Source organism: Pezoporus flaviventris, unplaced genomic scaffold (genome assembly GCF_033815535.1).
Source record: "Pezoporus flaviventris isolate CSIRO_AGI_PZ_B2104156 unplaced genomic scaffold, CSIRO_AGI_Pfla_v1 ptg000035l, whole genome shotgun sequence".
Lineage (NCBI taxonomy): Eukaryota > Metazoa > Chordata > Aves > Psittaciformes > Psittacidae > Pezoporus > Pezoporus flaviventris.
The window spans coordinates 7,371,139-7,442,639 of record NW_026892583.1 but is presented as its reverse complement, the minus strand read 5'-3'; the positions used below and the strand labels follow the sequence as shown (position 1 = coordinate 7,442,639).

Below are 71,501 nucleotides of genomic sequence, written 5' to 3'. Positions count from 1 at the left end.
GAGATGATGGTTAATGATCAGAGATGGTGGTGGGTTGGTTGGTGCTCTCCCCATCACCTCTGCCTCCCTGAGCAAAGGGAAGCACAGTGAGTTCAGAAGCATCTGCTTGAGGCTCTACCAAGGATGCTCCAAGACAGCAATGCAGAGCAGCTGGGTCTTGTCCTCTCCCACTAAGACACCTTGCATTTCTTGGGCTGGACCTCAGCAGGGTGATGGAAGTGGAACCAAGACACCCCTGTCCACAACACAAGCCTCCCCTCCCTCCATTGGACACTGCCAGGCCATCAGCTGTCTCTCCATTTTTTGCCAGGCTCCAAAGCATCTACCTGCTCAGCAGCAGGCAAGCGAATCAGTACCCTGCACACTTAGCAGGAGAAAAATAATGAAGATTTAATGTAAAAGCACGCTGCTAAAACATTGTAGATTCTGCTCTTCTACCTCTCTCCCCCTGTTTTGTTTTTGTCTCCTTTAAAGCATCAGTATGTGCTTAGAAACTGGAATGTGTGTGCCTGGGTCAGAGTGCTACTATTTCACCATGCAAGGATGGAATCTAACAGAAAAAATCCCTTACTCTTCTCTAGTTCCTCCACATCAAAAAGATTACTAGCACACAACCCAGTACAAACCTCTGATCAGAGCTGCTCAATTCACAAGAGGATTTTTTTTTTTTTCCAATGAGAATAATCAACCATTGGTATAATCTCCCCAAGGAAGTGGTGGATTCCCCAGCGCTGGGACACTTATGGTGCAGCTGGACAGGGTTGTGGACATCTAGTCATGTTTTGCTTATAAAGGTTGAACCAGATGATTCTTGAGGTCCCTTCCAACCTGGAATTCTGTGTTTCCATGAATTCTTGTTTTAAATTACATTTATTTTTTTATTTTGTTTAAGGAACCATGGGGGTTTGGGTTTTCAAAATGACCCCTCCATCCCGGCCCCCTGAGCTGCATGCATCAGGTAAACAGAAAGCACCAGGCTCAGACCCTGGGGCTAGCAGTGCCAAGCCACTGCCAGAACCAGACTGTGCTTCTTGCAGACTGGAGACACAATGAGCCTTCTGGGATCCTTGTTAATGATCAGGCTGAGGGGAGGGGGGAAGGAAGCTTATTAAAACAGAAATCCTGGACAACTTCATTGTGAAATCTGTTGAGCAAAAGAAAACCATCATGATTGAGCACCCACTCAGTATTCTCCAGTCTTCATGCACTGCTTCACAGTGGCCAGCACTGCTGTGCATGGTAATCAGTACTTTATTATAAGTGACAGTCAGTGGCTGTTGTTTCATGCCACAAACAGACTTTATGTAAAGCAGAAGGAAAATGCCTGAAGAATTGCAAACGCCTTTTGATAAGAGCCTACTAAGGACACTTAAATTTGCTCCACAGTTATTTTTGATATCAGAAGCAAGTGAGAAGAATGACTGAAGTGGCAGAGAGCTACTCCCCGGTGCAGCAGACGTATCTCACCTCAACGGTATTCCAAGGACAGACAGCACAAGTGGAGGCAGCTCCTAGGGAGGTACCTGAACATACAGGCGTGTGCTGTATGTTGAAATGTGAAGCTGCTACACATGCACAGTCCAGGACAGCTTTGCCTCCATCCATACAGAAAAACCCCAGAGCCTTCAACCTGGAGAAGTCACATGAGCTGAAACTCAACCACATGGTGACCATGACTATTCTGAGAGTTCACAGCAGAGCATCACAGGCACTTGCCTTACTGTCAGTACAGTTTAATTATGCTTTGAAAGGGGCCTCAAGATTCATGCCCAGTTTTCATAATGTTTCCCACATGGTTTCCTTGTAGTCACTGTCAGCATCTTCCAAACAAGCCCAAGGTGACATACTACAGCTGGAACAGTAAAAGGTGACAAAGGAAAGCCTTTTTAGCCAAAGAGCAGTGCTCGCCTGGTACACAAGCACTTGGGTAGTGGGGTCTTGTTTCACAGCTCCATAAGTGCCTACATGTGCACCTTTGTCTTCTGAGGAGAAAACCACCATTCACTTAGCAGCTGAACTTACCATTACCATACCTCCCTTCAAAAGGAATTAAGTGTGATTTAAGACTTTTCCCCTAGATCTACTTCAAGGAAACTGTAGCTGGCTCAGTGGGACAAGAGGCTTCATCTACTGGCTTGATCTTCATGTTGCATGATGGGCAAATAGCTATTTAAAAGTACCAAAGGAGCAATAGTCCCTCAGTTCATTTGGTTTCCCTCCGAAGTTAGAAGACTTCTGCTTAAAAGGAAGTACTTTTCCTTATCATAGATGACAGAATCACAGGAAAACACCTCAGAGCCCCCTGCTTTAGCAGGACCTGTGTTGTTTGTGGCAGAGGTCTGCCATGGAAGAAGTTCCTGATGACCTGACAGTCTCCCCAGGCAAGCTGCCCCAGGCCCCCAGTCCCACTGCCTCAGGCCATTTGAGGTCTCTCCCCTGGGCCACCCACTCTGCAAATCCACAGTGCTTCCCTCCCCACCACAGACACCAAGCAGATTATTCCTTTCCTCTTTCAATTGCGCCCCCTCCCCCGCCTTTTTCCTTAAAGCACATTTGAAGACTATTACCATAATTGATAGCCCTCAGTCCCAAAATGTCATTTCTTGGTTTACATTTAATCCAAATATTAAACTGCCTGCTTTTTCCTGAGAGACTGTTTTTCACAGACTGCTGATCATGCTGTCCCTGAACCTCCCATCTCTAACAATAGAGCCACAGAGGGACCTGAAGCCCAAGGAGAACTCCCAGCCCCTGTAGTGCTCTGGGGAGCAAACGCAAGCTTGTCCATCCTGCAGGACCAACGTGTCCATGGCCTGTGCCCTCTCACTGCCCTGTGGGGATCTCACAGCAGTCCTGCCTTCAGCCCATGTCCCCCACCACTGTGCAATGCAGCACTCCTAACTCTGCTCCTCACACTGCTTTCTTTAGCTCTGCAGCCTTGCTTGGATCATACACATGCTGTTTCGGATCAGCCAAAGTCCTCTCTTGCTCTCAGCTCACAATGCAGGCTGCATTCAACTCTCAGAAATCCATCTATTCTTCATTCTCTGCCAGAGCAATGTTGACACCCAGTCTGGCTTATGGCCAAGGGCCCGGTACTCCTCTTGCTCTAGGTTGGAACAGGTGCCATTCTCTTGGGGACAGGATGCAGAAGTGTCCATCCTCAGCCAGCCTTGCCTAGGATTGCCCACTCAACACCAGGTATGAAACTGGGGTGTAGACTCTGAGGACAGTCAGCAGAGGCACGGAAACCCAAGTTCTGCCAGAAGACAAACCCCAGATAAAGCCCTTGCCCCCCAAGCAGGGGGCTGTGTTTTGCCTGCCATACCTGTCAGCACTCCAGAAACGCAATGGCAACAAAACCCACACATTCCTCCAGCACAAAAATACCTCTGTGTGGGCTGAGCCGAGTGAGTGCTCCTTCAGCACCAAATCCATGCCGCCACAATGGGCAGGCAAGACGTAAAAATAGGGCTCTCCATCTCCTGCTGCCTCTCTGCAGGCTGAGAGCTCAGTTTGCAGTGGGGTTACACGGGCTGAGGGGTGATCCAGCACTGGAGAGGAGGAAACACCAGCACTCCTGCCAGTGTAACTCCCCAGGCAATTGAGCTCCCCTTGACATTGGTTAACACAGGTTATCTTGGTGGTGGAGACAGAGCCAAGTATTCCAAGTACTTGATGCCACAGTAGGAAACCTGTTAATCTCCAAATTGCACCAGGTATGGGCCAAAAAAAAAGAAAAACCAAAAAAAAAAAAAAATGAACAGGGGAAACGGCAGAGGCAGAGGTAGGAGCTGCAGAGCTGCTGCCAGCAGTGCCACTGGCCCAGGCGCCACAGGTACCAGGGCAGGAGGAGTCAGTGCCAGTCACCACTGGCATAGGCCATACAAGATAACCCATCTGCTTGCTCTCACACAGCCCTCAAACCAAAACCACCTCTCCCCTGGAGCTGAGGACACCAGGCAATTGGCCAGAGTCCTTCCTGTCATCTCCCCAGGGTCTGTTCCTCAAGCCTCCCTGTGTCTCTCAGTATGCATTTACCTTGACATATATCAGATCATGATACCAGTCCCACTGAGCAGGAAGTGACCCTGACCATGTGCTCTGCAGCACTGGCTAGTGAGCAGCTAAGAGCCTGCCCCAGCCCTGACCTCACACCTCCCCTGAAGAGTGAGAACTGCAGTGTAAATGTTATGCAGAGCCAGCATTTCATAAATTCCATCTGCCACCACACAACAGCAGCTTCTGCTGTTGTTTATTTACATGGGTGAAGGTAGAATATATTTAGCATCTGGATGGGTTTTCATGGAGCAAACACAGAAAGAGCAGAGCAGAGCAGAGCAAAGCATGCAAATTACCCAGCACAAGTGACACACGCACAGTGTGCTAGGGCTAGTAGCTGTCCAAGAAGACCTGCCTGTGTCTCAACAGAAGGTCAGGTGTTTGCTACTGTGTGAGCAGAGGAAGGAACTCTCACTTGGCGTGTGCATGAAGCTCCAAGTCAGCTGCTGCACCCCTGGACAGGAGATGTCCACATGTACATGTGCTGTTGCCATTTCCTTCGGCCTCATCCCTAGCAGCCTGGTCAAACAGCATGCCTTGCGGTGTGCTGAGCACACAGGTACAGGACTCTGCACCTGTTTCAACCACAGTGAGCACAGCAGCTCCTGCAGCTCCTCACAGCCTGGCACCCATACCTGCATTTGTGGGGTGATGTTGAATATAAGCAAGTAGTAGAAGCACCTTAACACCAGGAGCTAGCTCATGACACATGCAGAGCCAGCTGTGCTTCTCCTGATGCCCCAGCTGCACCACATAGCCATGCATCTGCCAGACTTGCCAGGACCTGGCCCTTTGCAGCAGCACTGAGGGAACTGCACTCTTCCATGAGGCTATTTCTGAGTGTTCCCGTTCACAAGTTCTCCCTTCAGTATCACTAAAATCCATGTGTTCTGAGGCATTTAGGGATGAAGCTGCACAGCTGAACCACACCAAAACCAGCATGCCCTTGCTGCAGAAACCTCCTCCCTTCACCTGCATTACATTTTATATCTTATTTTAGCATTTACATTTCAGATCCTGGCCAGTGAGGGCTGGACAGAAACTGCTAATCTGCCTTTAACTACAGCAACAGGAACTGTTTGCCAGCAGCTGCAACAGCTGATGAAGCAGGAGGTCCCCTCTGAGGCACTGCTGTCCCACCTGCCTCACCTTCACACTCTCTCAGCCAGACTTTGCATCAGGGGTAGCACACACAGAACTGGCGCTAATCATCATAGTCCAGCCACAGGCACATCCTCTGCCACAGCCCAAAAGCAGCGTGCTGAGGTTGTGCACACACAGCAAGATCCAAGCACCATATCCAACACCAGCACACAGAGCAGACTCCTCCACATGGTCTCACCTGAAACCTTCTCGTGCACTGTAAACCAAAGTCCCAGTTTTTATTAAGGAAGTTGTTCTTCCCTATGAGGGTGGTGAGGCACTGGCACAGGTTGCCCAGAGAAGCTGTGGCTGCCCCATCCATGGGGCAAGTTGGACAGTGCTTTGAGCAACCTGGTCTAGTGGAAGGAGTCCCTGCCTGTGGTAGGGGAGTTGGAACTGGATGATCTTCAAGGTCCCTTCCAACCTAAACCATTCTGTGATGCTATGATTACAGCAGGCAACATGAACTGAAGGGCTGGGGCAGCAATACCTGCATCCCCTCAATCTATCTGTTTCATTTAACCTGCCTTTTATTAGTCAAATTCCTGTTTCATACCTCTAAAGCATGCAATAGAATAATGTGTTCTTCTACAGTGTGATTAGGCAGAAGTTTTGGCTAATTGCTGTTGTGCTAAAGACAGGGGAATGGGACCACACACCCAACGGCACTGGAAATGCCAAAAGCAGGGCATGCATTCACACCTCTGCAGAGACAGCACACAATGGCCAGCATTCCCATGTCCCTCAGACCAGGCCATTGCGCAGTTCATAATGCTGCCTTTATTTCCAAACAAGAAACAGAAACACAGCTTCAGCTATTCTATATTGCAGGGATTTTTTAAATTCAGTTTATTGCAGCCTGTCAAAAGCATTATTTGCAATTTGTACCCTGCTGTATCACTTTGAAGTATAACCTCCATCTTCACATACAAGCTACAGTAGTTATTTGTTCATTTAATGTTAGGGAGTAATAGGGACAGAAGAGATACTTGTGCACAGCATTTATCTACTGTATCAGCAAAAAATACACAAATATATTTCAACCCTGTTTAAAACAGTACAATGCCGCTGTTTAAAGAGCAGCATTGTTATTCAATGTACCTACAGAGAAAAGTTTATCCAGCACAAGTAACAGGAACTACTACGCAGCATATTCTAAAATAGCAGTTCTTCACAGTTGTGCTTTATAGCACAATTATTCACCGGAGGTGACTCTAATTGTGGTGTCAGATATATTCACTATTTAATGACTTCAAAAGCTTCACAGCATGTTGCTGGCAAGACACTGCAGAGCATCTGAGCACCAGGCTGAGAGCAGGCAGGGACTGTCCATGCACTAAGTGCCACACGTTTCCTCCGGCAGCCCACCCTCCACTGCCCTCCTGCATGTATTTAACAAAGTGCTGTGCACGGGCCAACAGGCCAATCTGAACCCCTGGTTAGATTTCATAAGGTAAGAAGCCTTTGAGAAAGCTACAACTATTTTTTTTTTCTTTTAATGGCTTTAAACTGACAGAGGGTAGATTTAGATCAGACATTAGGAGGAAATTCATCCCTGTGAGGGTGGTGAGGCACTGACACAGGTTGCCCAGAGGAGCTGTGGCTGCCCCATCCCTGGCAGTGTTCCAGGCCAGGTTGGACGGGGCTTGGAGCAACCTGGTCTAGTGGAAGGTGTTCCTGTCCATGGCAGGGGGTTGGGACTAGGTGAGCTTTAAAGTAACTTCTAACACAAGCTATGATTTAATAATGTTTTTCAATGTAATTACAAAATAAATGTTCTATTAAGTGTTGGCTTTCCACCTACCTATTATAACTGGTTTTCATCTGACACAAATGCTAGACATTTAAGTTTTCTCTGGTTTCAGTGAACTGCACAACAAAAGTGCACTTGTTAGGAAATAAATCTTTCCTGTGAAAGGTTTGAAGGCTGCAGGCTCTAGAGGGAAGCACATCAGCTGTAAGCACAGAGCACTGCACACCCTGACAAGCAGCACCCTGGGGATAAAACACTTCCAAGAAACCAGCCAAGGACTGCGCTGGTTTTGCAGTTACAGCTGGATGCAGCTAACACTCAGGGTACAAGAAGAGGGATCTGATGCAGGAGCTAATCTCTCCAGGCCAGTGTCCTGAGGTGTTCTTGTCCAGCTGGGCCTCTTCCCACACCATCCCAGTGAGCCCAGTGCTCACAGACCCCCGGCGCTGCCGCCCTCCCCACCTCCTGAATGCAAAAGAGAGCAGAGACAGTTAAAAACCAGAACAACACTCAGCAGAACAACCCCTTACCCCGCTTTTACACCCAAGGAGACAAAAACTCAGCAGTTTGGCCTGGGAAAGCAAAAGATACCATGAGCCGTGGATTTCTAGAACTGAATACCACCCAGCAGCAAAAGCCCCACAGCCTTAGACCATTCCACCAAATGAGGCAACTGATTACACCTAGTAGGAGGGCAAAGCCCAGACAGAGCGAGCTGTTACTCTTGCACAACGTAACGATTTCTGCAAAGTACCTGAAACTGCAGCTTTAACAGAGCCGGGAGCCCTGATGTCCCTGCAAGAAACCACACTGCCACGGATCTTCCAGCTTCCTGCAATCTGGCAACACCAAAAAATCCATCAGGTTTGGGAATGTCTGTGTAGAAAAACGTAAGCTATTGACAGCAGACTGGCTTTTGAGCACTGCCTTTGCAAAGTTCTCAGCCCTCAGGGCTGCACAAGCCACTTCCTGGAAGAGCTCAGCTTGCTGAGCTGCGTGGTACGAGTTGTCCTCAATGTACGAGTGACCCCTTAAGCCAGGGCAGAGCCCTGCTGGCACCCACAGGGTCAGGGCCTTTGTGAACACCAAAACACAGGGAAGGAAGAAGCTGCTAGCAAGAGGAGCAGGACTGACTCCCCCAGGTAGCACACGTTTTACAGGCTTTCCTCCCTGCTTCACTGCCGGGGGGGGGGTTCTCCCCACATCCAGCCCAAGCCACTCGGTTAGCAGCTGGCAAGGCATTCTGGGGCCACACAAGTTCTACCTCTCCCCTGTTTTTTTCCAGAGGCCAGGCACAAAATGCTAGCACACAACAAACTGTTCATCTCACTAACATTCAGGAAAGGGTTGGTCCCAGCAGTGAATTACCCACTGCCACCACATTTGTCCTCCGAGATGGGTGACAGGACATCAGCCCAGACACAGATTATATTTCACTGAATTGAAATTCAGTAGGGTTTTGGGACTTTAAAGGTCAGACAATTTTTTAGGGATGAATACTCCAAAATAATGAAGATGAATATTAAACCACTTAGAAAAGAATGGATGTTTAAGAGCTATATTATTATTGCTATTCAGAAGCATGAGCACAGATGCAGCAGTGGGTATTGCAACCTGAAATAATTCCAAAGGACTACATTATTTCCAGTATAACTGGGAAAAGTGTTGCCATGTCATTAATCAACAGGGAAATATCTGCATCACGGCAGATGACAGCAGCTTGTTGACGTCCTCCTTATCTCACACATTTTTTACTGTCTGGTACCCAGGGAGGACCTCTTTTAGGAACCTGTTTGAAAAGCATTATCCAATGGCTTGTGTCAGTGCTGAACCTGTCCATCTCAGATCTTGTGTGTAAAGGATAATTTATGGAAGAAAATTACTGGAAGAAGTGGTACCTTGAAGGCAGCCTGCAATTTAGATGTTAAAGGGTTTTCCCATTGTCCTTGGTTATCTCCACCAGGTGGGAACTGCAGGGTGGGAAAATGGAGGGTGCCCTCACCTGCCTCTGTGCAATCACTGACATCCAAGAGCTCTCACCCTGGACCCCAAAGCCTGTGGTAATGCAGGTGAATCTGCAGCTGCATGCTGGGACTCCTCCAAGGAAGGCACCTTCTTGGGTGTTTGCAGCATCCTTGTGCTGTTGGGAAGGTCTTTGCTGCCTCTCCTAAAACGTGCTGTCGCAGCCTGAACAGTATTAGCCAAGCTGGGAAGCTTTTTGATCCTGTGAGCCATCACCTCAGTGCCCCTGAAGGGAGCTTGCCCGTTGCTGGAGTTTCTGGTGTCATCTCTCCTGGGCAGTATGGGTTTATCATGGGTACAGAGGCACAGGGACATGTTCTGCTCCAGCAGACTAATGGGGAGTTGTAGCTTTTCATGTGCTCCTTCTGGAGGCTCTAACTCAGCTTCCTAACTTCAGGAGCCATCTGGAAAAGCAGACACCAGAGTGGAGCTGTCAGCAGGATGGGAAGAGATGGCGCAGCCTGGGCAGCACCAGTGGGGCATGGGGATCTGTGACTGGACCACCTGCTCCTGCCAGCTCTGCACCGATAACCAGTGCTTCATCATGAACACCTCCAGTGCCAAACCAGTGCACAGAGAGGTGTCGTTATTCAGAGGCAGCAGCTGCCGTTAACATGGTGACTTGTGCCTTGAGCATGGTGCCTTGAGATAGTCCCACACTGAAGCAGATGCACAGGGACGTGGTCACACACCACAACACACGGCAACTGCACATCCTGTAAAATGCACTCTCCAAATGGGTAAGGGCAGGAGGATACTTATCAGTGTTGCAGTGATGAGGTCTTGGCAAGTTCTTTGGCTATTTGCTTTCCACACACACGCTGAACAGACAACAGCCAGTGGCACTGGACATGTGAACAAAACACAGTGTTTCAGATTTCCATGAAAGTGGCTCTGGAAATCTCATAGGGCAGCATCAGGAAGCTGGCTTGCTGTGCATACAGCTCTGGCAGAGTCCATCTCCCTGCCCAGATGGAAACATCTCAAAGGAGCTGACTCCTTGCTGCCCCAGGACCTCACTGTCCCAGGGTAGATGGACAACCTGGAAGTGCAGCCTGGAAGTGCTTCAGTAGTCTTATAGTTTCCAGGAGATTAAAAGCAAACAAAAAAAAACCTAAACCAACCAACTAAACAAAAAAAATACCAAGACAAAACAAGCAAAAAAGAGCAAGTTGTTAGCTGTGTCTATTAAACTTGGTGTTGTTTAAACCTAAGGATGCACCTCAGCACCAGTCCCTGAGCATTAAACATGGAAAATTGAGATTCAAATTCTCACTGCAGATCTAGTCAAGTCTGGGTTGCCTGCTTCCCAGGAACTGATGCTCCACAGGCTGCTCTAGGGTTCAATTTGTCTCTGAACAGAAATTTTTTCTTCAATTAATGTTTCCTCTACTGTATACAAAAAAAGAAAACAAACCAAGAAACAACAAAACCAGAACAAGACCATGATAAATCTGTGTATTTCTGTGAAAACGAGGTTTACTCGGAAAACTCCCAACTAGCTCTCCCTATTGCATTGCAGGACTGCAAGAGCCAAGTGCACACTGGAGTAAGGGGTGCCAGCAGGGTGTAATGTCTGGGTCTTTCTAGCTGAAATGCCCTGGAATAGCACTAAGATGTGACCCATCACACCACCACTGCTTGGGAGTCAGAGCACCCAGGAGGCTGCAAGGTCAGAGGGTACTGCATCCCTATTTCCTGGACCACTGATGAGCCACCAGCTCCTCAGTGTCCACAAACATGTTTTCCTGACCCTTTCTAACCTATGAAGAAAAGCACTTTCCAGTGTTAACCCGTTCACTTACTTTGGTGAGTACCAGTGGTGAGACATTGACCATGGAGCTGTGTCAGGCCTGTGGAGTCACTTGTAGAAAGAGCATTCAAAACAACACAGCGTCTGCCTGTACAGCAGCCCACCTGCATCCCCAGCAAGGCAGAGGGTGCTTAATGCTTGGAGGTGTCAGCTGTTGCAGCACTCACCAGGACCTAAGAAAACACTGTTTGTGGGACAGTACATCCTTCAGCTTTACGACCCAAGGTGATCTGCATGATTCTTCACTAAGTATTCAAGCTTGGGTCCCTGTAACATCATCTTTGCTTCTGGACCAAAGATAACAGGTCACCTTTGCTTGTTGATATTCTCTTTATGTGGGTGAAATGCTGCTAAAGCCATTCTAGGCAAAGTAGCTCCTGTTGCTGGTCCACCAACAGGATTATTCATCCCAGTATACAGCTGGCATGCTCTACTCCACAGACTTTCCAAGGTTTTTTTTCCAAAATTTGATCCACGACTTCGGCACATTTTGCCCCAGTGAAAGCTGGATTTCTAACAAACATTGAGCTGACAGGTGGAACTTACCTTGACAATTAATTAAAAGAATGTAGAAAGGAATCAGCAAGGGAAAAGCAGCTCTGCTATGTGCATGAAAGCTTGAAATTGGAGCCACAGAATGAGGGTAATAACATGATATTAATGTGAAATGAAATCCTGAGAGCTGATATGGTCCATGCAGTGAGTTTGGAACTTGTGGGTTTAATAAGGGTTTCAGCAGCTGCACAGCCTAATGCGGGATGTCAAAAGGAAGCAGCAGCCCCTCAATTCTTCTCATAACTCACACTTCTGAGTCACGGATTCACTCTGCCTGTCTGTTTCGCCAGTGTTAAGTGGCATCTGCTTGCAGTAAGAAAGGTCAATTGTCCTGTAACTTCACCAGGGAAGTCACTTCAGTCTGCAGTAAAAGAGGTCATGAGCTTGCGGACTCAATTTCCATTAAAAGCTTTATTGAAAATTAGTTTATTTTGGGCTCATCCTCTTCCAGAATCCAAACCCCAACTACACTATACAGTAGGAAAGTAAAGAGCAAGATGTGCTGTTACTATAATCCACATCAAATGTGCAGTGCCAGAAAGACCCTTTCCCATACTTTGTGAGAATAAGAGCCATGAGTCCAGCTCCTTATCAAAATAGATATTTTTACCCCTTGAAGTCTCCATTGGCCATGACATTCTTGTGCACTGGATAAAACAGGGACCGCTCATTCCCATAGTCTCTGGAACCAGACCTACACCAAGTTTTCTGCACATGCAAAAGCTCTTGGGTGCCTGGCCCACTGGTGAGCTCAGGGTGCTTGTTGCCAATGCCTTGAGTGAATCCTGCTGCTCGCTCTGCAGCCAACAAAGGAGAAAGTGTAAGAGAAAACCCAAGGGTGAGGCTCCTGGCTTAGCTCAGAGACTCCTCCCATGGGCTGCCTTGACCTGGGGAGATTCTGGTGTCTCTGCTGGTATGGGAAATCATGCTCAGCCAGCTGCCCAGGCTGAGGTCCATCGCCTGCACACTGTGGCAGAAGCACCAGTGGCACCAGGTCCCCCCATGGGGAGCAGCTGGGCCAGGGGAGCCACGTCAGGCAGCTCCATCTCCTGCCCTTCGCACAGCCAGCATGAAGCCAGTCCCACCAACAATAAATGTTTATACTAGCTGTAATCTGTTCCTGAGAAGTTGTATTAAAGCTGGTCAATTCACTGTGGGTTTCATGGAAGCTATAATTAGATCTGTAAGCCATATGGGATTCTTGACAGAGAAAAGAAAAAAAAACAAAAAAAATCCCTGGTCTTGTTTGAGAAGCAAGGCATGACAGGGAGACCTGCAATCACGCTGCATTGGCAGCATGGCCAAAGGGGTTGGTACAGCCACATTGGGGGTGCAGCCCCAGCTGTCCCCTGCCCAGCTTTCCCGTGTTAGGGTTGGCATTGCACAAGAGCTTGTGGCACGCTGTGTTCCATGTTTGGCCTGTTTCACGCCACTCCTGGCACCCAGTGCTCCAGGAGGCCATGGTGCCATACCCCACGTTCCCCACCTGGCCTAGAGAGGGGCAGCCTGGCTGCAAGAGAGGGGGTTTTGTGGGGCCAGCAGCCCCCCAGCTATCCCAACCACAGGCAGTGGCAGATGGGGTGCTCCCTTCCTGCACCAAGCTGTCACCCAGAACCATAGGTCAAAGCGGGGTGGCACTCCTGCAGCACCAGTGCCTGACGCAGTCGGTTACCCTGGGCAGGCAGCACTTGTGGCTGCAGGCTGTGGCCAGCACAGATTAGTGCTGCTCATTCAGCAGAGCAGAGCCCCCACACTGTACGGATGCAGGTACTCCACTGCTGCAGTGCCCAGCCTGACCCCACTCAGCAATGCTGGGCATGCAGAACACAGGCAGCACAGGGCCCTTTTGTGCAGAGAAGCAGCACTGTGTACGGACGGGCATGCCTGCTGTCAGGCAGAACCCTCCAGATCAACCAACATGCCCATGACATCATAGTAAAACATTTATTTGTTCAGGTGATATAAGCTACCATGTTTACAGTTTGTGAACTCACCATTGGAGACAGGAGACATTTAACATGACTCGGGACTGCAGCTGTTGCCACCAGATTTTTCATTGTAATTTTTAAGTTTTATAAAAACCTTGGACACCAGAAAAAAAGGTATTTAGACTTAATGTGGCAGATGGAGATGGGCAATCTGTGAAAGGGGGAAGACAGTTTATCAGACGCAGCCAACCTCGACGGCCTCTTGGCTTTGGCTGCAGCTTCAAGTAAAGGTTTCGGTAGGGTGAGCGTGGTGCAGCACATTAATCTTCAGTGAATTGGAATCGTATTGTTTTCTGCCGAGTAAGAACATCGGTTGCAACGTTTTCAGGGAGCAGAGGAGGGCAGGCATCCTGCGGATCAGCCCCGGCTTCTGTGCAAAGAGACAAAACAGAGACAGTGAGGGAACAAGGAGCAGGATCCGGCCTTTTGCTGCAGCCGAAGCTGACCTGCCATAGGGATGCACTCAGCGGGGCCAGCCTGATCACGGCACTGCATCAACAGCTAGGCAGGGAACAGGCAGCAGAGCCTGCCCTCAGCCCTGCACCCACTCCTTGGGTGCCAGCAGCACTGTGGGACTAGGGCACAGCAGGCAGAGCATGGCAGCTAACAAGAGAAAGGGTTAATGGCAGCTGGCATCCCCAGCCCAGCTCAGCCAGCCATCACCAGCTTCCACACCAGCTGGATGTGCTGGTGCTGCTGCTGAGGGGAAAACCAAACTAACAAAAAATCTTCCTAAACCCCCAAACGGAATCAGTAAAGCTCATTGTTCCAGAATCAAGAGAAATTTATGGTTTCTATATTTGCTTCCACCTTCATTGAGGCCAAGCTTTTCTCCATGGCAGGGGTTTCAACCCTGCATGGTTTCAGAGATTTGCACAGAAGTGAAAAACATCAGCATGGAGCAGTGGCTGGGCACAAATCCAGCACTTGCCTTCACGAGGTGTACATGCGAGACAAAAGGTCACTGTGTTGAGAATGTGCAGATTTTTCATGGTCCTGCTCTGAGGTCCCACATCATTTGCATCAACCCATGGCACTGCGGATAGCAGGACTGCTGCAGGAAAAGCATGGTCCCACCATGCCTGGCCTTGCTCCCTGCCACCCCAACACCACCACTTCACTTACCTTAGCGAATGCAAAACTGCAGTACATAAATGCAAACTAAACACCACGTTCTAAATTCATCCTTGCTTGCTGGGGGTAGCAGCTCCCAGCTGCCTACAGACCATCCATGTGAAGCCAAGGCCAGCTCTGGTGGGGTTCCCTGTGTGACCACATCATGATGCTGTCCTCTGCCACCCCCAAAGACCCAGGACCATGGCCCTTAATGGTTTTCCTCATCTGTCCCTCCCAGTGCAAGTGTTCCCTGCAAAGAAGACTGCACGGCTGGCACACAAAACACAGCGCGCACCTCTAGAGAGGCAGTTTAGCACTCACATGTAAAACTGGCAGCCCAGGAAGAAATGCAGCTCAGCCCCAGGCTAGGCACACCAACTTGGTATCTACTTCCAGATTTATGACAGGAATGCTTTCTGAAGTGCGACGCTTGAAACAACCTGAGGTGATGCAGTTTGTTCCAGAACAACAAAACCAGAAGCTTGTTCTGTTCATATTCATACAGTTGCCATTGTGGGACCTCTCAGCAGCCAGTGATGTGCCATGTTTGCTTTTTTCCCTTTTTAGTTTCCTTCCTTCCTTCCCAGCTAAGTTTCCTTCTTTGTACAGCAGCAGCCTTCACACCCAACTTTGTGAATAGATCAATTATATTAGAAGACTACAGTCAGCAAGACCCATACAATTTGCCTTTTCTTGGTATTGTATTACTGATGACAGAGCATTAACCCTTCAGCCCTACTAACCTGTGCACTTTTATTCATGGACATCTGTACTGGTGTGAAAGCATGACTACAGCCCTGTTCAAACAGTAAAAGTCACCATAGGCCATGTGTATTCTCATTTAGAGAGCTGATTTAATCTGACACTCAATGCCTAATGCAAGGTACCTGCCTGCAGCCTGCGCAGAAAGGAAGGCAGCACTGCTGCCCATGAGGGGTGGGCCAGGGCCAGCCAGACCCTTGGTGGGTGCCTGATGCCCAAAAGGGACAATTCAGCTCTGAGGCGGACGGCAGCAGCAGGGGTGTAGCACTACAGAAGGACCCGCAGAAGGAATGGGCGCCTTGTTCCTGGAAGCCCTGGCTGGCCAGAGGTGCTGCAGTGCATTAACTTACCCAGCACAGGCCAGATCTGACACCAAGTCCAGGCACCCCAACACACAGCAAGGCATGCAGAAACACATTTGCAAAGGGAAAATACAGAATACATGTTTTCTGTAAGCAGCACCCTTTTGACCTTGCCATGATTTGCTTCTTTTAAACCAGAACTTTGACCAATGTTAAAATTACCATACTACCAGGGGAAAGGCACTGTGTGATTTTGTGGCTGTTGTTACTGCTGCTTTAGGAGAGCACTAGAAAACCCCTGGTTGTGAGCAGCACCCTGGAACAGGACAGTAAATGTTCCTAAGCTATTGCAGTGCTGACATGATGCCACTCTGCAAGCAGTACATTCAAGACTCTAGTTTCTCTCCATTAATAGGAAGAGAAGCAATAATAAGTGATAGCAGCTGTGGCCATTACTACTTCTGGTTCCCTCAATTACTGGGGAAGCACCATACTCCCTCTCCATGCAGGGTGCCTGCTGTAGCTCTGGGTACAGTTCCGCAGTGGCAAAAGAAGGGCTGTGCTGCACCTTCTTGAGGGCACATGCACAGCAAGCGCTGGCTGTGTCAGGACTGTCGGCTGTCAGGGCTCATTCCACCGGCATGCAGTGCCAATGCCAGCATCCACCTGGCTCAGCAACCATGCTAAGAAGGTACCACGAGACGCTTTGTGCAGTCCCAAAGCAGTGACCAGCAGCAGGGCTTTCATGGTCTCCAGGAAGCAAGAGCATCCTGGTGCTGCTGGCAGTAAGGTGCCAGCCTCCAGCAGCTTTGCAGGGATAAGACAGCCTTGGCAGGCCCCTTTGGGCAGGCAGCATGCCCAGCAGCAGCCACCCCATGCGGGTTGCGAGGCCCTTCACAGCCTGGGCTGCTCGTCCCCAGGAGCTGTGTCCTCTCTCCCAGGCACCGGACACATGGGTGTTGCTTTCCAGTTCACTCTTCCTTACAACAGGGTGCATGGGGAAGGCCTTCAAACACACAGGAACACGCTGGCAGAAATAAAGCCACATGGGCACCCAGAGCAGAGCAGTACCATATATTCACTGTAAAGAACATGCCCAGAACACAAGCTGAAAAGCAGCACAGAAAACAACTAACACAGCAAACGTTTAACCCACCAAAGCCCTGCTTCTCCAACCAGACATTGTTTGTACCAGCCCTCTTTAACACAACACGTATGCTCTGAGAAAAGGTTTAGGAAAAGTTTTAAGAGGAAGCATGTGCCAGCAAATTTAACAAGAATAAACAAATTTCTGAAGTCGTTTCTCCTCCTCCAGTGCTTGTCCAAAAAGACACCATCTCATAGCTAAAACCTGGGTTTCTCTATTATTGAGAAGCCTCTCAAGGAGCAGACCCGCAGGTGGGTGATGCTCCAGGGGCAGGTTTGCATCTGCTGGAACAAGTCTTTGCTGCCTAGGGTGAAGCCGGAGTTGCAGCACTGGGCTAGCATCCCCTGGCACCCCAGTACTGCCCTACATGTCAGCACCCCCATGATCCACAATGGGGAACATCCTGTTGGGGTTTACTGATATCCTCCATTCTGAAGCATTAGGAAATGTTGCAGTACTGCACTCCGACAAAAGACGTACCAATGTTATTCTGATCAAGGAGTTTCTCAGCACTTTTTCTGCCTCAAACTGTTGGCAACCTCTGGTTTTGCAGAACAGAAAGGACAGAGAATTTCCTCCTTCATAAGGCTTTTCCACACTCTGAATAAAACGAAACATCCTGCTGCACAGTTACTCCAGTGGAAACGGCAGATTTTACACCCAGTGCATTCCCAAGGGACACTCCTCTCTGCCAAAGAAGCGAAAGCTGCACAAGATGAACCCCCAGCTACCCAGGTCTAACCATTCCTACACTATTAGCAGAGAATTAGATCAAACGAAGGGACATATGGTCCTTCTAAGCTGCTTATACATATGCACTGTGGACAAAACACTCAGCTAAATTTCAGTTTAGAAAATTATTAGGGTAAAAAAATCAAAAATATAAAAATAAACCTCCCTAAACCACAAGAAGCTATTAATATTTTAGCACTTTCACAGAACATTAGACACATTTACGTCCAATTACGACATATAAAGCATTTTCATTGGGTGTTTTTAAAATGCACGATTAAAACAAATACCTCAGCAGAAAACCTTTGAAGCTATCTCTATACCCAAGTACTGGTGCTGTCTGCAGAGAGCAGCTTCTCACTGGGACATGAGAGCACTTGCTTTTACCATGTTTGACAGTGCCTTTGGCATCAGACTACTGGAGGTTGGACAAATACTCACTGCCTCTGACAGTGTACTATTTTAATAGCTAGCTTCTGTGCACACAGCCTCTTGAGAAGAATGTAGTCTTCCAGAGAAATCTAGGGAGGGATTTTTTTGGGGTGGCTGAGGTTTTTTTGTTACTTTTGCAGTAAGAAGGGGGCATTCTAATTTTGAGGCTTCATTTCCTTTTTTGTCTCTGCATTTCCCAAGGGAAGTTAAAAGGGCTCTCTAAAAAAGAAACAGCCTCTTCTGTTTATGTCCTTTGCACCACTCCCACCCAGACTTCTTTTTTCCACACCAGGCAGCAAAATCACAGAGAGCAACCCACGATGGCTGAGAGGAAGAAGGGTCACCTTGCCTGCGCATCAGCCCTGAGCTTCAGGGCCTCAGAGACCAGGGGCCTGCCAGATGTCCCCAGACACAAGACATCCCCATCCACAACTGCTCTCGAGCTGGCCCTCTGCCCTGGTTAGAACCAGGGCATCTCCAGGCATCTGCTTGGGTTACATTGCCCTCAAGCGCAAGCACACAGGGTGTAAAATGTAACTATTCTAACATTTTAATGGCCACAATGCCCCAGTCAAACCTGTTATTTGGCATTTGAGAATGCACTAATATTGCAGAGTTAAGCTGTCTCTAATTTAAACATGATGACCACATGAGTTTAATTAATATGAATGGTAGACTTTTCTTTAGAACAAGCAGAGCAGCAGAACCCCTCACACATGGGGGTTTTCAATTGCTATCACCTATTGCCAGATGTTATGTCTATCCCACAGGCACTGCAATCAGCAGGTTGAAGATGAGACCATCTTCCAGTCCCATTATGCATGGGGATTAAACAGAACTGGAATAAACCATAGAGTTTACAAGAAATATGCCCCAAAAGTCCAGGAAAGACAGAAATAACCATTATCATCCTCATCAATCACCACTGTGAGGCACTGAATGGCTACGAACCCGTCTGCTGCAGCCCTGCCCTGCAGCTCTGGGATGACCCACCAGCCCTACTCGCTGCCCCTGCTTGGCTCCCTGTCCCACACCCCAAGATGCCAGCACTCTGCCTGGTGCCCCCCATCACATCTCTTGTCCCACAGGAGTCCTGCGGGACTGCTGCAGTGCCCATGCCGCAGTGCTGCTCCCACACTTCCCGCAGGCTCCCATTTCCAGCGTTCCACGCCTCATACCCCTGTGCTGATGGGAAGGAACAACCTTCACTGCACTGACTGCCAGAGCAGGAATCAGGTCTGAAAACGGAGCAGCAAACCCAGTCCCGCATGAGTTGGGCACAGCATCCCTGCTGCTGAACACAATGTGTTTTTCCAGCATTGGCACTAGGCAAAGCCATTGTGGCAGCAGGACCAGGCTCTCGGACGGGGCTGAGAAGGGTGCGCAGTGAGTGGCTGGTCACCACTGCCAGACCCAGCACCGCAGGATGAGGGTGCTCAGGGTCTACATGTCAGGCACTCTCTTGGTGAGGTCCAGTGGCAGAGTCCTGCTGCTCCACCAGCACCCAACCCCAGCAAGCCAGACCCCAGCAGGAGGAGAGGGACCCCGGCACCCTCCTCCTGCTCCTCCTGGCCCCACAGTAGGACCCACTGAGCAGCAACCCACAGGCCCCAGCACAGCTCTGGGGTGGCAGTTACCGTGAGGCTGGCTGGTGTACGGAGTGAATAGTTTATTTTACACAACATAACAACACAGCGTTGCTGTTCTTGTACAGCATCTGCCTAAAAACAAAGGCAACACCATTGTCACGGAAAAGAAATATACAGTCTGACCGTTTTAAAAAATATCATTTTACTGATTGATCCAGAAGTGGTTATTTGTTAGCTTGGAGGAAATTTCATTTCCTTTATAAAAGGCTTTTTCTGTGAAAACTCTCTCTTTTGTTTTCTGCTACTGCAGAACCAGGAAGCCAGTCCTAGAGTAGGGAAGGCACTGGTGCTGTTTCATGCTTCTTTTTCACCCCTTAATCTTTTTTTTTTCCTTTTTTTTTTATTTTTATACTTTTAACCTCTAAATGTTGCCTTCGGTTTTGATATTAAATAAAACCAAATGAAAACTAAATAAAACCCCGTGTGCACTGGGTGGCTTATACAGAACCCTGCATGAACAAGCCATTAATCAGCGAGACAGCAGTGGACTTCCAAATCCAATTCCCTGGAAGAGGGAGATTCACACGTTTGGCATTTTTTCATTGAAATAAAAACTAAAATAAAAAAAGAAAAATAATAACAAAAAAAAAAAGGCAGGTCACACAGTGCTTTCCAATATCCACTCAGAACTGGAGAAAGTTGCTTTTCCACTATTCACATCAGAGCTGTCCGACTGAACTAGCATCCCATTCATGGACATGCTCCTTTTGGACCGCAGTCCGCCTGCGCCCCAGGTGCTGCCGGGGCAGCGGGACTCCATCAGCTCGCCGCCCAGGGAGAGCCTGCGCTTGGCTCGGGATGCGTCAGCTGGCAAAGTGAGGAACTTACTTGGCTTTGATTGTGCTCTTTTGTACGTGGGGGCCCCTTTGACAGAGTCAGGGGGACGGCTAGCTAACTGCAGGGCAGTGGAGTTATTTCTGTTACTGTTTTGGGACTCGATACTGCTGACAGCTTCACTCTGCGACTCGCTGCTTGGCTTTGGCCCCGACTTTCGCTTCTGCTTCTGGGAGACAGAAGTGCTAGAAGTCCAGGTGGGAGGCAAAGTGGAGGTAGTAGTGGCCGAGTCCTGGCTGGAGCCAGTCTCTGGTGACTGCGTCACGCCATCGCTAGCAGCCTTGCAGCACTGGATGCCCTCTTCATGCCCAACAGCCTGCTTGGACATCGACTGCGACAGCACCCCACTGCAGCCCTGGATCTGAGCCCCGTTCGTCTGTGAGTATACGTTGCTGACCTTGGTGGCCTTCTGCTGCCCGTTGTTGTTACACACCTTGTAGCGGATCATGAGGATGATGATGAACACAAGCACAGAGGCCACAATGATCCCACCAATGATGATAATCATGGTCCCACCCAGGAACTGGGACTGCATGAAGTGGCAGCGCACATAATCCTGCTCAGTGGTGAACTGCGTGCAGCCCACCACCCTGGTGGCGGTGAGCGAGGTGATCCCGTCGTCGTAGATCGCCAGGACGCAGAGGTCATACACAGTCCCAGCAGCCAGGTTGTTGACCAGGAAGGTTTTGCTTGTGGGAGGTATCATTCTGAGGGAGAAGGAAACTAGTGTGAATGAACCCAGAAAACCCACAGGCACCTCCCTGCTGTGTGTCACGCTCCCTGGCAGCAGTGAGCACCACCAAGCAGGCCGCCAAGAGAGTGACCACGTCAAAAACATAAAAGAAATTGCCAAGCAAAGACAGTTTTGACCAGTGTGACTGTGACACCCGGTAGCACAGAGCCCCTCCGAACTCAGCTAACACACCAGCATGGACACTTCCTGAAAATGTACAAGGAATGCATTTCCAGACACCTTTCTCCCTGTGTTTTCATAAAGCTGAGAGTGTTATGATCCATTTAACTCATCTAAACTTCACAACCTTTCTGCCAATCACATTAGTTCAGAGGATTAGAGATCCATTTGCATTATCTAAAAATAACACTGTTCAAGATAATTTCCCTATTTGGGATGAGTCTTTCCCGCAACTCCCAGCATCTGCTCCACAGGCAGGGTGCTGCGTGGGAACCTGCTGCTCCAGTGGGGAGGCTACCTGGAGCCAGGGGCAGCACATCAGTGCTGAGCAGCCTGGTAGGGCCCAGCACAGCAGGGCTGGGGCTGCCTTACCTGTAAACAAGGGAGTCATCATAAGTACCATTGTACTGGATTTGGAACATACGTATCCCAGGTATATTCCTCTGAAAATTGAATTTCAGCAGAGCAGTAGAAGATGTTGCTTCCGCAACGACCACCTTCTTATCTTGGCTGACTTTAGTATCCCCATTGCTACTGCTCGCGTTGGAGCCTGACTTGGTGGAAGTAGAGATATCCGAGGAGCCAGGGTCAGGCTCATGGATGTGGTTCGTGCTGTTCAGCAAGTGGGGGAGTTTGATTATGTGCAGGTCCACTGTCTGCGTGGCCTCCCCAGCTGGATTGGAAGCAATGCAGGTGAAGGAGCCTGTATCCTTCACCGTTGTTATCAGGATGTCAAGTGTCCCGTTGTCATACACCACAGACCTCGTTGCATTTGAAATCAGTTTGCCCTCAGGTGAAATCCAATGAATTGCTGGCTCAGGGTCCCCCCGGGCCTTACACCGCAATGCTGCCCGCTGGCCCTCCAGCACCCGCAGCTCATGGGTGTGCCGGGTGATGAGAGGAGGCTCACACAGGAACTCCTCCTCAGGGATTGACCAGAAGTACCGGCCAGACAAGAGCGTAGGAGAAGCACAAGTCTCCAGGTCATCCTCCCTTGAAAGACGCCTCAACCACAAAAGCTCACAGTTGCAATGCAAAGGGTTCCCACCAAAGCTCAATGCAAAAGTCGAGGGGCTGATAATTCCTGAGGTTGCTAGTACTTGAGCTCGCTGGAAGAGAGGATCAGGTGGTAGCTTCTGCAGTTTGTTAGACGTGACATCCAACCTGGTCATTTTGTGCAGGTGGGAGAAGGTCCCCTTGGGAATATGGTCAATCATGTTATGGTCTAGACTGAGAGTGTGCAAACTAACCATCTTCTCCACGGCATCCCAGGGGATGGTTTCCAGGTTGTTGTAAGACAAATCCAATTCCTCAAGAGCTAAAACATCATCAAAAGCTGTAGAAGAAATTAAAGTCAGCTGGTTGTTGTTAAGTATCAAGTGGTGAAGATTGGAGAGTCCACTGAACATGTCATTTGTGATCTTAGTCAATCGGTTGCTGTTCAGATGCAAAGCCCGCAAATTACGCAAGTCAGCAAATGCGTGAGGTGTAATAAAACTGATTGTATTCCTGGACAGTGTCAGGTCCACCAGGCTGGTCATATTGGCAAAGTCCTTCCTTTTAATGTTTGTAACAAAGTTGTCTGCCAGCCGTAACTCCACGGTCCTCCTGTCAATATTGGGAGGAACAAATAAGAGCCCTTTCTTGGCACAAAGGGTGGCAAGGTTCGGAGACAAAATCTGACAGACACAGCGCTTTGGGCAGATCTGAGCTCTCACCGCTATGCCAATGAACAGCAGAAACAAAAGCAGTTTTTCCATTGTAGATCAGGTTCAAGAGCCTGTAAGGGAGAGCAAACGTTTGTTAGTCTCTGCAAGATGAGCAAATGACATTATGAAAAATCAAAAACAAACTGTCTGTGATTAAATCATGAAGCTGAGGTTCATGTAATGGTGCATCATCCTTATGTTGTTACCTGATGTCTTTATCATTCTCCATATCCTGACACAACAGCTACGATACTACATTCCAGAAGAACATTGAGAGACAGGTATCTTTGCATACACACATATATAACCACAAACATCCAGACACCTATATACAAATGGTGTCAGCAGTGTCCTCTGGGGCCCTGCTGCTAGAGCTCAGCTCTGCTGTGCAAGGTACCTCCATGCCAAGCACTCCACTTTCTGACAGAAGCTTCTGACCTCGCTGCCTGGAGTTACTTTGCCATAATGCCCTTTATGTATTGAAAATGAGAGGTTATTCATGTGCACTTCACTTGCTAGGACAAAGCTCCCAGCGGCCTCTAAATCATGGCAATTCAATGAGTTTACAGACATCTCTACCAAACAACTAAGCTCTTAACTCTATTTTCAGAATAAACTTGGAAGGAACTAATTTTGTGTTATTCCAGACCCCAAAATGCAAATAAAACAACTTAAAAAAAAAACCAAACCAAACAAACCCCCCACCCCCCAGAAAAAAAAACAAACAAAAAAAACAACTAAAAAAAAAAACCAAAAAAAAACCAAGAAAAGCCCCCCATAACAACAAAGGTCTAAATAAAAATGGAACATGAGCTAATTTTAGATCATCACTGTTTTCCCAGCTCCCACAACCAGTAGCACTGAACTCTTCTCCCAGAAAACCTGACAGTTCCATTAGCCTTATCTCATACCCTGCCAGATCCAGGATCTTCAGAGTATGGAAACAAGGAAGAAAACAACAGTGCCCACACCAGTTAAATGAAATCATCCATCATGACTGTGCCAAAAATTCAGTGAGCACAGCGGTGCTGGTTTCTGCACCACGATGCGTCAGCATCCCCCATGGCACAGGCAGGCAGGGAGAAGGCGTCTACTCCTCCATGGAACAGGAGGGCTGGAGGGAGCATGGTCCTGTGGAGGAAGGGAGACCTATGTGTCTGAGAAGAAACTTGTGCAGTCGTAAGCAACGGAGCACAGAGGGACTCACATCGGAGATGAAGCTCCCTTCAGGACTCATAAAATTATACATGTACAGATAGGATTACTCAGATGTATTATCAACATAGAAATGTACTAATGAAGCTCATCTAAAATAAAATTAACTTTCACAACCATCAAGCATCTTGAATAGTCACAGATATTTAAAGACATTTAATGTCAGAACAGCAATTAGTCCAGTCCATCCATAGTCCATGACCAGTGCCATGCAAACTAAGAGGAGCTAACAAGTTGCAAATAAGATGAGTGAAAACGCTGGCCTCTAAACCCTGCTCTTTAGCACTATCTATTTATTTTTTTTCCTGCTATTTCTGGGGACTGCTGGGTTTCATGACAACTGGCTTCAGTCCTTGAGTGGCCACTGGAAAAAACCCTCAAGTATTCTACAATACTCATCAACTGAGTATGCTCCTGCAGCATGGCCTACCACTACTGCAGTTCTGGGAACCATTACCATAGCCATTACCATTACTCCTACCATTAATTCTGGCAGAAAACTGTTTCGTGGGTTCAGTTTTGTCCAGCCTGTGCTAGCACTGCAGGTCAGGGTTGTTCTACAGGTGAAATGGACTTGGAGGAGAACAGTGATGCTGAGATTCATGTGGAAGCAGCAGCTCAGGGCATCCTCAGCATGACTGCCAGGGTCCCCAGACAGCCTTGGCGGGGGACACTATGCTCATTTAGATTTGCTAACTCAATAATGCTAATTTAGATTTGTAGCTGTGATTAAAGTAATGTGCTTGGATTCAAGTTCATCTGAAGAACTATACAAGATTAAAACCAAATCAGCAAGGTGAATTTACACTTTGGAAATACTGTTACAAGATGAAACAGAGATGTAAGGAGACGCAGACTTAAACAACAGCTGGAATGACAAGGTTATGACAAGGTTGCCCACCAGTGGATGTAGGTTTTTTGGATTTCAGGAGAGCTTTTGATACAGTCTCTGACACTATTCTCTGGACAAAATGCCCAGCACATGGCAAGCACATGGCAAGCACAATGCAAGAGTCAAACACTGGGCTGAAGGGTTGGGCTTTAACGGTTGTAACAAATGGGGTGAGATCCTGCTGGTGGCCAGTCACTAGCTATGCCCCCAGGACTCAGGTTTAGGTTTAGGGCCAGTCCTGTCCAGTATTTCTACCAGTGACCTGGACAGGGAGGTGAGCACACACCATGTAACCCTGCCAATGACACTAACCTAGGAGGAGCTCCTCAAGGGTACTTATGGAGAGGTCTTGGTGGATCAGAGCACTAGCAACCACCAGCCCCATTGATTGTAATGGGGAGATTCATGACCTGGGACCTGATCTGTCTGCCAGTATACCTCAGCCCTCTTGCATATCTGCCAGTGGCTGCTGGCACCATAACGGGCCCCTCGGCAGCCTCACCTGGGGAGGGAGGACTGACCCCATGCGATGGGGACAGGACTGTGCCAGCACCCACAGGACTTTTAAAATCCCTCCAGGTCCATCAGCTCTCTCACACTGCAGCTTGGGAAACTGCTGGGGGGGAAATGAGGAGGGCAGAGAAAAGCAGGCATGACATTTCTCTTGGACCATGTACAAGCCCTGCATGGGAGCTGGTCTCCACATTGAGCTGTCTTAACCAAAGCCAGAGGTGCCTGTGGGCTCCCACTGCTGCCCAGTGTCCAGCTGTTCCTGGTAAACAGTTTGTTAACCAACCTTATCAGGTTTTTTTTTAAGTGTCACATAAGTTGTCATAGAATCATAGAATACTAGGTTGGAAAGGACCACAAAAATCATTTGATCCAACCTAGGCTATATGTCCTAGCACCCTGGCCAGCTGAATCTTGAAAGTGTCCAACACTGGGGAATCCACCACTTCCCTGTGGAGATTATTCCAATGGCTGATGGTTCTCATTGGGAAAAATTTTCCTCTTGTGGCCAGCTGGAATGTCCCCAGGAGTAACTTGTGCCCATCACCCCATGTCTGTTCTGACTCCTTGTAAAAAGGGAGTCTCTGTCTTTGTTGTAGCCACTCTTCAAATACTGGAATATGGTGATAAGAAGTGTGAGCAAAGCTTAAAAGAAGTTGCGTGTTTGCACAAATGCTCACAAGTGCCCCAAGATCTGTATGTCATGCAAAGATATACTGACATTTGCAGCTGAAGCTGTACTGGACACTTCAATTGATAGAAACAGCAAAACCACACATGGATCTCGATGACTGCACCCAGCCTGCGTGCCCCCACTGTGTAGGGACAGAGACAACCCATCCTCCCCAGGCTGGACATCAACCCTCGCCACAGGGGCAGCAGAAACATTTCACCACCTTGCTGAAAGAAGCCAAAATATTTGCCTGTGGGTATGTTCAGTGTACTGAAGTCTCATGGCTATGGCCCACAACCGAGATACTCTAGAAGGCAGCAGGAACTGCAGGATCTAGTGGCTTAGAACAGCTGCCATAAGAAGGCATGACTTTTGAAAGTCAGCCAGGCCATGCATCCTCTCCTGTCCCAGCACACATCTTCCTGCACACAGACAACTTGCAGTGACAACAGCATTGACACAGTTTACAGCTCATTGTAGAAAACACCTTTTTGACATAGCAAAGAGTTATCTGATTATCATTACTTAAAAAAGAAAGAAAAAGAAAGCATATTATTACCATTAAACACATAGAGATATGCTAGTATCCTAGTATCTTATTCTTTAGGGACTGTAGTGATAGGACAAGAGGTAACAGGTTAAAACTTAAACAGGGGAAGTTTAGATTGGATATAAGGAAGAAGTTCTTTACTGTAAGGGTGGTGAGGCACTGGAATGGGTTGCCCAAGGAAGATGTGAATGCTCCATCCCTGGCGGTGATGAAGGCCAGGCTGGACAGAGCCTTGGGTGGCATGGTTTAGTGTGAGATGTGCCTGCCTATGGCAAGGGGTGCTGGAACTAGATGATCTTAAGGTCCTTTCCAACCCTAACTATTCTGTGATTCTGTGATTCTGTGAAGGTGCACATTGCTTTCATTTACTACTTGGTGTCTGCAAAAAGATAGGGATAGTCAAGCTCCTACGGTGGCATTTCTGATTCACACACACAAAAAAGCTCTCATATACCAATTATAAATCAATTTAGTTACTACATTTAATAATTTGAGTTATTAAATCTATCTATAAAAACTAACTACAAATCACAGTGGGCTGTATGGCTCATTGCCATACAGATGGGAAAATTGTGTCTCTGAAGAGGAAAGGACCCCATCAGCCTCTGGTGCATGGTGCCTTTGGGACTGGGGCCTGCTACTTCTCCTACTGATTTGAAATGGCTAAACTAGGGCACTGTCCCCACACTTGTAGCCCCTGTTCCAGAGCAGAGGAAGTCCTTCCCCTTATTCATTTTTCACAGCTACATAGTGGGTCTGACACCAGTTCAGCAGAGCAGAACTCTTCTTTCCTGTCAGCCCCATTCCCACCTTAGCCATGCCCCCAGTGCGGACTTTGGTCTCCAGATGCCCCAAGTCCCTTTGGCTGTAAATCAGCCATCCCTGCACAGAGGAAGTACCTTGGGCTCATCTGGGCCAAAGCCCGTGCTATGCCCAGGGCACTGTGTCTGTGGGGGAGAGGCTGTGCCTGTGCACACCTCAAAGGTACCCCATCAGCAGCAGGGTAGGAAAATAAATGACCATCTACTGGTTCTAGCACCAAATTGAGGTCATGTAAAGGGCTAATGAATTTGAAATTTGGAATTGATCCAAGAGACATGAGAATGAAATGTCATGATGTACGCCAAGCTGAGATTGCTCCTCTTTCCTGATGTGCTGCTTGCTTTTTGGCTTTTTGCCCCATCTTCTTTGGGAGAAATAGGTTTTCTGATACTTAGTACAGCATCTGCTGCCATGTCCACTGCTATAAAGGGTAATTTACATATTGTGAAGTACATAACATACGGAAGCAGCGGGATCCAGGAGACAGTAATTAATTAGCAAACGATTTCCACTGCATCCGATCCAGTTCAGATGGTAGGTGCTACATAGAGTCAATGAGCCGGGTAAACCCAATACAGCACTCTGGTAGCTGTTCGGAGTCAGCTGCTAATACAGTGCTTGGCTCAGACATAATCTGTCATCACTGAGGTCACGACAGAAGATATTGACCGCCTTTCCTAACCCTCCAGGCCTCAGCAGAAGTGGTGATTTTAAGGTCTTTGCAAATGCAATTTCATGGTAGGAAAAAAAAAAAAAGAGGTCTAGCAGCTGATGATGTTCACCTGCTGGGAATGAAGGATGGGGAAATAGCTGGCACCAGTTACCAAAATCATCCTGCCGCCATGCTAAAATGGGCACATAGAAATGAAGGTGCTGTGATATATGGCATACCAATTGCTAAAACTACTTAAGTAGAGAACAAGGAGCTTCAATTTCACAAAGGTCAAGGGTTTGTAAGCACGCCTGAGTGTTTTGCTGAATTGGAAACACAGTGCCTAAAAAACCAGAAACACTCAGAACAAAGAACCTCCCACAGAGGTTTCCCCAGGGGCTCTGCTGGCTTCAGCTGCTGCATGGACCACAACCAGGGACCAGAGCCACAGACCAGGACCATGGTCTCTCACCCCAGCGGTATGCACTACGTGCTCCACCAGAGGCAAAGCCCTCACACACTGCTGAGGGGTAACATCTGAAACAGGCAGTAAGGAGCCCTCAGCTGCAAGGCAGCTTCTGATGTCCAGCCTGCCTATTAGCACTGCAGGGAGCACATGCTGCTTTGGTGCTTTGACACTTACAACACTTCCTGCAGGACTGAGCAGGGGAATCACCATGTGGAGACATGCTATGAAGGAAATAGTGCAGCCCCGTCTTTGTTAAGGGGCTTCAAACACTGCAACAAATACATCTGCACCCCACCTAACACCTGGGAATTTAACAAACCAGAGGACATCAAATCCTGCTTGCTCCAGGACCTCCTTCGGCCTGCCTGATACTGCAGCAGGTCAGGTGTACTCCAAGGTGATGGCCCCCTGTAAATACTGAGGAACAGTGCTGGAGGCTGGCTGGCTAATGAGCTGTGTTCACATAGCTCTTCTCATTTCCCTCCAGCCTTAAAGCTGCAAGCCACACGTATGCAAAGCAGCTCATCCTGGGAGGCAATTTTTCTCCCCGTAACGAGGCAAGATTAAAGTGAACAATAACAATTATATTAATTAAAGAGATTTCTAGAGAAAGCAGAACCAGTATCAGTAAGCTCTAGACCGTGCCACGTGTCTGCCTGGCTACCTAAGAGCAAAGCTTCCACTGTTTTCCCAGTTGCAACAGCACAATGGTGTTGAAAATGAAGAGTGAGGCAGACACTGCCCAAGAGCTCATGGGGGTCTGCACCCCTTCCCTGGGGGGTGCAGAATGGCAGGGCATAAGCCAGACAGCTTCAATAATGGAACAGTCATTATAGCAGGACAAAATGCCCACCCTAACAGTATATTAACTTCTTAATTCCTTTATTAATTAATTAACCATTTACTAAATTGGCACAGTTAAGTTTCTGAGGAAGAGTTCAAATATTAAACTGCTAGAAAAAATGTTGGCTGCTGCACAATAACAACAACAGGATGTGCTACCAGGACTCTTCAAGCATTGCATGGGGAGTCCTGGTATTGTGGAGACCTTCCACCTCCCCTGCCCTGGGCTCCCTCCCCATAGCTATCCAGAGGGAAGGTCTGCCCTAGAAAGTGCTAGGTGTGAGAACAGTAAGTAGTAATTACATTATCCAGGGAACCAAGTATAGTAGCAGAAACTATACAGAGAGTAGCATGAAACCACTACATAGCAGCATACACTGAAACAAATGCATGAAATCCCAACAATCTCCAAGTGATTAATGCTTTGATTCACAACACACTACGTTTGTATTCTCCTGTGCAGAGTAAGCCTTTCCCTGAAGGAAGGAGTGATTATGCAAACTATCAGGGAGTCCTTCACTCAAGCAGTACCAATATCACTAAAGACACTTTGTAAGAAAAACCTGTATCTTGAGAACATTTGCCTGTGTCTGGTTATAGACAGGCTACGACAAACAGCTGATGATACAGCACATGGGCACTGAGATGGTTTGTCTGACACAGGGGGGACCACAACCAGACTGACCTGTAACCCAGGAAAACAGTGTTCCCAGGGGAAGGGACCAAGCCAGAGGTGACATAGAGCAAACAGGGGGAAATGCAAGCAAACTGGAATGAGGAGCTCAGGGAGAGATGTGAAAGCCAGCTGCCAGTCACTGGGCATGACAGACGATCCCTTAAAGCCAGGGTGTTACCAGGCAACCGACCCACAGCTTATGTGGGACTAATGGAAACAACAAGGCACAACTGCAACTGTCACACTGCCACTGCTCCTACTAATGGATGCCAGCCCCACGGAGCCAGCACAGCCCTGGGCGCAGCACTGCTCCCTTGTGCCATCCTTGCAGGGCTCCACACCTCGTCTTCAGCCTAGTCTCATTTTGTAATGCATCTGAATTTTCCCGTGCTGCATGCCGATGGGCAATAGCATCCCACCAGCGTTTTGGCATGTAGGTAAGGTGGATGGCTGGGGGTATCCTGATACCCGAGTCTGGCATATGGGCCAGACAATACATCATACCACATTTTAAAGCTTAGGCTGAAGGCCTAAACCTTTCGCAGAGAGGTTTGACATCTCTGCTGAAGGACCACCAGGAGGATGTGAGCCATGAGCACCCATGCAGACAAGGGGTCCGGCATGGGCATAAGGGGAAGCACTGGCTGTTTTGGGGATGCAGCTTCTCAGCACACAGACAAACTCCTGACAGGCCAAAACAGCCTCGAGGGTTTGCTGCAGCAGGAGAGAGGCTGTGTCTTGAACTGCAGTAGAAGGATACTATACTCATTATTACTGTCAATTTTACACATTCCTCAGTTGTCCATCTGCCTGGAGACAGCCACGCAGGACAGAACTGTCAACTGCCAGAAGAAAACTGAGGTGCTGCAACAGTTCAGCTTTTTACACCCCACAGTTCATCTGTTCCATCACTGACTCTATTGCCTTCAATTGCTTGTAATCTTCAACATTGCTACCTGCACTTATTTTTTTGTGCTGGTTTTATTATAAACCATAAAATCAAAGTGCTTTGATCTACTACTTTATTTGAAAGTCTCATCAGTGTAAAACAGACCGATGATGCATGAGGAGCACCAACATCATTGCAAACTCAGGGTGCCCTGGCCTGTAATCCACTGTGCCTGATCCCTGTGTAGTCCTAGTGCTGATCCCCGGGAATGTGGCTGCTCCATGTCTTTCTGTGATTGTCCCAGAGCCTGGGCATTCACTGCCCCAGCCTCTCTCACTGCCTCCAACCTGGCTTTGGAGCTGGCAGGGGACAGGACACAGGTGGTTTGCAGTTCTGGAGTTCACTGGCTGCAAAGTCACCTGGTGAGCACCAGCATCGCTAATGGGGAATGCAGGATTTGCTACGGTCACTGGTACATCTCAACCTGAACCCTGGTGCTAGAAGCAGCTGATGCTCACCCACTTTCAGAAGGCACCCTGGAGCAGACAGCGCAACCCTTCCTGGGACAGACCCACACCTCCTGCATGCTTTCACCCTTCCTATGCATGCCCTGCTACCTGGGATGTGATTATCTCAGCCTGCAGTGCCACTAATGATGTCAAAATTACACACCCCGCTTCAATTCCCACACCCTGTTTGGTCACTGACCTCAGTAAAGGACCTTCATATATACTGTATTGCAGTTCTCCATCCTGAGTAAAAATCCTCCCTTGTGTCATCACAGCTGGCCAGCTTATTTAGGAAATAAAGGGGAAATGATGTGAAGGCAATTCCATCAGGTGAAGGCAGACACCCCTGCAGCAGACAGAACCACTGAGAGTAGCAGGACCTTGGAGACCACCTCATCCATCCCACCCCAGCTCAGGCAGGGTGGGCTGAAGCAGCATCTCCCAGCACCCCAAACCTTGCTACAGCAGGCACAAGGGGAGACCCAGGCTCAAAGCAAGGGCCCTGGGGAAGCACTGCAAATTCACACAGGGATGCTGCCTCTCCTTGCATGATGTATTGTGCTGTTTCTCACATGTCTTCTACACAACAAAATGTTTCAGCTCTTGCCTTTGCAGAGTACATCTTAAAAACATGCCCATAAAACTCAGAAATTGAGCAGAAAAATACGGTAATTATGCTTTATTTACTTTTAAAGCACTTTATCTTAGAATTGTTTGGTATTCTGTGGAACAAACAACTCTCAAAAAATGCCAAGTCCTCAAAAAGGTAAAAACGGTGCTGGGTTCCCTACGCCAGTGCAAATGGAGCATGGCTCCCAAGTCACAGCTGAAGGGTTTCCAGCAGGAGTCAGGGAACACAGACACTCTCCAGGCACCCAGTTCCCCCCCTTCTGCTGACCCAGCTTTGTGTCCTGGATTTCCACAGGAGAGCCAAAGCCTTCCTGGGATGTGTGGGGAGGCTCAAGATCCCAAGCCTGAGGTTCACCATGCCCAGGGGCACTGCCAATGCTCACAAGCCATCCAACGAACCCCCTTGCCTTCAGCAGCAGGCTTACCTGGAGCACGTGCCACACCAGCAGCATATACCCCATGACACTGGGTGAGCGCTGTTAATGCAGCAGAGATGCAGGGATTTCTAGGAATTTGGTTTGATTTCCTTTCTGGTTCTGCTCCTGCTACTTCCCACACTGACCGTCCCTCTCACATACACATGTTCCAGCAGGCTGTTCTGAACACACAGTGGCCAGCACCCTCACCGCATGGTGAGTCCCCTGCACTGGGCTGATAAGGAGGCAGCTTCCAATATGCTTCCAGCATGCCCGCTGCTGGTGTGGCCCTGAGCCCATGGCCACTCACAAGAGCTACACATGGCACTGCTCGGCTAAAACGAATGGACATGAAATACACTGAACTAAATGCTGAACAAGTCATGAGGAAGGCTGGTCTGACACGCAGGGCTGTGGCGGAGGCAGCTCATTAGGCATTTGTATCACAGACAAGGAGCCGAGAGTGATACACGGGATGACTCAACACGGCAGCGCAGGAACACGACTGCAGCTCTGGAAGTTATTAATAGCTGTGCTGTGAGAAAAAAGAGCCTGGCAATCCCCAGCGGCCCTGATCCGCAGGGCTCAGAGTGGCACTTCTCCCTGGCTCTGCCATGGCTTGGGGAGACGGGTACTCTAACACTGACTTCTGAGGAAAGCCCTGGTTAAAAACATTGTGGTAAAAACACAGGCTGTGGAGAATGGTAGGAAATGTACTGTGGCCACGGGCAGGCTGTAGCAGCCTCTATAAAATATGTGCATCATGAGTACCTTTTCTTTCTCTCCGTTCTTCAGTAATTATTATAGAATCAGAATCATAGAATGGCTTGGGTTGGAAGGGACCTTAAAATCACCCAGTTCCAACCCCCCTGTCATGGGCAGGGGCACCTTGCACTAGACCAGGTTGCTCCAAGCCCTGTCTAACCTGGCCTTGAACACTGCCAGGGATGGGGCAGCCACAGCTTCTCTGGGCACCCTGTGCCAGTGCCTCACCACCCTCACAGGGAAGAATTTCTTCCTAACATCTAATCTAAATCTCACCTCTGTCAGTTTAAAGCCATTCTCCTTTGTCCCATCCCTACAGGTCCTTGTCAAAAGCCCCATGCCAGATTTCTTGTTTACTCCTTCAGGCACTGGAAGCTGCTCCAAGGTGAGACACCAGAGCCTTCCCTTCTCCAGGCTGAACAACCACAGCTCTCTCATCCTGTCCCCATAGTAGAGGTGCTCCAGCCCTTGTAGCATCTTCACAGCCTCCTCTGGACTCTCTCCAACAGATCCACATCCTTCTTATGTTGGGGGCTGCATAGCTGAGCAATGCAGCTGCGTGCAATACAGGAAAGGCAGCATAACCACTCCCATGACCTCCCACTGCCTCCCTCCTTTAGGTCCCAAAGCTCTTGGCCCCGCAGTGCAGAAGGGACTGTGCTGTGGGTGAGCACAGCCCTCTCCTGCATCCAGCTCTGGGATGGTCTGAACCCAGCACCCATCACCCTGCATACCCTGAGCACCCCACACACAGCAAATGAACTCCTGCTGTGGCCAGAGCCCCGCAGCAATGGATCTCACCAAAAACCATCTTGAGTATGGCAGCAAACAAGCACTGAGTTTTAAAGTCAGGAACACCAAGCTATTGCATTTTCCAACTCCTGAGGCATTGCCATACAAAATACTGTACAAATATGCTAAATGCTGACTCTAATAGCAGCATCAATTGTACAGCTTAAAAATGCAAGCAAGCCTAAGTGAATAAACTGAATAATTGTTTAAACAAAACAGCTTTTAACTTATCAAAACATTTTTGTTGAATTGGGAGATCGTGGCGTTTTCAAAACTAAGTGTTTTTTGCAGCATCAAAACAGAACACAAACGTGAAAGGATTTGCTTTGACAATTCTCTGTCAGCAAGTTTGCCAAAGCAGCATGTTCCCCAGCTGCTGTGCTTGTCCCTGCAGAATCCACCCTGAGTTATCCAGCCAGCACGCTCCCCGTGGACACTCACAGCAGGCAGGGCTGTGCATGGAGGGCAAGTGGCAAGGCCTGATGCCGCGGGGACAATCTCCTTGGGGCCACCAGCACCCTGATACCCTGTGGCGCAGTTATATACTTGCACGAGCATTCTGCGGACCCATTCTCAGGAAGGATGCACAAAGGATGACAGGCAGGAAGCCAAAGAGAAGGGAGACTGACACAACCTAGGACGTCTGGCCAAGCAGCAGATGCTCTCACAGTAAAACGTGTAACTCACACAGCCACATCTCCTGTGCAGGCTGCTTGGCTGGCACTCATGGCTGGGTGAGGGCAGGGGTGCCCTGTCCCAGCAGCCTTTCCATCTGACAGGGCTGCTCCTGGTGCTGCACGTGCCTGAGTAGCCTCATCCACCCCACCACCAAGTGTCAACATCTACATCTCCTTGTCACCTCAGGGTGGGAACAAATGCAGCAGCACAAACCGCTCTGCAGGATGGATGCTCACAGGCAGAGATCTGAAAAGTTCAGAACGTGTCTTGAAATTATACATTATATTAAATTGAACAGAGGGTAAGAAAATGCCTGACATCTCCCAGTTCCAGCCAATTCAGCATGCCCCTGTGCAACGTTCAGCACCCCAGCATACTAGTGGATTGTGCCTCAGGCTCAGGTTTATCTTCCTCCCCACCCATATTTTGGAGGCTGCAGCCCAGCCCCAGTGTCTGATTCAGAGGCTCTTGCCTCTGAGTTCCTGCTGCATGTCCAGCGTCATAGTCAATGAGTGAGGTGGGGAAACCCAGACAGCACATGAATACTCACAGGGATCTGATCATTTATCCTCCAAGGAGTCAGGAGAGCTATTTTATTCAGGTATCCACGTGGACCTGGGGTAGCAAAAAGGATCATAAAAATTATATATCCCCAAAACAGGGACACCAGAATGTCCTTTCTTCCCTCCACATGTGGATGAGGAGGAGCCTCAGCATGAAAATTATCTAGAAGGATTATTCCATCTTTGATTGGATCCTAACAAAAGGTGGGCACTACTGCACACTGAAACCTGGAACATACTGTGCCAAACCCTGACACACATTGCCACAGACAGGTACATGGAAGAGATGGTGCAAGCAGCAAAGCCAGAACAACATCTACCGGTACCAGAGGCTCTTGGCAATAGGATCCCAGAGAAGAAGCAGGACACATCCTGTAAACTTGGATGCAGACTCAGCACCAACTGGCCACCAGCCTGAACACTGCTGCTTGAAACAAAGCCATGGCAAGAAAGAGAGTGAATGCACACCATGGTGCTGCAGCAGGCTCTTGCAGCCCCACCTAAGCACTCCAGCTGTGGAGATCCTTGCCTAAAAACAGCAAAGCAAACACCTCCACCAGGCTTTAGATTCACTTCGGAGACACTGGTTCACTCCTGGAAACTGCAAAGAACATAAGAGATGGAGAAAGCATTACCTTACCAAGGGCTGTGTCACATGAAGGCTTTTGGAGCTGGGAAAGCTCAGATTTACCCAAAGCCAAGACATCCAAGTGCAAAGGCCCAGGGGCACCCAAGGTCCCCTGGTGTTTTAACCAGGGCATCAATAGGAACTGCTCCAGCTGCTCCAGCACACAGATCGACCTGATGCTGTAAAACTCCCTGTCTGCTTTCCTGGTCAGCTCCACAAAGACTGTGTGCCCTTCCCTCAAATTCAGGGGATTGCTCTTTAATAAAAAGGCTACATTTTCAAAAGTGTCTTCATACTCCTAAGTTTAAATGCAGCGCTTCATCCACAATCACAAGCATTATCTTTGCCTCAGGACTCAATCCTTCATCCTTCGTCTGGGGACCATCCCAATGCCCATGCTTGGGAAGGGACCTACTTCTGCCACTCACTGCTACCTTGAAGGACAGGAGAATGCTAGCAGAGCCCCATCCCATCACTGGCCAAACCCCCAACCAATAAGTGCCCTATGGTGACAACACAAGTTCACATGAAGACATTGAGACGCAAATTCAAACCCCAGGTCTGGCACAACTTCTGCTCTGTCCTTAGGATCAGCTTTGCAAGTGGGATTGTTTATTGCAGGAGAGAGGAAGACACCCGAGGAGATTTTCAAAACAGCTAATTGCCTCTGAACCCATCTGTGTGGCTAAACCAGCTCCCTGGAGAGGCTAAGTGACAACTACCATGCTGCAGAGGGGAGCAACAAGGTATACACAAGAAAGTGAGGCACCAAGTCACTCCAGAAGTTGTGAGCAAATGGGTCCCAGGACAGACAGATGGATGTATAACCTCCAGCTACTCCAGAAATGGTGAGCAAATGGGTCCCAGGACAGGCAGATGGATGTATAATCTGCCTTGCAGAGCTTGCTACGTACCCTCCTTGAAGTCCCTGGAATTATCTATTCCTGACTGCTATCATATGTCAGTGCAGGATGCCCAATGTTGGGAATTTCTAACTTACTGCTGTGATAAAAATGTAACAAAATTATCCCTAAGGTTTCCTTTACCAAGCAAACACCATGGTTTTTAATGGACTGACACCTGCAGGCACCTGCCTGGAGCCTGAAAGGGGACAAGCACAAAGGGGGACCCAGGTACAGCACGCTACAGCCAAACCCAACATGCCCACCAAATACACGTGCAGCTTAATCAGGAGAAATCAAAAGCAGAGGAAACAGCACTATCAGAGAGGGAGACATCAGTACAACATATCAAAATAATATTGGAAGGCTTAATCATAAGTGGATTTCCAAGCCTAAACAGTTTGTAGGTTTTATCAAGCACTGCCCCACTTCTGCAGTCTACAAAATTAAACAGAAAGTAAACTAACAATTATTTACTCCAGATGGACATTTATTATCCTAGTAATAATATCTTACAAACATTGCAGGATTAACTGATGCCAATTCTTTTCTCAGCCACTGTACTCTCACCTAAATATATAGTAAATTAAACAATTTAAAACCAGACAGACATCTATTAGGGCTGCCTCTACACCTGCCTGAACATCACTTATCAACACGAGCCATAAAATGTAAGCTGGATTTAAGTTCTAAAGTTTAATTTAACATCAAGTAATACAAATCGTAGATCTCTCTCACGAAAAGAGTATCTATTTAGTATTTAGGTCTGGCCAGTTACCCGGTAAATCAAAACAGATGTAGTCAAACTAGCTACATTTCACCTATAAAACATGGCATTTCTACAGCAGCCTCAACACGTCACAGGCAAAACCAGGGGATCTCAAGGAGATAAAACATTTTCATCACAATAAAGAATGATGCACTCCAGCAGAATACATGTAATAAAAGAAGGACAACAAGAGCCGAAATGGAAATTTGTTTTGCAGAAGCCAAGAATAGTAAATGATTTATATGCACTTATTTTAATTTATTTCAGGCTGAATGCAATTTATCTAAAGTCATCAAAAATTAATAGGCCATACAGAAAGGAGTTTTAATAAATTCAAAGTTAGGGACATACAGCAAGTGCATCTCTTCTCAATTGCTATTAGCACTTAACTATCTAATTAATCCACCATGTTATCTTGCCTGGAACCCTGGCAATTCCCCTTTGCAGGAAGTGGATTGACTCCCATGGCCCTGGCTCCTGGCACAGCCCACTCCTCACTGCCCTGGAAGCGACAGACCAAAGTTGAGGGTGCCCTGGGGCATGGGTCAATGCAGAGAGAAAGTGCTTTGGAACACTAAGGTGATCAGGGCTGCCTGAGACCCTCCAGCTGCTTGGAGGATCTGCAGCCCAGCCTGAGATGACCACACAACACCCAAGCTCTGAGATGACCACACTGGCTTTCCCCAGCCTGCCCAGGCCATGGTTCAGAAAGAGCATGACGAAGTGGGGCAGCAATGCTGGTGTTGGTGGGCTGCCCCTGGGAAGGCAGCACATGGGGCTGAACAGCCCCACTGCAACCATACCCAGCCTCCCTCAAGGAACCCAGTCCATCCTCAGACAACTGTGAGCTTGTCATCCAGGTCCCAGCCAAGGGCCTCCTCTTGGCGGAGCAATGGGCTGGACCATCTGGATGGACAGTACCAAGAGTCAGGAGGAACTGTGTGATCATATGAATAAAGCCCAAGAAATGGGATGGTGGAGACAGGAGCTACTGCACTTGAGGTGATGCTTGTGATCCCACTGGGCCCCTCTGTGTGAGGGCAGGCTTCAGTGGGAAGGAGAGCCCCAGAAAGGACCTGCTTCCCTGGGAACTGCTGCCCCAAAGCTGCCACTTCTTCAGCCACTGGCTGCCCCGATCATGATGCTGCAGTCTGAGCACTGCATGCCCCGGAGAAGGACGCTCCCCAGGGTGAAGGTTTGGGACACTGCCCCATCAGGCAGGTGCCTGGCAGAACCCTGGAGTAAATTCTGAACACTTCCAGGAGACAGTAAACTCCTAGGATGTGGAAGGGTTCAGCAAATACCCAGCATCTGAAAACCCAGTGTCAACTACATATGGCACCATCACTGCTTGTGTTCAGCACCCACAGGGCAGTGCGGGGCAGCCTTGTCCCTAGAACAGGTTCCCATGCACTGGTGACGCAGCCAGATCAAGAGAGGCAGCGCACAGCCCATCCCAGAACCCCTGCTTGATGGGGACCCTGGGGAGCAAGGCTGAGAGTGGTGGCTGCCTCCCCTTGACTGAAGTCAGGGAAGAAATGGAGTTGATCATCACAGAATCATAAAATCACAGAATGTTTTGTGTTGGAAGGGACCTTAGAGATCATTTAATTCCAACCCCTGCCATGGGCAGGGATACCTTCCACTAGACCAGGTTGCTCCAAGCCCATCCAGTCTGGCCCTGAACACTGCCAGGGATGTTGTCCCCAGCAAAAAGTCAGCACCAAGCAGAAAACCCTGCCTTGCCCCATGCTGATTTGGAGTGCATGCACTGAAGGCTCAGGACGACAACACAGAGGATGATGCCCAGATCTGTGCACATGCTCACGCAGCCAGCAATGGGACAGAGACCACAGCAATCCCTCTGGCTATGCCAGAAACTCAAAAGTGAAGCTCAGCCATAGAAACAAGCCTGAAACATCTCCACTCAAAACATGAACACAAGAGCTTACTGACCTCACATACACAGCTGCAGCAGGTAACCAATGGATGCTGGTCTGTATCTAAATCCAAAGGAAATCAATAGCATACTAAAAGGAGCATTTCCCTTCACCTACCAAGGATGGCAGTTCCAATGAAATACTGGGAGCCATATTTTTTAAAACTTCAGATACATCTGTCAGGGTTGGGCAATTTCGCCTAAAAGAGAAACTTTCCGTCTGCCATAAGGGAGAAACTATTTTTGCAATCTTCCCTTTGGCTCAAAATCTGCTGCTGCAGAAACTGACGGCTCTAAAATACATATTTATGGTGTCCTGATATAGAGGAAAAACAACAGAGGAAAGTAATAAGTTGCACGAAACGTTAGCAGAGCTCTGGAAGCCAGATAGACAATAAATTGGGGATCGGCGGCAGAGTGAGAGAGTTGACCCTCCCAGAAACCATGCAAAGTGAATTTGCAAAGGACACAGCAGAAGATCACACACTGCAAAAAGTCATTAAGCCTATCTCTGCAGCGCAATCAGGAAATTATATGAGAAGCCTGTACTATCAGTGCACATCAGTTCTTTCCATAATTGCTAGCTTTACTATTTTGAGGAAGCAGAATGATGATGCCAAAGCTCTTAAAAAACCTGGTATACTTCAGAGACTACATCAGGTCCCTGGGTGTAAAGAAATGCGTAAGGAAAGCTGCATTGGGCAGGGTGGAGACAGGAGAACCTGCAGAAGCCTATGAAGTTTAAAGCCTTGCTCTCGAACAGAAGTCTGTGAGCAGAGATCAGGCACATAAGAACCACTGAATAGGCCGCGGTTGTATTCATGCTTAGGGACAAGGGCTCATTGCTAGGCCAGGTTGGAACCTGCAACTGCAGCATCAAATGGTACTGTCAAACAGGTGCCCCATCAGCAATTACCAGGCTTGGGACACCAGACTGTTGAGAGACAAACTTTGGAACAAGATGGGAGAGGAGACAATTCAACTTCTAATGTGGAAAGGGAAGCCATGGGACTGAAGTGTCTGAGGGTAACCCCAGAGAGAAAACAGGAGCTGGGCTGGACAGCAAGAGACCCTGAGCCTCTGTAAAACTAGGAATGCTCCTGAAACAGCACTGCAAAATACAGAGCACACTGAGAGCATTCCTAGCTGCCAGGACACTGCACACACCATATAGCACCACTCCTGCTCATGGGCACCCTGCACCCCAGCCAGCATCTGCCACCATCGGCGCAGCAACCCACAGAGAATGGCTCACTAGCATGGGGGTGTCTCATACCGATCGTCTGCCGAGGGGGGCCACAGGACTGTTGGCATCCCACTCCCCCCAGTTCACCGGCACAGCCAAGATGGCAAGCAGGGCCAACACAGAACTGCTGCCCCAAGGTGGGCACACATCCTAAGCATGCATCCTGGGTGGCTTCACGGGCTACAGCTGCTACAAGGGTGCCTTGGAGAAAGCAAGGCCCAGAGAAGCCCATAAATTCCACAGCCACCAGTCACCAGCAGAGGAGGGTCAGGGCTGAGGAAACAGAGGAAGGCAAAGCATCCCGGCAACACCAGTGTCCAGGCAGGACCAAGTGTGCAGGCAGGACCAGCTGTCAGTATGGGGCATGGGACAGGGGGCTGAGCATGGCCAGCCACTATCCTGGCATTGTATCCCAACAGCCAGCTTTCCAGGAGAGGGAAGGGTAGGAGATCCCACTGCTTCACATCATCAGGTCCGTCGGAAGAGCCAGTGGTGGAAATCATGAGGGTATCTGAGTGAGAGGAGAGCAAAGCCAGTGGGAAGCTGGCAGGGAAAGGACAGGCATCTGTCTCAGGTGGAGCTGACAGCACAATTCCCCCTGGACCCAATCATTTTTAATTCCTCTTATCATTTTCACTGGCCTTCTTCTATTCCTGTGGTTCACCCAGTGTTAAAAATAAACCATTACTATCTTAGGGAGCTCCTTGGCCAATCATTTTAATACTTCTGGGTATTAGTTATCTAGTTCTGACACTTTTAAAATGCTTTACTTAAACTGTCACTTTTTAACCTTTTCTTAGTTCCTGTAGAAGTAGAAAACACATCACTGTCTCCACGAGTTTGCATTTTTCTGCTTCTTTGCAAATGGCTAACAGAAATAACCACTGAAAACTACTTTTTCTTCTGCATCACCCTTGACAGTATTTTGCTCTTTTCTTACAGTTAGGTCCAGTCCTATGGTAGGTTTCTATTTGCATCTAAAATGTCATTTTCCTTCCGCACTGGGTACTTGACCCAAGGATATTTAACATTTTAATTAGAAAACTTCCACTGATCTCAGAAGACAGATATTCAGGCACAAAAAAGACCCTCACCATGCAGAAATTTTACTGGGGAGCTGCCCAAGAATGAAAACCATGCTCTGGCAGAAATGTGGCTCATAAAAGTATGGCAATAAGGGCAGCTCCAGTAGCAACTGCTGCCCTTCATTCAAGGGACAGCCTGTGCCCACCAGCCCTGCACACCCCTAACTGCACCCTCAACCACCCCACAACCACCCAGCTCCTCCGCACCCCACAACCACCCAGCTCCTCCAACACCCCAAATCCACCTCAGCTCCTCTGCACCCTGAAGCCACCCCAGCTCCCAGGCAGCTGCTCTGGGCCCACAGTTTTAAACAAGTCATCGCCTAAGCAAATGCATCCTTATTTCACATGTTAATTGGCCAGTCTTCCACCCTCCGTTGCTCCGTATTAATACACCACATTGTGTGGGCTACTTGGGGCAGTGAGGACACACAAGTGTTCACTAGTAATTAAACACCAAGCTTTGTCTAATAAATACAGTCTACAACTTAACAGGAGGCTCTTCTTTTTAATAAACTGCAACTCAGAACTTGAAAATACACCGGATTTCTGATGAACAGCACCACTAAAACATGAAGAAGCTGTACAGTGATTATTTTTATGACTTTACCTCATTTCTGAGTTAGTTTTGAACAGTTTCTGAATCTAATCATCACAGATCATTTTAATTAATCAGGGAAGGGCTGAAAGAACCATCCTATATCTTTTTGTCTTTTTCCAAAGGACAATCATAGAATCACAGGATAGTTAGGGTTGGAAAGGACCTCAAGACTATGTAGTTCCAACCCTCCTGCTATGGGCAGGGACACCACACACTAAACCATGTCATCCAAGGCTCTATCTGACCTGGACTTGAACACTGCCAGGGATGGAGCATTCACAACACCGTTGGACAACCCATTCCAGTGCCTCACCACCCTTACAGTAAAGAACTTCCTCCTTATATCCAATCTAAACTTCCCCTGTTTAAGTTTTAACCCGTTACCCCTATCACTAAAGTCCCTAACAAAGAGTCCCTTCAGAGCATCCTTATAGGCCTCCTTCAGATGCTGGAAGGCTTCTCTTCCCCAGTCTGAACAGCTCCAGCTTTCTCAGACTGTCTCATAAAGGAGGTGCTCGAGCCCCCTGATCATCCTTGTGGCCCTCCTCTGGACTTATTCCAACAGTTCCATGTCCTTTTTATGCTGAGGACACCAGAACTGCACACAGTACTCCAGGTGAGGTCCCACAAGAGCAGAGTAGAGGGGCAGGATCACCTCCTTCGACCTGCTGGTCACGCTCCTTTTGATGCAGCCCAGGATATGGTTGCTTTCTGGGATGAATGCACACACTGAAGCCGGCCCATGTTCATTTTCTCATCAACCAACACCCCCAAGTCCTTCTCTGCAGGGCTGCTTTGAATCTCTTCTCAGCCCAACCTGTAGCTGTGCCTGGGATTGCTCCGACCCAGCTGTAGGACCTTGCACTTGGCATGCTTAAACTTCATGAGGTTGGCATCAGCCCACCTCACAAGTATGTCAAGGTCCCTCTGGATGGCATTCCTTCCCTCCAGCATATCAGCCGAACCACACAGCTTGGTGTCATTGGCAAACTTGCTGAGGGCGCACTCAATCCCACTGTCCGTGTCAGTGACAATGATGTTGAACAAGACCGGTCCCAACACCGATCCCTGAGGGACACCACTCGTTACTGGTCTCCAGCCAGACATTAAGCCATTGACCACAACTCTTTGTGTGCGGCCATCCAGCCAGTTCTTTATCCACCGAGTGGTCCATCCATCAAATTGATGTCTCTCCAATTTAGAGACAAGGATGTCATGTGGGACACTGTCGAACACTTTACACAAGTCCAGGTAGATGATATCAACTGCTCTACCCCTGTCCATTAATTCTGTAGCCCCATCATAGAAGGCCACCAAATTGCTCAGGCAGGATTTCCCCTTAGTGAAGCCATGCTGGCTGTCACCAAGCACCTTGTTGTTTTTCATGTGCCTTAGCATGCCTTCCAGGAGAATCTGCTCCAAGATTTTGCCAGGCACAGAGGTGAGACTGACTGGTCTGTAATTCCCCAGGTCATCCATTTTCCCCTTCTTGAAAATGGGGGTTATAGTTCCCTTTTTCCAGTCATTGGGAACTTCACCTGACTGCCATGATTTTTCAAATATGATGGACAAACATCTTGTAGGACAGAAAAAGTAAAATAAGCAAATAAAGTGGGCTTCCCTTCAGTGGGACGAGATCAAAAATATTTTACGCAGATTTTGGGGAAAATAAATCCTTAGAAGCTTTCAAATCTTCTAGCCCAGAGGAATAACTCTGAAAGGTCTTTTCCCTCCTTTTCTACATCTTAGTGTAAAAAGAAGATACCATCAAATCTGCAGTGTGAGATCCAGTCAGTTTGCAGGTTTTATAGCTATCTGTTCTGTGCCAGCTAATTTAATGGGTCTCTTGGTCCTAATGTTCTTAATTCAGCAATGTGTCTGAGCATTTTAGATAAGAGATGTACTTAAAGCTTTGGCAAAGAAGTTTACATCTTAATTGCCGCTCCAAAAATTGATCAACCCTGCTGCTGCTGCAAGATTTCTGTTGAACTCATGAAATGAAATGCCGATAGATGGACAACTATCCCCCCAAATCCATTCACACAGCAAGCTGAGATTAATCCTGGTTCGAGTCACCAGCAATGCCCTGCAAAGACTGCGTAATAATTCAGATTACACAGCCCTCATGTAATAAAATTAATAATATAAATTTAATATTATAATTCATAATTCAGCTGTACCCAGCTGTGGGTCAGCTGTGCAGGAGCCTGAACAGCAGCTGACAGGGACCATGCCAGGCTCTGACCATTGCACTGCATGCCCTGCAGCCACACAGTGGGCTCCTCCAGCTTGCGTCACATCGCCACTTTCAATAGTGGCTTGGAGAAGACAGCGATCTTGGGTGATCTTTTTTTCCCACATCTTCTCTCCCAAACCATTTTCATTGCTTACTCCAGACTGATGGGAAAAGGGAACTCTCACATGACATCAGTTGTGAACAAAACTAGCTGGAATTGCACTGCAATCTGCAGCTTGCCAGCTCAGAAGAACAAAGTCCTTCGCTGATTTGCAGAAACGAATGCAAGACATGGAGCATGCAGAAAGGAATGCAACACACGGACTGTCCTTGGGCACTGCCCGTTCCACCACATGGACTCCCTAAAACCTGCACCACCACGATGAAGCAGCAGCCATGGCTCTGTCACCACATGAGGTCATCACAGAAACCCCGCTGGTCGGGATGTCTGGACTCAGTCTGTGACCAGGCCAGTGATTACAATCTGGAGTTAGGGCATGTTTTAAACTTATTTATGTTCAATTGAATACATTTAGCTATAATTCTCTCTTATCTTAATTAATATCAGGAAAATTACACAGTTCCATTTTCACAAAAGGAGAAAGAGTAGCATTATGCAGGAAAGTGCTTGTAGAAACAAGATACCTCAGGTAAATTAGCATGACTTCACTAAAGTTAATTGAGTTATCCTTAAATTATGCACAGAAATCAAAGGAGGTACTTTGCTCTCTCCAGAATATCCTCTTTAAAAATGCATTACTTTCCCTCATTCTGGGCTTCTAGGCACAGAAATGCATTTCTCCGTGATGCAGTTCATAGCATATCCCACTCACTGACCCCAGCAGGTATGGCAGAAAGGTGCTTACAAGAGGGAGGAAGGAGGATGCCCAGGAGACCTCATTGCCTGAGCAGGCCGAACATCCCTGAGTGTCACAGCAAAGAGCAGCACCTGGATGAAACTCCCACTGGCTCCAGGTCTCCCACACCTCGTTCCTTATGGTTACACAGGGAAGTGAGAGAAAGTGAGAGACAGCCCCAAAGAGGCCGCCTCCTCAGTGCGGCTGTGGTGGGGACCACCCTGCCCAGCGGGACCCTCTGCAGTGTGTGCAAGGGGAAAGGAGCCTCTTGGTGCCTTTGCTGTTGCAGGTGACTGAGAGGGGTGAGGGACAGTCCATGCTTATGGAGGTGTGGCAGAATTTTTTTCTAGTTTTTCATGTTTGTCTGCTATAACTAAAAAGAATGAGCCCCCACTTGCAAACCAGCACAGGTGAGCCAGAGATGACAGCAGGGGATTTTGCAAGGAGTTCTTTAACTTTTGTTCCACTCTGAACTGAACAATAATCAATCCTTTTTTCTTCAAAATTGTTACTGGGGAGCCTGAACACCTCAGCATCTGCACAGGGCAACCAGGCCCCCCTGGCTTCACATGGGCTCAGAATCTCTGGAACAGCACCACACACTCCAGGTCCCCACAAAACATGTAATCCTGGGGCAGGTCATCCCAAAACCTGTCCCACATGTAAGGCAAAGTCATCAAATTTGAAGCATTCTGAGGAGAGCATTTTTGTAACAAAAAAGGGCATTTTTTAGCAGATAACTTTAATCAGAAAACTTCTGAGGTATTTCGTGACACAGAAGCTGCCCATTGTCTACAACTGCAGCAAACACCCAGATGCTCAAATGCAACTAAAACATTGATCCTCTGGCCCTAGGGATGGGGACAGCAGGGCAGGTCCCAGTGCAGTGGAGGGACAGCAGGGAAGGTCTTGGTGCAATGGGTTCCAGCTGATCCCACCAAAGGATGGACGGGGCAGGTTGTTCAGCAGAAGCTGGAGCTGGCTCCCACCCAGCCACGCGAGCAATCTGGGGACACAAGCAGTGACTTGCTGCTGCAGCAGAGCGCCATGTCTGACACCAACCATGTGCCACCTGCAGCCGTCACAGCCCCAGCACCACCTAAGGCCAGGATTGCTCAGGGAAGAGACCCTGGAAAGCCAAGGATTTCAAACTACCTTGAATAAACTGCGAGCTTTGCGCAGCCCCTCTGCAACAAAGGTGAGAGCCACCAGCTCCTCCGTGGCAGGGACGCAAACCTCTGCTCTGGAAATGCTGAGAATGCAGCTCTTTCCACAGCTACTGAAGGTGTACCACAATCACTTACCAACATTTCAACTTCTGCTGCTGACTGCTGCTTTTGAATGCTTTATATACAAAAGAAAGCAACAGAAAAGCAAAACCAACTTACTCTTTCTGTTGCGCTGAAGCCTTTGAGATATGCAAATACTTTTTCATGTGCTAAATTTCTGATGCAAAGGACTGATGCTAATTGAATTTCATTTAATAAGAAAGCCTTTTACTGAAAATAAAATTGCATTTTAAGGAATCCAAACTTTTTTTTTTCAGCTTTGATATCAAAGTACTTCTTCCATCTCTTTTGCTTTCTGGTCCTCTTGTTTAACTTTATAATTAAAAAGCGGGGTGGAGAAAAATAAAGTACTTCCGTTTTCCAGCATGGGGACAGATACAATAAGAGCAATGCTGTGGGCTGCACTTTCAGTGCTCACAGGACTGAAGATCATTTTCCCCTTAGTTTGCCACTCAGCAGTTCAAGTACCACTGATTTTGTGAGCACAATAATATTACCTCTCTCCCAGATACAGGATTTGTAATTCCACTGAAAGATATACGCCTTCCACATATTGCAGTCATGCACCATTGTCAAGATTGCACATTTTACTCATCAAAAGGCCTTTCTGTAATAACAATGCCACATTATTTGTCTCACACATGCAGTAGGGGGGGAAGGTCACCTTCTTCCCTGGCTGGCATAAGCCTTTCCAGCCAGTTCTTCGTCCCTGGCTTCCACAGACACCTCCAAAATGCCTTGCAAGTCACTGAACTGCTTCAGAGCTCAGCTCCTACTCAAAAAACTCTCTCCTGACAGTTTTACCTCTCTGGCTGCAAGCCCTTCAGAGCACAATTGTGTGGGCTGTACATGGGGGACTGAGCATCCATCCACCCCCAGATCCTGGTACAAACAGGGCAAAGGCACGTCCCAGTCCCTGGCACAGCCTCACCTAAGCTCTGTGTCACACACCTGAAAAACCATCACCTGAGGAGGCTGGTCTGTCTGCAGGGGCTGCTGCACCCATCCCAGGCTGCTGCTCCTACTCTGCCTCCCTCTTCATTGCACTCGAGTGGGAGGGGCTTCTCTTGCCCAGACATTGCTCTGCATTGCCTCCTCTCCTCAAGCAACAGCTCTGTGCTCCAATACACTTCACCATCCAAGTGCTGCCTTGAGGGCAAAGGGAAAGCCACCCCTCTTCATCCCCTCCAGCAGCAGCACCACACCTCCTCTGCTTCTAGCCCCAGAGATCAATGAACTGGCTGCTATTATTGGAAAAGGATGGTGACAGTGACTGACACTTGCCTGGCACTACAGATGAGACTGACTATCACATCAGGATCCATCAGAAACCACCATTTCAGAGGAGAGATGCCAGAGGTCCTGGGAACGTCCCATGGCATCAGGTGGTCCTGATGGGAGGGGAGAGCCATGCTGACCACGTGCCCAGGCACATGCTCAGGGCAGCACAGAGGAGCTGGAATAACACACACGCCTGCTAAATCTCTGCCAGAAAATAGCTCTTGCTGTGCCTCCCCCATTCCTGTGCAGACCCCCACAGCAAATGAACGAGGCAAGGACCTAGGGAAGCTTGCTGGCAGCAGCAGCCCCCTGCTCTGACACATATATACACATTACTTGCTGGTAATCTCCAGCCTGCACCTGCTTTGAGCAGAGGTGCATCCTGTAAGCCCATCACCTGCAAGCAGGATGAAGCCCACCAACAGCTCCCCTGGGCACCAGGAGCACTGTGTGCCACACTCATCTGGATGCCAGAACCAAACCTTGTTTGCCTTAGCACCCAGTGAGTGCCCAGCACTTGCAGATCTCTGCCAGCAGCAGCTCTCTGCCTGGTTTGGACAACTCTGTGCCACGATGTCTCTCATGCAGTCCCCTTACCATGCCCCCAGCTCATGAGCAGCAAATTCCTGAAATGCCTCTCCTCATTCCACAGCCCAGATGTCTATCCCATCTCAGTGTCCAAGCCTGTCCCCAGCTTGTGATTCTGAATCAGCATCTCACCTCCTCCAGTGCCAGGTTTCCACCAGCACCTTTTCCCCAACATCCAGCAGCACCTGCTAATTAGAAGCTTTCTAAAATAAACTTCCTTGAAGTGTCTGAGAAAAAAGTACCCAAAAAGAAAAAAAAAAAGAACACCGGTAACAATAACTGTTATTGCTACAGGCTGCATCCCCACCCAAAGTGGGTGCAGGCTGCAGATGATCAGCAGTGACTGAGAAAATTTGGGCTGTTCAGCCTGCAGAAGAGAAGGCTGTGTGGAGACCTCATAGCAGCCTTCCAGTATCTGAAGGGGGCATACAAGGATGCTAGAGAGGGACTCTTCATCAGAGACCACAGTGATAGGATAAGGGGTAATGAGTTCAAACTTAAAACAGGGGAAATTTAGGTTAGATATAGGGAAGAAATTATTTACTGTTAGAAGTGAGGCACTGGAACAGGTTGCCCAAAGAAGTGCATGCTCCATCCCTGGCAGTATTCAAAGCCAGGTTAGACAGGGCTTTAAGCAACCTGTTCTAGTTGGGAGGCATCCCTGCCCACGGCAGGGAGGTTGGAACTGGGTAATCTTAAGGTCCTTTCCAACCCAAACCTATCTATGATTCTATGGAAAATATCATGACAGATCATGGAGACACGTTAACACCCAATAGCAGCAGACCAGTATCCCCTGACCACCACTGGAGGCAATCACAGTGCTCCCAGGACCTTGACAGAAGTAGCAGCACGTTGGACAGCTCCTGCGTGACACCTGGACACCCCAGCGGCAGCAGTGTCTCTGCTCTGGCACCAGCACCTTGGACAGTGACAGGACAAGGACCGACCCGCGCAGCAGCAGCAGTCCATCATCACCCTAACACGCTCAGAACTGTGACCTGGAGGCATCAGTGGCAGGTCCATCGCTGCTCAGCCGCCACCAGTACCACCCAAGAGCTGCTAGGAGAAAAGGAGCCACAAACTGGCTGTGTCAGAAACAGCAGGGAGGAGAGCAGCGAGGAACATTGCCCAGGAAAATACAAATTCTTTTGTCCTCAGGAGCAATGCCCTCAAGGCATGAAATTGCTTTCTTTGAACTGAAGGAGTGGAAGAAAGTGGATGTTTCCAATCTTCTGGATACTCTGCTCCAGCAAAGTGCCTCAGTGCCAGAGCCACCCCTGAGGAACTACCTTCTGCCTTGCTCAGGGAGGCCCTCCGAGCTCTGGGTGAGGCTCCCCTTGCCAGACTACATTAGGTGCCAACCCAGCCCCACAAGACACAGTGGCTGCACCTCAGCACAGCAGAACCAGGAAAACAGGCTGCAGAAGACAGGAACTGGTAACAAGCAGCACAAGCACAGCGTTATCCACCAGGCTCTGGCATTTAGAGATGACACAGGGTAAATGGGTTTCTCACCCAGCAGTGCAGCAGGGCCACAGCGTAAGATAGCTCACACTAGGAGAAAGGAATATTGCAATGCTTCACTCTGCTCTACTCATTTAAATTAGGGGAATGTGCTACTTTGCTATTTGCAATCAGTTAAGTTCTCATTTACATATGCACACAGAAAAACAAACAAACAAATCCCCAAAGCACTGAGCAGTATCTCCCAGTTGATACCATGGCAGCCTTTCTTTCACACAGTCCCTGAATGAGATCTGACTGTCCTTACTGTATGTTCTCAGCATAAAGAGCTGTCTTTATGTGCAATTTCCTTCTAACACATTGACACTCAGCACAGGCACCCACCACCAGCATAGCTGAAAATACATTGGAAAAGACTTTTTGAAAAGCAGTGGTTCCATTTTGAAGCCTGATGCCCCTCAGTAACCAAGTCTAATGAAAAGCTGTGTAGCCCACACTCAAAGTGCAAGGGTTCAGCCATCAGCTCTGTCCTCTGTGATAACATATGTGAATACACTGATAACAATGTGAAAAATGGGCACTAAGTGGGACACAAGCATCATCACCTCAGCAGCAGCACTGAGACATCACAGCCTGAGACGTTTCCTGACCAAGGATGCACCTTGCCACCTAGCCACCTACACTGCCAGGACAGACACATGGGAGTGCATCACCCTGACTGGCACTGTCACACACTGAGGCACGTGTTGGTGCAAATGTTCATCGTCCCTCCATAGGGCAGCTCTGGTGAGGCACAGGCAGTCAGCCAACTGCACAGAGTGAAACATCACAGAGCAGGGTTTGGGGCGTCCTGGGCTCAGCCCCTGGTTTATTGCTGCACGCATGTGTCACTGTTGCTCAAGAAACTGAATCCTAGGCTGCCAGCACAGGTGCTACACAGGAGACAGCCCAAGCCTTGGCCAACCCACCTGGGATTTCACTTGCCCTCTCCCGACCAAGTTAAGCAACTGGGAGGGGTGCAGTGGATGCTGTCAGCTAAACCCTGCATGCTGCAGCACGCAAGGGGCCTGGTGGGACTGCCCTAGGAATCACCTGACCAACCCAAAATTTGTGGCCACACAGAAGCCCCCCCCCATCCCTGAAGGTCAGGCTCAGTGTGATGGGCACAGGCAGCGAGGGGCAGTGACTGGGGCACGGGGACCAAGCACATCCAGACAAGGAGCTGCAGCCAACACACAGCTGGGACCGCTGCTCTGACAGCACAGAGACATTTGCAAGGCTGGTAACATCAACTTTAAACCAAGCCAGAAATGCAGACAGGTTGCTGTTTCCATTCCTGTCCTCATCTGCTGGAGAACTGACTTTCCTCCATTGTCTTTTTTCCCCTTCATTAACTGGTAATGGGTATCCTCCTTCTCTCAGCACCTCCAACTGCCATTAACTCATTCATACACCATTATCTTGGCTGCACAAGTGTCAGCTGGTAATTAGGAGCATTGCAGACTCTCAAGGTGGTTGGTGTATTCGCTGTTAATTTCATGATGGAACAGCATTCATGCATCAACACAAACTGACAATCAGAAGTATTCAGACACTGTCCTACTGCAACACAACTGTACCATATTAGTGTAAAAACTTCTTTATAGGAAGGAATACCATGTCAAAGTTACAGCCTTAACCAATGCATACTTGGGGTTGTTTAGTCCAGAGAAGAGGAGGCTCAGGGGAGACCATCTCACTCTACAACTACCTGAAAGGAGGTTGTAGTGAGGTGGGGGTAGGTTTCTTCTCCCAGGTAACAAGCAATAGGACAAGAAGAAATGGCCTCAAGCTGCAGCAGGGGAGGTTTAGATTGGGCATTAGGAAAAATTTCTTCACTGAATGGGTGGTCAGGCATTGGAACAGGCTGCCCAGGGAAGTAGTGGAATCACTGCCCCTGTAAGTGTTCAAAAACCATGTAGATGAGGCCCTTAGTGACACGGTTTAGTGGTGGACTTGGCAGTCCTGGAGTAAAGGTTGGACTTGATGATCTTGAAGGTCTTTCCCAACTTAGTTGATTCTATAAATCTATGTTTTAGAAGAAACAGCAGGGCACACGTAAATACGCTACTGCATCAAAGGATGGGAAAATTAAAAATGTCAGGAGAGCTGACCACTGCCAGCACACATAAACTCATACCAAGCATCACAGGAGAGCTGCTAGGCTGTGACTAATCTCAGGGATCCCAAGCTGTCACTTTTGCCCTCCAAGGAAACAGCCTCCACTCTTGTTAATTTTGGGAAGGACTGGAAGAAAACACTTGAGCTTCATGGAAAGAAGCAGAAGCTGGAAGGTTTAAAGCATTACAAGTGGTGTAGCTGAAGGCATCAGTCCCAGGAGAGCCAGATGTGCTGCTGGTGCCTGCCACCCTGGGAGTGGCAAAGACCCTGTGTTCCCCCAGACACCCATCCTCCTGGGAACAGGCATCCAAAGGACTGTCCTCTGCAGATACCAAAGCTCGGAAACCTGTGTATTAACCCTTGGTCTTTGAGACCCAGTTGCCATGGTTACCACAGAACAGCCTCACAGAAAACCAGCAATTTCCCCCTGCGCCCAAAAAAGTGTAAGACCCTCTCCTGCAATGGGTGCTCCCCAGGGAGAGGCAGGAGGTTACCATCTTGTGTCTCATGAACTATCACCATGGAAACAATGCCTTTATTCCCCTGGGGAGGCCTTTGGGGGCAATGGGGAGTGTGGACAGCAGGAGTCAATGGGGAGTAATGGGGGGCCAAGGCAGCAGGGGAATGGGGCGCAATGGGATGCCAGGGCAGCAGCTCCTCTGCAGCATCCCCAGCCTCTCTGCTCCACTCCCTCCACACCAGCCCAGGGCCGCCATCCTCTGCCTTTTGCTTTTTTTTCAGGGGGAACAGTTTACTGCCAAGGCCTTATTTGTTTTACCTTCAGTGCCTAGTTTACTGTACAGACAGCTGCCAGACTACTGGCAGTTTGGGATTTTCCTTCTGACGAACAGTAACTGGCAGACAAGCAAACTCCCTGCAAAGTGCAACTGAGAAAGTAAGTGCTACAAAATAAGAGCAATTTATTCCAGGGTTTACAAGTCAGTCCTTGGTCCTCAGAGATAATCTCTTCTGCTGTCAGGCACTTCTGTATCACTACCAGGCTCCATGAGCTGCTTTCGCATCTGTATTTGCACACGCATGTAGACACTCCATTTTCCCCTTTTCACACTTAATCTGAATTCAGCATGTAAGGAGGGAGGCACTGCCTGATCTGTGCTGCAAACTGAGTATACTTTTGTTGGAATTGCATGGAACACCTGAGCATGCTTCTGAACAGAATTCATTATTTTGGACAGTGAAACCTACTGATCTTTCTGGAAAGTTCTGGTAGTCTGGAAAATGCTTTTTCACCCACCTGGTCCCAGATACCTGCTGGAGCTGCACAGGCCAAGTTTCATGGTATATCTTGCCTGAGAGCAGATCACTTCTTACCAAGGTTTAAATAATGTCTAGATCCAGTGAATCAGCTATATTCTACTCTTGAGTTACTCCTGTGCAGCCTTACTGATGTGAAGGGGTTTTTACATTTCTAATCCTTCCCCACTCTTTGCTGGAAGAGGCGTGCCCAGCATTGCTCTGATACCATGTCACCACAAGTCACAAACACACACCCTTGAGCTCCCTTCTCATAACATGGCCATGCAGCCACCACAAAAAATACCCGCGGTCCTTTGTCTTCCCCAGACTTCTGGGCTGCAACCACACAGCCCAGAGCCCAGAGCCCCTGTGTACACGACTCAGATGTTTTCGCCATTTCCATCTCCATTCACATTGAGGCACCTGAGCAGGGGTTCCCAAGCCCCTGCTTTGGTGCCACAGGCTGCTGGAAACACAGTGCAGTACCAGCGGCAGAGCCTGAGCTGGGGACAGGAGGGGAGCATGGTCACCCACGGTCACCCAGGAGAGGGTACAGAGGGCACACACCATGCCCACAGACAGAACAAGTTTTGGACACTGCCTGGTGAAACAGTGCTCTCTTACCCATGCTAGACACTAAATACCCAGCCTAGCTTGAAACCACTTCATAAAGAAGCATGAAAGAAAAGCCTAAACAAAACCCCCTGTTTTCACAAATGCTCAGCAGTATGCTGGGCAGCTATGGCAGCAAAGCCTTGTGCTGTGGAAGCCCAGGCAAGCCAGGTCCTGCTCTCCCTGCTCCCATTCCATGCAGCCATGGCCCATGCATGGAGCAGCTGCTGGGCAGCACCTGGGTTTCACCTCCCCAGCAGGCAGCACCAGAGGCTGCAGCAGGCTGATGTGGTGGGATGAGATGTGGTCACTGTCGGTACTACTGCTGCCTCCATGCTCTGCACCAGGGCCTCCCCTGGGGCAGCAGTGAGCAAGCACGAGTGCATGGAAAGGGGAAACAGCCAAAGTTCCATCCAGGCTCAGCTCCTGCTAGGAGATGGCACAGCCAATGGCAAACATTAGGAAGAGGGTGTAGCAGAGCTGGCATCTAGCCGAGTCCCCCTTGAACTGACTTCCTCCTCACTCTGTGCTGGGCAGAGGGAGCTACCAGAGGGGCACCTGCTTCCCTCAGCTCTGGCTGTTCTGGCTCAGAGGGCACACGCAAGCAAGCCACTGTGCTGGAAAGCAGAGCTCAAGACTCTGACCTGGCTGGCATCCACACCTTGACATCAGCAGGTCAGCCTGTCACTAATTGAATTATACCTGCATTACTTAGTAAACAAAGAACACTCTCCATATTAGAACAGTGTAATCCTTTAATTGGTTTATGAGTGCAGAGTCCCATGGGGAGTGTCACAAATCCATCAGGATGCCCCGAGCAGTGTACTTCTGAGCTGCAGAGATAACGAGTGTCGTATGCTGGAGTTCAGCTCTGGGCTGAGCTGGGAAGCAACCCGAGCCAGCACTCTGCTCTGCTCCACACCACACCATCCAGCACCAGCACAGCTCCTGCGGCCTGCGGAGCAACCACCACAGCAGGAGCAGACGAGTCTGACGCTGTGCCCCCAGCACAGCACCCTGCTCACAGAGGCACCATCCATCACAGGCTTCCTGCCCACCCCAGTGTGCCAGGGTGTGACCCCCAGTGGCACACACCACAGAGCCATCCCTTGTTGAGGTTCAAGTGTAGGGTACTGCACTACCCCAAGTACCATTACAGGTTGGGGGCTGACCTAATAGACAGTAGTTCATAGAATCATAGAATCATAGAATCATAGAATTAGGGTTGGAAAGGACCTTAAGATCATCTAGTTCCAACCCCCCCTGCCATGGGCAGGGATTCCTTACACTAAATCATATCACCCAAGGCCTCGTCCAACCTGGCCTTGAACACTGCCAGGGATGGAGCATTCACAACCTCCCTGGGCAACCCATTCCAGTGCCTCACCACCCTAACAGGAAAGAATTTCCTCCTTATATCCAATCTAAACTTCCCCTGTTTAATTTTTAACGCGTTACCCCTTGTCCTATCACTACAGTCCCTAATGAAGAGTCCCTCTCCAGCATCCCTATAGGCCCCCTTCAGATACTGGAAGGCTGCTATGAGGTCTCCACGCAGCCTTCTCTTCTCCAGGCTGAACAGCCCCAACTTCCTCAGCCTGTCTTCATACGGAAGGTGCTCCAGTCCCCTGATCATCCTCGTGGCCCTCCTCTGGACTTATTCCAACAGTTCCATGTCCTTTTTATGCTTGAGGACACCAGAACTGCACACAGTACTCCAGGTGAGGTCTCACAAGAGCAGAGTAGAGGGGCAGGATCACCTCCTTCGACCTGCTGGTCACTCTCCTTTTGATGCAGCCCAGGATACAGTTGGCTTTCTGGGCTGCAAGCACACACTGAAGCCGGCCCATGTTCATTCTCTCATCAACCAACACCCCCAAGTCCTTCTCTGCAGGGCTGCTCTGAATCTTTTCTCTGCCCAACCTGTAGCTGTGCCTGGGATTGCTCCGACCCAGGTGGAGGACCTTGCACTTGGCATGCTTAAACTTCATGAGGTTGGCATCAGCCCACCTCACAAGTGTGTCACGGTCCCTCTGGATGGCATTCCTTCCCTCCAGCGTATCAACCGAACCACACAGCTTGGTGTCATCGGCAAACTTGCTGAGGGCGCACTCAATCCCACTGCTCATGTCACCAACAAAGATGTTAAACAAGACCGGTCCCAACACCAATCCCTGAGGGACACCACTCGTTACTTGTTTCCAGCCGGACATTGCGCCATTGACCACAACTCTTTGTGTGCAGCCATCCAGCCAGTTCTTTATCCACCAAGTGGTCCATCCATCAAATTGATGTCTCTCCAATTCAGAGACAAGGATATCATGTGGGACAGTCTCAAACGCTTTACACAAGTCCAGGTAGATGACATCAACTGCTCTACCCCTGTCCATCAGTTCTGCAGCCCCATCATAGAAGGCCACCAAATTGGTCAGGCAGGATTTCCCCTTAGTGAAGCCATGCTGGCTGTCACCAAGCACCTTGCTGACTTTCATGTGCCTTAGTATGCCATCCAGAAAATCATCTGAGAAGGACCTGGGAGTACAGGTGGACTGTAAGTTGACTACAAGCCAGCAGTGTGCCCTGGCGGCCAGGAGGGCCAATACTATCCTGGGGTGCATTGGGAGAAGTGTGGCAGCAGGTCGAGAGAGGTGATCCTTCCCCTCTACTTGACCCTGGTGAGGCCACATCCAGAGTGCTGTGTCCAGTGCTGGGCTCCTCAGTACAATAAAGACAAGGAGCTATTGGAAAGGGTCCAATGGATGCCACAAGGATGATCAGGGGTTTGGAGCATCTTTCTGAGGAGGAGAGATTGCAGAAGCTGGGCCTGTTTAGTCTAGAGAAGAGAAGACTGAGAGGGGATCTCATTAATGCATGTAAATATTTCAAAGGCAGGTGCTAGGAGGATGGTAACAGACTCTTTTCAGTGGTGCCCAGTGACAGGATGAGGAGCAATGGCCACAAACACAGGAAGTTTCACCTCAACATGAGGAACTTCTTTCCACTGAGGGTGGCAGAGCAGCAGAACAGGCTGTCCAAGAGGGTTGTGGAGTCTCCCTCTCTGGAGACATTCAAAACCCGCCTGGACATGCTGCTGTGTAACCTGCTGTAGGTGGCCCTGCCTTGTCAGGGGGGTTGGACCAGATGATCTCCAGAGCTCCCTTCCACCCTAACCATTCTGTGATTCTGTGATCCCAGATCAGGAACATGGGGCCCCTTCCAGGCAAAATGCAAGGGGCAGGTGAGTGCTGCAATCTCCTGGACACACACCAGTCCCTCATCTGCACTCAGTCCATCAGACCTTACCAACACAACTCCCACCTAATGCCTGTCGTTGTTTAAGCCCAGCTGGCAACTCAGAACCATGCAGCCACTCACTCCCCGCACATACACACATGGTGGGGACATCAGGTCCTCATCACCCATAATCTCACCCTAGAAATCCTCTTCTGTTTCACAACTTGATAACGCAGATGTAAACCAAGACTATGTCCATGAAAGCATGCTTTGCAAAGGCAGCAGTGCCTTGGCAGAGGGAAACCACACTCAGCAGAACTCAGGTGTCCTGCTCCACGATGTTCCATTCATGCAAATGTCAGTTCAGCATCAAGCTTTTTGTGTAAAAAACCCACCTTCACATATTCATATTCAGCAGCACTTCCAAAGCCAAACCAGAGCTGAGGGGAGGATGCGACAACGTGGCTGCGGCTGGAACCCTGCATGCATCAACTGCCCTCCCTGCTGCACCATGCCATGCTGAACATGGTGCTGCCCACTCACAGGAGGACATGTGAGCTACTCCAGAGATGTTTGGTTTAGACTGTCTGCATTACAGGAGAAACACATAGTGCCCTTGGAGTGTGAGTGATTCTCATAATTCATGTGGCAGCTGCAATGCTCTTGCCCTTCACTCTCCTCTTTTATCCTTCACCTCTCTTCACATTCTCAGTATAAATCAAGGAAGCATTACTGACAATCGGGGAACCATTTGGGTATCCGATTTCACATACGGCCTCAATTTCAGCTGGTGTTGAATAAGTCTAGCCTTTTCGTGGCATTCTGAGTCTCACATCCTGCTGGCCACAATTTCACTTTTTATTTTTATTATTTTAACTTTCCAGACGCAATTTAAATACAGTCACCTGGTCAGTACCTAGGAATCTTTAGTGCTTAGAAAAACTTCAGCTTATTCAGTTCAGCTCTTTGTATTCTTCAGAGAAACAGCGGAAGACAATAACATAGCCTGCATGCGAGCAGCAAGGGGCTGCAATGTTCAGAGCTGCTCGGGGTCACGTGGCTGAGCAATACAAGCAAGCAAAAGGCATTTACCTAAGCAGTTTATCTTTTACTCATTTATATACTGCACAATGCTATGGTAGTAAAGCTCATTTAAAAATTGTTTTCCTAATTTGTTCCCTTAGAAAGTAATACAATCTTCATTTGGAACTGGAATCAGCTGCAACTATCCATCCTGACCTGCTGCGTCTTTTCCCACAGTATTTATCATGTTTTCTTTCTATGAACAGGGAAGGACATGGGCATTGCTTCAATCCACACAAGGTGTTTGTTTGCAGAATCCTTCCTAAAGTAAGTTAGAAGCAGAGTCTCTGACCTGGAGCAGTAATGGGCAATAATGAATACAACAGAATGAATACAACCTGTAGCACAGCTACAGGTTGGGCAGAGAAGAGATTCAGAGCAGCCCTGCGGAGAAGGACTTGGGGGTGTTGGTTGATGAGAAAATGAACATGGGCTGGCAGTGTGCACTTGCAGCACAGAACGCCAACTATATCCTGGGCTGCATCAAAAGGAGGGGGACCAGCAGGTCGAAGGAGGTGGTCCTGCCCCTCTACTCTACAGGGGAAGTTTAGAGATATAAGGAGGAAATTCTTTCCTGTTAGGGTGGTGAGGCACTGGAATAGGTTGCCCAGGGAGGTTGTGAATGCTCCATCCCTGGCAGTGTTCAAGGCCAGGTTGGATGAGGCCTTGGGTGATACAATTTATCGTAAGGTATCCCTGCCCACGGCAGGGGGGGGTTGGAACTAGATGATCTTAAGGTCCTTTCCAACCCTAACGATTCTATGATTCTATGAAATGTGAGCCCTGGGGGAAGTAACCTCCCATTTCCATCACGACATCAAAATGTCTATAGGTTAGGCTGCTCCAAAAGGAGCAAGAAGCTGGAGCACACTCTGCTTGCTATTTACAGCCAAGCAAACAGACTGCTGCATTGGATGGCAGGAGAGACAAACCCCATGCCATGATATTCTCCACTGTCCCCACACTGTGACACCCACTGCCATCCCTGTGCTTGTGCAGCTGACAGAGCCTCAGCAAGGGCATTCCCTGGCCCCAGGGCTTCCCTGGTGCCCAATGCTTTGCTGCAAGTCAGAGGGGACACCCCAAGACCCTGCATCTGCAGCAAGGGCTAGGGGGAAACTGTGGAGGTAACCCGATGTCCCACAGCCAGGCCTAGAGGCGCTCCAGGATCGGGGCAAGCAGGTGAGCAGCAGCCAGCTCTGCTTTTGGGGCTCTGGCTATTCCCCCTCTGACATCCACACCCCAGAGTCTGCCAGGTCAGTGGCACCTCCGGGCCCCTCTCTGCAACCCCAGGACCAGGACCATGGTGGTGGGTGAACACAGCTCCAGCATGGGGCAGACCCTGACAGGCACCAACCACAAACAGCCACCAGCAGGGCAGGCCACACCGCTCAGGGTATGCACCAGGGCATCACACCACACTGCCAGGCTGGGCACCACATCGTAGAATCACAGAATGGTTTGGGCTGGAAAGGACCTTAAGATCATCCAGTTCCAACCCACTGCCATGGGCAGGGGCACCTTCCACTAGACCAGGTTGCTCCAAGCCCCGGCCAGCCTGGCCTTGAACACTACCAGGGATGAGGCAGCCACAGCTTCTCTGGGCAACCTCCGCCAGTGTCTCACCATCCTCACAGGGAAGAATTTCTTCCTAAACATCTAATCTAAATCTCCCTTCTGTCAGCTTGAAGTCATTCCCCTTTGTCCTGCCACTACATGCCCCTGTGAGAAGTCCCTCTCCAGCCTTCTTGTTGGCCCCTTTAGGTACTGTAAGGCTGTTCTTTTCTCCTGGTTGAACAAGCCCAGCTCTCTCAGCCTGTCTCAGGAGAGGTGCTGCAGCCCTTGAAGCATCATCAGGGCCTTCCTGGGCCTACTCGAGCAGGTCTATGTTTTCTTATTGTCATTCTTGTATTTTACCAAACCATGCACTGAAATATCTTCTGTCTGGAACAGGACAAAACCTCCTCATCGTAAACAACCAAAGAGATGCTGTAGGGCACTAACCATGTCCCCATGGGTATTTCCAGCATGCACTAGACCCTAATGGGAGTGGTCCTCACTGCCGGCCAACATGGAGATGTACAGAGGGGAAGCACAAGTGGGGCGTCTGTGATGCCCAACTACAGTAAGAGGAGAACTCCACACAAGGGAACAAGTAGTACTGGAAAGAAGACTGCACCCTCAAAACTGGTCACTAAGTGAAATCCTTTGCCTGGGGACAAAAACACATGTGTTCAGAGTGGCCCAATCCATTGCTGCTAAGGCCAGGTCACCAAGGGATGAGCATCCCAAGACCTTGTGTGGACACACTGCTTGATAATACTGGGCAGAGCCTCTGCAGCATCACAGCAGCCGGAGGTTCAGTACTCTTCATGAACACCCCACAGCCCTGGTGCCCAGCTCTTCCCAGCATGAGAACCAGCTGCCTTCCCATAGTTTTCCCCAGAAGCAGGGCACACACAGAGCTCAAACTCAGAGAAAGAAGTTGTGGTGGTGCAGCATGGAGCTGGGATGTGCAACAAAACATCTCTGGGATCCAAGCTGTAACCTATGGGGCCCAAGTGCTGCCAGACCCACAAGTGACACTATGAGCAAAGGTTGCCATCCAGATCTACCTGCAGCACAACCATGCTGTTGTGCACTGGCTAACACCACTGGAGAATGCAGTGGGGCTTGTACTTTTCTCATCTCGTCTCTTTACACTGTACTGGTAGAAGATCAGTTTTCTGTATCAGCTCACACAAGTTCAGTCACAGCATTCAGGGCTCCACTGCTCTCCTGACCAGGGTGCCATTGGTCTGCAGACCCCTTCCAATACACCTGCAGAACAGCAAGCTGTCCCCAAAAATGGCCACAGCCAGAGCTGAGGCTCGACTGGCAGCAGGCAAGCAGCAGTCACTGCTCTGGAGCTGCAGCTTGGAGCCTGGTCCTGACCCACAAGAGCAGCATCACTGCATCCAGGCTCCAGTGGAACTGTGATGCAACACTGATGTGTCAGGAGGAGCCCCGTGCACAGCAAATCTGCCCACAGCACAGCAAAAACAGCTCCACACAGAGCTGAATCACAGTCCTGAATAGAAGGCTCTCTGGTGAAACACCACGTACCCGGCAGAACCACTGAGTCACAGCTGACAAGGCGACAAATCCTGCTCGCCTTACTCAGACCTGCTCCCACGGAGCCCTATCAGGGAGTCTTTACACAAACTGTTTTAAAAGTGCATTGTTGAAAACAAAAACAATGCAGCTACAGCACACCGACAGTGCTGCCACCTGCATGTGTCTTCCGTTGCTGGGGCAGAGACTGCACATAACAGCTAAACTCTTGACTCAGGCTAAACCCCAGAGAAGGTTAATCCACACCTCACCCACATGCAGCAGAACATCTCTGCGTTACTTCTCAGTGTTAAAGGAATCCTATCCCAAATTCTGGGACCAGCACTGCTGTCACCAATGTACTGAAAACAGAATTTGGAGCTTCCACTTGGCGTGACTTTTTCTATCATGCTTTTTCTTCCTTGTCTGTGTTTTACTGACGTCTTCTCTATTACAGCTGGAGGTCAGCCCTTTTGCTCCAGGAAGCATATGGCTGATAGCGCTCCCTGCCACAGGCTCCTGTGTCAAGCTCAGACTTCCTGCTTCTCTGTCCCCCTTGGCCAAGTACAAATGATAGGTAGTATGAAGAATTAGAAATGAATACTAGGGATATCAGGTATCTGGAAACATAACAATGCTGAGGCAAAGAAAACTTATGCATTTTATCTGTCTCCAATCCAAAAGAAGCCCAGTGTGATCTTGACAGAGAAGCCTAAACAAAAACTTCAAGGGAAAAACAAGATATTCCACTTTAAAGCTAGATAATCATGTGTTCTCATAGAGATGTTTTCCTAAGAGAGAGTTCCTGGTGAGAATCTTCATGTACAAGAGCAACCTCAAAAGTAAAGTGTTGGACATGGGTTTTGCAGCATCAGGAACCAGCTTCAAACTCTCAGTGTTACACTGGTCAGATGATATTCAATTAGGGAGGAATTTACCAAGGTTTCCCATTATCGCTTGAATTACCATTTGACGAATCACCTTTTGCATTATTCAGCCTGCTCGGGGCAAATATTATTTGTAGAGCTATTTATTCCATGGGAATACGAGAGCTGCTGCCCAGTTGAGGCTACAGGCATAGCACGCCCAACATGCACCCCAGCCAGCCTCTCCAGAGCAGGGGACAGTGGGCAAGCCAGGACAGAGGCACACAGGCAAGGAGCCTTCAGACATTACCCACTGTCTAAACAATGGGACAATCTGGCAGTTAAAGCAGCTGCCATGTCAATCTATGCTCGCTGGTCCTTGGCAGAGCATGGCTCCTGGCACCACACCATTTCATGGAGCCCAGACTAAGGGGCCAGCATTAGCCCAGAGGCACAGCGCCCATCTTCGAGTTACCCGGGGCATGCAGCAACCTGACTTAAGGAGCTCTGGGCCAAGATCTCCTCCAAGAGCCCTGCCTTCACCTTCTCCTCACCCCATCTCCTCCCCCATGAATACCAATCCCTCTCCCTTCCTCTGCAGCCTCTCTTAGCTCTCCAAGAACCATCAGTGGGAGCTGTCACCAAAAAATTATTTCATGACAGGCTGCAGGCCAGTCAGACAGCCATTACCATCATCACCACAATGCAATGACCGATCCTGTTTGTTACTTGGGAACACATCCCTCCTCAGGAGCCCGACAAGACTTTCACTAGCTCCACAGAAATGCGTACATGGACACAGACTCACCCATCTCCCATCTGCAGCAGGGATATGTGGGAATACTTGGGATAGCCTGGAATTAGGGCACTGTCTTTCACCCCTGGGTCTTTAACACCATTTCCAGAACACAACCTGGACAGCCATCACCATCCCTCTCCACCCCAGCACACACTGAGACCGTATGTTCCGTCCAGCTCTGCCAGCAGTTCCATGCCATGCCACTGTGGTGGAGTGCCACACACTGCAGGCTGCCTGGAACCATAGATTCTGGGTTGCAGCCACCACAGCTCTGTGGGAACGGACCACTGAGCTCATCCACAAAGGAGGATCCCTCTTCCTTCCCTCTGAACTCCTCCCTGTTTCCATCAGAGCTCCAATGGAATGGGACCATGCAGCAGGGGCACCCATGGGTCCCCTACCTGCCACATGCCCTAGCAAATGAGAAGTTACTCCTTCAAGATCTGTCATTTTGTTTTCAAAACGATGCCTCAGACTTCGGGGTACCAGAAGGCATATCTGAGTAATGAGAAGCAAATGTTTCTGTTTTGTTGCAAAGTGCATGATTATTTGATACGTATTTCTAGAAAGAATGGTTCACTCTTAAGCAACAGTACATCGGTTTGGATTTGGCTTTCCAGGCTTGAGCATGTCTCCAGTATTGTCTCTGTCCAACCACATTTCCTTCTGCTATCCCTCTACATCGATAACATACTTTTATATTTTAGGCAATTACCTCAAGAATAGTTTTTATTTGACACACACACCTCTTAGCATAAAACTCATCAAATAGTGTCAGCAAGCACATTTTAATAGCATGATATCGAACTGTAATTTTACTACTAGCTAGAAAAGTCTGAAGACTGCAGAGGATATATTTAGACGTGTATAAATAGACAACACTCAGCGAAGTCTGGTCAAAGGAGTACAAATCTTTCCTAATGCATGGAATATGCCTGGCCCAAAATGCTTCAATAGCACTTAGACAAGCCTAAGCCCTTTCTGTTTGGCTCAAGTTCTGCAGGCCCACTAATAACAAAGCTATTAGAACGATTTTCTGGCCTCATTGCTTGCTCAGAGAATATTCGAAAGATTGCTCTTTAAAACTGAACCTGTTACCACATCTGAAAGCATAGGCAATATTGATCAGCAATGGAAAGCCATTAGCTCTCTGGCATCTCAAACATCTCCACATGCCCCAGCAGTTGACAAGCCTTCCAGGCAACCTGGGGTGCTATATCCTTCCAAGACGCTCCCCCCCTTGCCTGTCCCTCCCAGCAAACCTGCCTTTGCCCCTCTCCTCAGCTCAGGGGATAAACCCCACACCCCACCGCTGCAGTGGTAGAAGCCCACAGGGGGTCTGTCCGGGGAAGATCTGGCTCCCTCTTGCCATGCTGCTCTCCCAACACTGCTTCTCCACCAGCCACCCCTCACCTTTCTCATCCTATCTTGTGACCGCAGCCCATCACCGTTCGTACCTTTAGCGGCAAACAGGAGCCTCTCCAGACAACAAGAGCTACACAAAAAATTCCAGCTAAGCCCAAGGGAAATCATCCCAAGCAGTGTGGCACCCTAGAGCCCAGACCTCCTCCTGGTCACCAGCAAGACAAGGGAACCTGGCCCACCCGCCCTCACTGAAGCAGGACAATCTGGGGTCCACTCCTGCAGCTGCATGTACTTTGGTGAACTGGTGCTCTGAACTTATACTAGGCACCTGAAACACCCAGGGTTTACTTCCACTGACTTGCACTGCCATGATAAACTGAGTAATTGCTCTTTCTGAAAACAGGCAAGCTAATAACGCCAGGAGAAGCTTCTTAGTTAGGCTTGTGACTTGAGGCCTAACTGGCAAGCTTTGGTATGCATTCTGATAGAGTCTTACTCATTTTAACGCATTTATTATGCATTTAAACAAATGCATAATCCCTTGAGTACAGTATATATTTAGAAGCATAGATCGGGAAGGTGTTTGGGCACTGAGAACACTCAGGCTCTGGTATGGCTCTTCATGAAGAATCAAACCTGACTCCTGGATCAGCAGTGGCAGACCTCCATCTGCTAGGACAGACCACAGCAGCATCATAGAGCCTAAAGCTAACACCAAGGCAGAGCCTGCACATAGCCCACATCATGTGGGGAGTTCAGCCAGCATCCCTGAGGCAGCACAAGGATCACACAGCCCCGAGTACTCAGGGCCAGAACAGCTCAAGTGTGCTGGACATGGCTCCACCATACTGCGGTGGTACCGGTCCCAGTACACGCAGTCCATTTGGGCATCTCCACACCTGGACACATCCATGGCCAGGACTGGTGCTGCCAAAGCTGGCCAGGGCCCTTCCATGCATGACCCGTAGACATGCAGTGGTAACCAAGAAAACCCTAAAGACCTGGGATGGATCCATCTCATCACACCAGTTTGTTGTCTGGCTGCACTGACCCAAGCTGGCCTACACATGCCAGCACTCAACCAAGGATGCTCAGAAGAACTGACACCACATTGATTTGGAAACAAGAAAATGTAAGCATGGGTGGGAAGGGTGGGAGACTGCTATCACAGCACAATGACCAGGCACAGGGACCCCTGGCCCACCCCGTTCCATGAGGGTCAGCTGGAGGCTGTAAAGGGTTGGGCTTAGCTGGGGGCAACCAGCTTCCCCTCCCAGCTGGGGGACTGGTGAGGTTCATATCCACAACTGAAACTACAACATCCTTCTGCTCTAGGCACACACCGCCATGAGAAACAGTCCCTGCCCCAGAGGCATGATGGACCAGGTGAGAGGGAGAAGGCAAAGGTGCAGGAGGGGGAACACTGCTGCTCAGTGCCACAGACAGAAAGGGCAGTGCTCAGGTAAACACTGATGGCAGATCCCAGGGCTGCAGACCCTGTGCCTCCCTGCCTGTGCTGGCAGGCAACAGCATTAGAAGGGGCTTTCATAAGTGCTTCCAGCCTTGCCATGCCATGTCTTCCAAGGTGTGATGGCCCTGAACCAGGCCTGTGCCCACACACACTCCCTTCCACCAGCTTCTGCTCGGCCCCATCTGCTCCAAGAACCAGGACCTTTGTATGCTCCTGACATCAACATGGCTGCGAGGTTTCTGCTGGCTCTACAACTGCTCTGCCATCTCCTCTAACAGGAACCTTCCGGCAGGAATGAAAAGGTTTATCTTGTCCTACATTTGCTTTCCTGCATATGAGAATTGTTAGCTACACGGAGGATGGAGGCGAGGGGAAGGGAAACAGCACGCACCTATCCCGCGATGCTGGGGACCAGCGGCAGCCCTCAGGACAGAGCAGCAACGGCAGAGGTGTGTGCGGGGTGAGGACTGCAGGACCGGGCGGCCCTCGGGAGGACAGCGACCGCTGCGAGGAGGACGGCGGGGATCCGCGGGCCTCCCGCTCCCCACCGGGGGTATCTGCACTCCCCGCGGCCGGAGGCGCCCAGCCTCCCGCTACCTCGGCGCTGGCGGCAGCGCCCAAGGGTGGCTCCGCGCACGGCGGCAGCCCCGCGGATCCTCCGCCCGGGCACGGGCAGCGACCGCCGCGCCTCTCCCCGCCGCAGCCCTCCCGCGGCACCGCGCGGGCGGAGGCTGCGCGCCCGCGGCTGCACCGGCTCTCCCCGGGCGGCGGCAGCAGCGCGCAGTGGCGCGGAGCGGGCGGCGGCCGCGAGGCACAGGCGGCCCCGCAGCAGCCTCGGCCGCCGGCGCCGTCCCGCGGGCAGCGGCGGCAGCGCGGCCCGTCCGCGGGGCGCCCGCCCCGCCGCACAGCCTCCGCGCCGCTCCGCGCCCCTCGGCCACCGCCCTCCCGGGAGGAGCGTCCCGCCGCCACAATCATCCTCCCCAGCTCCGTCCCGGTGCCGCCCGCCGTGCTGCGGGGCTCGCCTTGCCCGGCGCGGGACACCGCCGCTGCGCCCCCCCCCCCCGGCCTCCCCGCTCCCCGTCCCCCGTGAATAAGCACCGCGGGCTGCAATGCAGATGGAGCCGGTACGGCCGCCCGCCGCGATTACCTGGCGCCTCCCGGGGAAGGACGGCGTCCGGAGTGCTTCCCCTGCAGGTGCGGCCGGGCTCCGGCGGGCTCCGGGGTCTGGCGGCAGGCAGGCCGGCCGCCTCTCCGCCCTGTGCCGGCGCTCACCAGCCGCATCCTAGAGCGGCTTCGCGGCGGCCCGCGGCCGGGGAGGTCAGGGCAGCCCGCGCGGACGGCCCCATGCGGCGCGGCGGCGCGGCTCCGGCGGCGGGCGGCGGCGGGCAGCGCACATGCACACACGCACGGGCGGCGGGCGGGAGGCGGGGGGACGGCGCGGGGCACGCAGCGGCGCAGCCCGCCGAGCCCGCTCGCATAGCCCCGCCGCGGGCAGCCCCGCTCCGCGCCCGCCGGCCGGTGACCTTGCCGTGTACCTGCGCCAGGTTGATCCTCGCCAAGCGCTGCCGCTCCGCGCCCAGCTGCGTAATCCTGGGCGCTGCCGCTGGACGGACGGAGGGACTGGCGGCCGGACAGACGGACGGGGCCGGGGTGGCGAGGAGCGCGGCCGCGGCCAGCCCCGCCGCCGGGCCGGCACCTTCCCGAAGGGGTTGCTACAGCGGAGCGGCCGCGCAGCCCGCAGGGGCGGCCGGCGGCAGGGCCATGCGGGCTCCGCGCCGCTCCGCTCCGGGCGCGCTCAGGCGGAGCAGCCGCGGCGCCGGGCGCTGCGACGGGGCAGGGCGGGGTGCTCGGCGCCCGCGGCTCGCCCCTCCGCCGCGGCTGCTGCGCCCATCCTCCGTGCCTCTGCCCGCCGCCCGGCCCCGGGCAGCCGCGCCGCTCGCTGCAGCATGGAGGCAGCCACCGCCTCCCCCGCGCCGCGCCGGGGCGGGCTGGAGGAACCGGGCGCCTCCCCGCCCCGCCGTACGCACGGATGAGCCGCAGCCGACCGGCCGCCGCGCAGACGTGCCGCCGGCCGCCCCCCGCCTCGCAGCGACCGGGCAGCGGGTACCGGCACGGACACGGTCACGCCTGCTCCGCCACACACCAGCTGCGGTGGCGGGGACCGAGCGCGGCTGGGACAGCCCCTTCGCGGGAGTCCCCGGGGCAGGGAGGCGGTTGCGGGCCCGAGGGGAAGTGCGCCCGGTTTTGACCTGGTCATTTCTCCGGGAAACGCACTGGCAGCATTAGCCCGCGGCGCTGAAGCGGAGACGCGAGGGTGAGAGACGACACTTCTGACCTGCATGGTGGATCGGCTCCTGCGCACCCTCCGGGAGGCCGGCGACAGCCTGCCCCTGCCTGTGCCCGGCCCGGCCCGACCGCGGAGCGCCGGTGTGAGGCCGCGGGCTGCGATACCTGACTTGTAGGAGGGGATGAACCTGGCAGGAAAAGGAAAGGCTGGGTTAGGTTTGGGGTCAATAAATTTGAGAGCTTTTAGGGGTTTAGAGATCGCTATCCGTCTCCGGGGCTCTAACGGGGAGAAGAGTGCATTTCACGCTACGAAATACTGACACCTTTCTCTGATGCTCTTTTGTGAGAAAATGTCGGTGATGTTGCAGGACCCGAAGCAGAGCAATGAGAGCTGCCAGTGAAGCCTTTAAGAGGAGCTAATGAACCTCATCGGCTGCTGTGACCCTGAAATTGGAGGGAAGCATGGGCAGGGAACCCTGTGCCCACTGGGCAACAGGCCCAACTCCTCACCCTCCTGCTGGGACCCTGCCTGCTCTTTCGTGGCTGCCCGGCTCTTTTTGGCTCGTCCAGCCTAGGCACTCAGGATGCTGTCTGCACATGGCCAGCACACAGGGCAGTCACCGCTGCACGGAGCAGTGGAGAACTCATTGACTGCTTGATGTGCTCAGAAGCAACGGAAGCAGTGCTGCTGGGACACATTGGCATTTTGCTGGGGTTGAACAGAGGGAGAGCCCCGTCCCAGAAGAGGAAGGGTTCAGTAACAGTAACCCACGTCTCCCTGCTGACACAGCGCAAAAGACTTTCGTGCCTTCGATGCAGCATGCGGTGTGGGTGAGGAAGGGGAACGCAGCAGTACTCCCAGGCTCAGGTCTGCCCATGCAGCCTGAGAAAACTCTTCTTGCAAACTCTGAAGTGGAAAGGGAGTTTGTTTCTGTGGTCTCCACAGCAGCGTGTGACCCTAGTCTAGGGAGGAACGCACCTCCCACAGCAGCAGTCAGCCTCTGCCCTTCTGGCAGCCTCTGAAGCTGACCAGGGCTGGCAGCTGGGCTGGCTCTCAGAGGTTGGTATTTACCTCCAAGTCCCAGGTGCTATTTCATGGAGCTGGTTGAGGTTGTATAGAGGCAGAGAGGCTCAAGTGCTGGTGGGAGAGAATGAGTTCAGATCTTCTACTCCCTTGAGGGAAAACTGCTGTCAGAAAGTGGATTTTGCCAAGGTTGGCTCTGCAGGTACACTCCCTGACAGTTCTAGCACAGTTGTCCTTTGGAGCTGGAGACAGTCTTGTGCTCAGCCCTGATTCAGCTTTCACAGTGTGATCTGCTCTGGAGAGAGCAGAGAGGGAAGATGCTCTGTGGTGTAACATCTGTTATCTTGGCTGATGGCTACCAGATCAGGCGGTCTTCTTGGGCTTCATGTTGGAGCCATTGCTGCTGTCAGTTCTCTTCTGCCCCAGGAGCAGAATAGCTGGCATGATGGTGGTACCACCCGTGCAGCTGGCACTGGGAAAGGAAGCGAGCATCTGGGTACGGCTTCCCTGGCAAAAAGAAGATGAAAAAGCCCAGTGGGAACTCGGTATAAGCTTGTGCTTGTGCTGAGCACCACACACCATGAGGACTGGTTCAGGACCACTCTGACGTGGTACCATTACAGCACAGTCCAGACCACATCCTTGCTGACAGCTTTAGTGACATGCTTGCACTCTGGCCTCAGTGGTCTGAGCAAGGGCTGCTGCAGCTTCCTTGCCAGCCTGAAATCTGCATTGAGCGTGAGACTGAATTGGCACCACTGCCTTAACATATCCAGTGGAAAAACTGTTCCTTCCTGGAGTCTCTGAGAGCATGGGGAATTGGGAATGTGCTGGCGAGGTTCACATCCAGGTGGGTTGGATGGATAGCCAGTCTGCCAGGTCACTGGATGTGTCTGTGGTGATTTGATGCACTCGCCACAACTCTTCCAGCCATTGCCCACTCCCTTGGCTTCTTTATCAGGCTGCCTTGTGGGTGCTGTTCCATGGCAGTAGCACTGCAGATGCTGGGGTCTGTGTTTAAAAGGGAAGCCCAAAGGATGCTCTTGGCTGTGATCTGCTTCAGAAAGCAAGACACTGCCGCTGCAGGATATTGTGTGTCCCTTCCTGAGAGCACAGCGATGGTGATGAGAATGGACCCATGGTTATGTGGTGACTTGCTTTCAGGTGCTCAATGGGTGGTGCTCCTGTCGTGGAAGCTCTTTGTTCTGCTGTAACTGGGCACTTGCCCACGGCCAAGGATAGCCCCATGGCTTGTTAGAAGTAGAGTGAAACCCCAGCAACTTTCAAACGGGAGCAGTCAACACTGTGTTTGATATGTCTGAGTATGGAAATCAAAGTGAATCCTGGACCCAGACCTAAGTGACAATGTGTGATACTTGGGCTGTTGCAGATCTTACCCTGAGACCTCCCTCTTATGCCCCTCTGCTGGGTTCTTTCCCTGTGGTGCTCGCAGCCATCTGGGGTGATGCCACAGGGGTGCCCGTGCCTGAACACTACTTCAATGCGAGGGATGGGCTGTTTCAGGAAGGACCTCAGTGTCCTAAGGGGCAGGTTTGTGTCTTGGGGGAGTCCCTGCATGCCTGGCAGCATACCCCCGCATATGAGATTGGCCTCCATGGTCCCCAGGGCTGAGGATGCTCAGTATTACACAGCTGAGCTCCAGTGTAGCTCTGCTCAGGACTTGCCCTGCCTTGGGGACCCCTTGCTTCCACTGGGACAAGGGCTGAGCCACCCTACCCATTCCCTATCTTAACAAGCACTTCCTGTGAGTTTTGACTTCCTCTAGCCTCCAAGCATAGCATTAATGGCTTTTTCCTGGTAGAGCCAGTAATGCCTTAACCTAAAATCTCTCTTCCCTCATAGGTGTTAAAATGATTTCATCATTCC

At 50.0% G+C, this 71,501-nt stretch overlaps 1 protein-coding gene and 1 long non-coding RNA gene across 5 annotated transcripts; one reads left to right on the top strand and one right to left on the bottom strand.

The window, feature by feature from the left end:
* Nucleotides 1-13,278: 13,278 nt before the first annotated feature.
* Nucleotides 13,279-68,072, bottom strand: LRFN5 (leucine rich repeat and fibronectin type III domain containing 5). 4 transcript variants are annotated; one of them, XR_009744947.1, is made up of 4 exons: nucleotides 67,840-68,072; nucleotides 21,596-23,003; nucleotides 16,673-21,017; nucleotides 13,279-13,706 (listed from the first exon to the last, which is right to left on the bottom strand). XR_009744947.1 is itself a non-coding variant. In XM_061462436.1 (4 exons), exons 2-4 carry the CDS (start codon nucleotides 22,981-22,983, stop codon nucleotides 13,597-13,599), a joined length of 2,211 nt encoding a protein of 736 aa, XP_061318420.1. In that variant the 5' UTR covers nucleotides 22,984-23,003; nucleotides 67,452-67,658; the 3' UTR covers nucleotides 13,279-13,596. The 4 variants fall into 4 exon arrangements, 1 of the variants encoding a protein (XP_061318420.1); XR_009744945.1 differs by lacking the exon at nucleotides 67,840-68,072 and adding an exon at nucleotides 67,452-67,660; XR_009744946.1 differs by lacking the exon at nucleotides 67,840-68,072 and adding an exon at nucleotides 67,452-67,660 and having other exon boundaries at nucleotides 17,686-21,017.
* On the top strand, nucleotides 30,414-31,252 carry LOC133273987 (uncharacterized). The gene is made up of 2 exons (XR_009744982.1): nucleotides 30,414-30,671; nucleotides 31,033-31,252. It is a non-coding gene; the product is annotated as an uncharacterized LOC133273987 (long non-coding RNA).
* Nucleotides 68,073-71,501: the final 3,429 nt, after the last annotated feature.

Excerpts from the sequence above, each read along its gene's own strand:
- LRFN5 (XM_061462436.1), bottom strand. The coding sequence starts at position 22,983 with ATGGAAAAACTGCTTTTGTTTCTGCTGTTCATTGGCATAGCGGTGAGA. Across the intron at positions 21,018-21,595 it reads GATGACTCCCTTGTTTACAG|AATGATACCTCCCACAAGCA; the intron begins GTAAGGCAGCCC and ends CTTCTCCCTCAG. Across the intron at positions 13,707-20,304 it reads AAGAGCACAATCAAAGCCAA|AAGCCGGGGCTGATCCGCAG; the intron begins GTAAGTTCCTCA and ends CTCTTTGCACAG.